At 46.4% G+C, this 67,373-nt stretch overlaps 2 protein-coding genes and 1 pseudogene across 2 annotated transcripts; all 3 read left to right on the top strand.

Moving 5' to 3' along the window:
* Positions 1-1,981: 1,981 nt before the first annotated feature.
* ADGRG5 (adhesion G protein-coupled receptor G5) lies at positions 1,982-36,913 on the top strand. The gene is made up of 12 exons (XM_055099337.2): positions 1,982-2,307; positions 21,666-21,767; positions 21,994-22,069; positions 22,701-22,857; positions 23,458-23,589; positions 24,642-24,758; positions 26,206-26,358; positions 27,077-27,198; positions 27,463-27,731; positions 30,120-30,237; positions 34,529-34,806; positions 35,152-36,913. The coding sequence occupies exons 2-12, from the start codon at positions 21,704-21,706 to the stop codon at positions 35,250-35,252; spliced, it is 1,587 nt and encodes a 528-aa protein (XP_054955312.2). The 5' UTR covers positions 1,982-2,307; positions 21,666-21,703; the 3' UTR covers positions 35,253-36,913.
* On the top strand, positions 27,884-30,099 carry LOC134729341 (uncharacterized; annotated as a pseudogene).
* Positions 36,914-62,849: 25,936 nt separating the features above from the next.
* On the top strand, positions 62,850-63,565 carry LOC117976163 (high mobility group protein B3-like). Its single transcript, XM_034939568.2, is given in 2 exon segments — positions 62,850-63,258; positions 63,261-63,565. Coding segments are annotated over 2 exon segments (714 nt in total).
* Positions 63,566-67,373: the final 3,808 nt, after the last annotated feature.

Here is a 67,373-nt window from a genome sequence, read left to right on the forward strand (position 1 = left end):
CTAAAGTCCTGTCGGGGTCCCACCTACAGTCTTCTTGCAGGCTACTCACCAGGGTAAGTAGCCCCCATATAGGGAGACACTTTACTGAGATGGTATGTGGCTTCCTCCCTGCCTGGGGGCCTGAGAGGAGACTGGCAGGCTTCCTACCGCTCAAGCATCCAGAGTGTTTTGTAGAGGAGCAGGAGGCAGAGAAGCCTTCCTGGAGGAGGCAGGATCCAGTGGAGCCCTGATGGGTGGAGAGGAGCTGGAGGGCTTCCCAGGTACATGTGTGGGACCACAGCTGGGACTGAGTAGGGAGGTGGGTATTAATATGGCAAGCACAATCAGACTGGGTGGCAATGGAAGTTGGATGGGGTTAGACTGTGAAGGCAATAGGGAGCCACCACTGGTTTTTTGTTTGTTCATTTTGTTTTTGAGGTGGAGTCTCACTCTGTTGCCCAAGCTGGAATGCAGTGGTGCGATCTCGGCTCACTGCAACCTCCACCTCCCGGGTTTAAGCGATTCTTGTGCCTCAGTCTCCCTAGTACCTAGAATTACAAGCATGTGCCACCATACCCGGCTAATTTTTGTATTTTTAGTAGAGACGGGGTTTTGCCATGTTGCCCAGGCTGGTCTCAAACTCCTAGCCTTAAGTAATCTGCCTGCCTCCACCTCCCAAAGTGCTGGGATAACAGGCCTGAGTCACCGCACCCAGCCTCACCACTGGCTTTTGAGCAGGAGAGTATCTTGGTAGTGAGCTTCAGGATCAGGAGTGCAGGGCTAAGTAACAGGCACTAACTTAGCCCCCAACTGAAGCAAGGCACAGTGAGGCTGGTACAGACCCAGGCTAGAGGGGCTATGGGGTAGGCAGGGCCTCCTCCTGAGCCCTAAGAATAGCCACTTGGGCTCACATTCAGCATGAGGAAGGAGGAGGTTGGCATGGCAATCCTAGAGGTAGCTGGGTGACCTCGGAAAGGAAGAGCCTGGAGGTCAAGGCCTGGATCCTGATCAAAGAAAACCGAAGCACAAAGAAGGGCCAAGGCTTGCCCAAGTCACCCAGAGGGAGTGTAGCCCAGGAGTCAGGACACAGGTGCACTGGTGTCCCTGCGAAGCCTTCACTGTGCAGCTGGGGTGGGGACCTGGCTGCCCTCCAAGGAGCAGCTCCCTCCTGCTTCAGCAGAGGCCACTTGTACTACCTGCGAGCTGTATTTGGGCTGATGCGGGAAGGGCCCCAGTGAAGCAGAGAGGAGGGAGACCATGTTAGGACCTGTCTGGTTTCTCCCTTTTGCTGCCTCTCCATCTTTCCCCCAGGGCTGGAAGAGCACATTCCTCAGTCAGTTTTCCCAGGAGTCTGGATGGGGCCCAGGCAAGAGAGAGCACCGTCTCCCCATTACCAACACTCTCTCTCTATCCCCCACACACACCTCCTTGCTTTCCCTTACAGCTCTTCAGAGGGTATGGCTGATGCAGGACAGGCCTATCCAGCTGCCTGGCTCAAGGAGAAGCTGGCCAGCTTTCCAGCCTCACGTTTTCTGGGCTCTGTGGCCAGGGAGGCCCCTCTCCACCATGCTCTGCCACTTGGCAACTCTGGGCCAGGCCCAGGTCCTCTCTGGGCTTCAGGTCCCTCATCTGTGAAATATGACGGCTTCGTAGAGCACTTCCAGTGACTTTGCCAGCCTTACCTTTTGTAAGCCCCACACTGCCCTGCAAGGTGGTACTGTCATTATCTCCATTTTACAGAGGGGAAACAGGTTCAGAGAGCATGAGTGGCTTGCCCCAAGTCACCCACCCAGTAAGTGGTGGGCTTGGTACTTGAACCCAGGCAGTCTGACCAAGCTGCTGCCTGAGGTCTTTGCCATCATCAATATGCCATCAATTGTCAGGTCAGGCAGGGATCATTTTCCCTTTTCTATAGATGGGAAAACTGAGGCCCAGAGGGGCAACATGTCTTGCCCAAAGGTGCAGAGCTCAGGTGGGGCTTGAGCACTGCATAAGGCCACATTGCCATGTCCTTGAGCACCTCCACAGAGGAGCAGCCACCTCAGGAAGTGGCCGCAGACTCTACGGGGTGATACCCTCAAAGGGTGACCAGGGCATGACCGACAGCTCGAAGGAAGCAAAGAGGCTGCTGCTGGTGAAAGAAGAAGTGAAGTGAGAGTGTGGTGCCTGGGCCTGGGGTGAAGGGAGCAGAGAGAAGTGCAGTGGGGGTGCAGGTGTGGGGCGAAGGGAGAAGCCACCCACAGACGCCTCCCGACTTCCCCTTCTTCCTGCAGAAGCTACAAGACAGCAGCCGAGACAGCAGCTGAGACGGCAGCGGCAGCTTCTCAGGTCAGCCTCCTCCGGGCCTCTCCCCACTCTCCTCTGCCCCGTTCTCTGTCCTTATCCACAGGCCCCTCAGTGGGCACTGGCCATACCCATGTCCAGGTGGGCGCAGGCCTGGTGATATCCTGGTGAGCAAGCTGGGGACCCACCCTCCTTCCCTTTCTGGTTGGCAGCTCCACATCTGGGGTAATGTAGAGATCTGTGCTTTTGGAGGGAGGGGCAATTTAAATTAAGAAGTGGTTAGGTATGGGTCTCGAATCTTAGCCTCCCCACGAGGTTTGGGACAAGTGAAGAGAGGTTTCTTTTCTGGACCTCAGTTTCTCATCTGTAAAATGGGGTGAGTCTGGGAACCTGCACCTTGGATGGCTGTCAGGGGCTCAGTAGAGGACCTGGCACACAGTTTGTGCTTGGCAATCTGGAGCAGCTGCAGCTCCTTTCAGAGTGACCTGGATTGGATCCTGGGGACAGCATGTCTCGGGGAAATGGACCTGCTGCTGGCTTGGTCACAGACTTCCTGTTGGGCTCCAGGGTGGCCTCTCTTTCCCAACCTGGGAAATAGGGTTACTATAGCGTTTCTTAGGGCTTTTTTTTTTTTTTTTTTTTGAGACGGAGTCTTGCTTTGTTGCCCAGGCTGGAGTGCAGTGGTGCGATCTTGGCTCACTGCAACCTCCACCTCCCAGGTTCAAGCGAATCTCCTGCCTTAGCCTCCTGAGTAGCTGGGATTACAGGCACCAGCCAGCATGCCTGGCTAATTTTCGTAATTTTAGTAGAGGCGGGATTTTGCCACTTTGGTCAGGCTGGTCTCGGACTCCTGATCTCAGGTGATCCACCTGCCTTGGCCTCCCAAAGTGCTGGGATTACAGGCATGAGCCACCGTGCCTGGCCTCTTAGCGCTTTTTTGCAGAGACCACAGGTTGATTGATTCCTCACCCAGGCCAGGGGCAGGGGCTCCAGACTGTGGTTGGCAGGGGCAGGTGGGGCTGTGTGCGGAGAATGGCTGGCTCAGTAGGCCCTCGTGCTGCTGGGGAGAGGTGGGCTTCAGGGGTGCATGGTCAGCTGTAGGGAGGAAGGCAGGGGTTCCCAAGCCTTGTGCTCAGATGTATTCCTGGCCAAGGACTTTGATCAGAGCCCTGGACTTTTCTCAGGGCCTGATTCCCAGGAGAGGATCAGGGAAATTGTTGTTTGAATTTCTCTTTCTGGGAAATAGATTTCCTTGGCCTCATTTTACAGATGAAAAAACCTGAGACACAGAGAGGTCAGGTGCCTGCCCAGTGTCACACAGCCTAGGCACTGAATACTGGAACTGGTTATCAAATTCTCATCTTCCAAAGGCTCTGTCCTGTGCTCCACAGCTCCTCATTTCTCTATTGGCCTAAATAGAGTCTTGTCCGCACAGCAACTCAGCTGCCCAACCATCTTTGGGAGGCTGCAGTGTGCAGGGGGTAGTACCCTGGACCCTGGAGGCCTGGGTTTGAGTCCCAGCTTGCCCACTGGCCTGCTGTAGAACCTCAAGCAGACTCCTCTTACGCAGTATTCGGTTTCCCCACCATCAACTGGAACCATCCTGGAAGTCAGATAAGGGATTGCTGTTTCCTAGAAGGCCACAAATAATGAATTGCAGGGTGGAAAATGAAATGGCTCAGCGTGTGGGGGGATGGTGCATGGTAACCTCTCTGAAGGGATGTGGAGGGGAATTTGGAGGTTGCAAGCAGAAGTGAAGACCGTGGTTTGCTCCTGGGAAAGGGGGTGGAAACCACAGCTTCTATCTGGAGTGCCTGGGGGAGGTATCACTTCTGCTTTGGCCTCAATTTCTTCAGTTGTGTGGTAGGGTCAGGTTTTTCTTCCCTCAGTGCCTGCCTGGAACCAGTGGGGGTAAGAGCCTGGTCTTACACCTTGCAGGTCAAATCCATCTATCTCTCTGGGCCTCAGTTTCACCAACAGTATAGTGAAGGGGTGGATAAATTGGCCCAAGATCCTTTCTGTGCTGTCAGGTCCTCCACTACTGGGCCTGAGTTATCTCTCCTGAATGATTTCCTTCAGTAGCTTCTTTTGCCTCCCCAAACCTTTCTGTTTTTTGTTTGTTTGTTTGTTTTGTTTTGCTTTTGAGACAGAGTCTCACTCTGTCACCCAGGCCGGAGTGCAGTGTCGCAATCACAGCTCCCAGGCTCAAGTAATCCTCCCATCTCAGCCTCCCGAGTAGCTGGGACCACAGGCTCATGCCACCATGCTGGGTTAGGTTTTTTAATGTTTAATTTTGTAGAGATGGGGTCTCCCTATGTTACTCTGGCTGGTCTCAAACTCCTGGGCTCAAGTGATCCTCCTGCTTCAGCCTCCCAAAGTGCTGGGATTAAGGCATGAGCCACCGCACCCGGCTCCCCCAAATCTTGTCCCTTGTCTTTTCTCTGAGGTTCTGAGAGGGTAAGTAAATAACACAGCCAAATAAATAACCAAATAACCAAATAAATAAGAACCCAGTCCTCTGTGACTCCAGAGTCTCTATTTCATATTAAAAATAAACATATATATTTAAAAAATTCATGTTAAGAAAAATGGGTGACCACCTGGAGAAAAAATGAAATTGGATTTATATCTCCCAGTGCATCCCAGTATCAATGCAAATGGACTGGAGATTTCAATTTGAAAAATGAATCTATAAAAGTACTGGAAGAAACAGGCAAATTCCTTCATGACACTGGAGTGGAGACTGGGCTTGGTGGCTTCCTCCTGTGATCCCAGCCCTTTGGGAGGCTGAGGCGGGAGGATCGCTTGAGCCCAGGTGTTGGAGACCAGCCTGGGCAACATGCTGAAACCACGTCTCTACGATAGCTGGGCTTGGATGTGCCAGTTGATACAAAAGTGCCCCAGTTGATACAATAAGTTGCATACTCTACAAACTATTCTGCATTTTGCTTTTTCACTTGAAAATACGTCTTGGAGAGCTTTCCATGTCAATAAGAGGAGACCTTCCATTTCTTCATCTGCATATTCTAATGTTGTTAGGGATAAGTTACAGTTTATTTAATTAGCTCCCTGTTCATAGATATTTGTGCTGGTTCTAGTTATTTGCTCTTACAAACAATGTAGCTGTGCTTATATTATTTCTCACATATGCGAGTTCACCATTTATTTATTTTTATTTTTTGAGATGGAGTCTTGCTCTGTCACCCAGGCTGGAGTGCAGTGATGTGATCTCTGTTCACTGCAACCTCTGCCTCCCGGGCTCAAACGATTCTCCTGGCTCAGCCTCCCGAGTAGCTGGGATTACAGGCATGCTCCACTGCGCCTGGCTAATTTTTGTATTTTTTAGTAGAGACAAAGTTTCACCTTGTTGGCCAGGCTGGTCTTGAACTCCTGACCTCAGGTGAGCCTCCTGCCTCGGCCTCCCAAAGTGCTGGGATTACAGGTGTGAGCCACCGTGTCTGGCTCTATTTATTTATTTTTGATACAGGGTCTCATTCTGTCACACAAGCTGGAGTGCAGTGCCACCATCATAGCTCAATGCAGCCTCAAACTCCTGGGCTCACGTGATCCTCTCACCTCAGCATTCCAAGCAGCTGAAACTACTGGGTGCATGGCACCATGCTCAGCTAATGTTTCTGATTTTTAGTAGAGACAAGATCTTGCTATGTTGCTCAGGCTGGTCTCGAATTCCTGAGCTCAAATGATCCTCCTGCCTCGGCCTACCAAAGCGCTGAGACTACAGGTATGAGCTACCACGCCCTGCCATTTGCCCATTTTTATATTGGGTTAGACTTTTCCTTATCAATTTCTAGAAACTTTTACATAATAGGAAAATCAGCTCTTGTCTATTATACATATATAAAACTATTACATGCAAATATTTTTCCTAATTTGTCATTTGTCTTTTAACATTACATATGGCCTTCTTTTGGCCAGGTAGAAGTGTCTTTTAAAATAATTTTTATGTAATAAAATGTATCTGTATTTTCTCTTTTGGCTTCTGGATTTTGAGTCATAGCTAGAAAAACCTTCCCCACTCCAGTGTTTTCTTATTTGGTTTCTGTTTTTTGTTTTTGAGACAGGGTTTTGATCTGTCACCCAGGCTGGAGTGCAGTGGCACAATCATAGCTCACTGCAGCCTCAACCTCCGGGGCTCAAGTGATCCTCCCACCTCAGCCTCCCGAGTAGCTGGGACTACAGGTGTGCACCACCATGCCCAACTAATATTTTGTAGAGATGGGGGTCTTGCTGTGTTGCCCAGGGTGGTCTCCATCTCCTGGGCTCAAGTGATCCTCCCGCCTTGGCCTCCCAAAGTGCTGGGATTACAGGTGTGAGCCACTGCACCTGGCCTGTCCAGATTTTGCATGTAATAAAATATATGGATTTTTTTTCAAGAATGGGATTAGGTTGTTTTGCAATGTGCTTTCTGTCTTTCATGAGCAATATGCCACTATTATTTCTTCCATATTGATAGTCATTTGGAGCATTTAAAAATCCTATTAAAATATTTGTGTTTTTTTTGTTGTTGTCATGAAGGTAATATGTTTGTTGTAGAAAATTTAAACAATACAGAAAATATAAAAGGAAGTTTTGAAAAAACCTCTCCCCTCAAAAAAGCATTATTAACATTTTGGTGGCCACCCTTCTAGAGCTCCCAATATGCTTCAGCATGCATACAAACATAATTTTTCATAAATGAGATTATGTGTGTTATTTTCAACCTGTCCTTTCCACTCAGTGATATGCTGTGCTCTTCTTTTACATGGCTTTGTCTTTTGTTTGTTTTTGGTTTTGTTTTTTTTGAGACGGAGTCTCGTTCTGTCGCCAGGCTGGAGTGCAGTGGCGCAATCTCGGCTCACTGCAACCTCTGCCTACTGGATTCAAGCGATTCTCCTGCCTCAGCCTCCTGAGTAGCTGGGATTACAGGCGCCTGCCACCAAACCCAGCTAATTTTTTTGTATTTTTAGTAGAGACGCGGTTTCATCATGTTGACCAGGATGGTCTCAATCTCCTGACCTTGTGATCCGCACCTGCCTCGGCCTCCCAGAGTGCTGGGATTACAGGCGTGAGCCACTGCGCCCAGGCTGTTTTTTGTTTTTGGAGAAGAGTCTCACTCTGTCATCCTGGCTGGAGTGCAGAGGTGCCATCATAGCTCACTGAAGCATTGAACTCCTGGACTCAAGCAATCCTCTTGCCTCAGCCTCCTGAGTAGCTAGGATTACACATGTGCCAACACGCCTGGCTAATTTTTATATTTTTAGTAGAGATGGGGTTTTTCCATGTTGCCCAGGCTGGTCTTGAACTCCTGACCTCAAGTGATTTGCCCACCTAGGCCTCCCAGCGTGCTGGGATTACAGGTATGAGCCATCACGCCTGGCCTCAAAATATTTTTTAGAGAAAGGGTCTCGCTATGTTGCCTAGGCTGGTCTTGAACTCCTGGCCTCAAGCGATTCTCCTGCCTTAGTTTAGGATTACAGGTGCAAACCATGGTGCCTGGCTATACACATCTTTTTTTTTTTTTTTTTAAAGAATACACATAATTCTTAATAGTGAAATGACAATCTGTTGCATATTTTAACTTTTAATTTTGAGAAAATTATAAATGCACAGAAGGTTGCAAAAAATAGTACAGAACGTTTTGTATACCCTTCACTTATTCTCCAGTAGTAACATCTTGCATGCCTATAGTATAATATCAAAGCCAGGAAATTGTCTTTGGTATAGTTCACAGACTTCATTCTGTATTATACTCACTCATTTATGTACGCCGGTTCTTTGGTAAGTATATTTTAACTTTATAAGAAACTGCCAAATGGTTTTCCTTGCAATTTTATGACATGATAAAATAAAAGATTCCTGTAAACAACACCACGATCAAGACACAGAACTGTTCCATCGCCACAAGGATCCCTTGTGTGAGACCTTTAAAGAAACACACTCCCCCTCCCTAACCCTTTGCAACTACTAATCTGTTCTCCATCTTTATCATTTCGTCATTTCAAGACTGTTAAATAAATTGAATCACACAGCATGCAACGTTTTGAGATTGGCTTTTTTTTTTTTTTTGGCTCATGATAATTCCTTTAAGATCCATCCAAGTTGTGTGTGTCAGTAGCTTTTTTTTAGAAATTCATTTTTTAACTGCTGAGAATTGTATTTCAGAGTGTAAAGGTATCACCATTTAACCATTTTCACCCACTTTGAGGCTATCATGAATAAAGCTGCTATGACTGTTCATATATAGGTTTTTGTGTGAACACGAGGTTTCATTTCTCTGGGATAAAAGTCCAAGAGTGCAATTATTGGGTCATATGATAGGTACATGTTTAGTTTTATAAGAAACTGTCGAACTGTTTTCCAGAACGGCATTGGAGTGTAATTTATTTATTCCTCTATTGATAGACATTCACATAGCTTTCAACTTTTCTTTATTAACAATACTATTCTAAATATTCTTGTATGTGTATAATCCTGGCTTGCCCTATTCTTTCCATAGGATAAATTCATAAGAATGAGTTTCCTGGCTCAAAGGATATTCAGAACATAAAGTTCCAATGTGTTGCTAAGCCGTCCCCTTGCAGATGAGGCTCAGATCTTAGACAGAGAGTGCAGGAATGTGCCTGTCCCTACAGACTCACTGGGTGCTATCATATTTCAGATCTTTGCAGATCCAATGGTGGAAAAATGAGAACTCATGTTCTTAACTACTTTCCTCTGCCACTACCATCAAACACATATTTTGAGTTTTGTGGCTCTCCCTCTTGAAGCCTTGCAAGTTTTTGTTGACTTCCTTTCTTCTAAGAGGAGGATCATCAGTTCTCTTGCCCTCCCTCCCCTATTTCCTCTTCTTCATCCTCTTAATATGTTTTTTGATTGGATTTCTAAAGTCTTGTCTATAGAGGTATACATACAATAAAATTCACCCTTTTGGAGAGGAGTTTTTGCATTTTGACAGATGTGTACAGCCATGTATACATGTATATTACAATCAAAATATAGAACATTGCTGTCCCCTGAAAAGTTGTCTCAGGCCCTTTTGTAGTTAATATCTTTTCCCTACTCCCTGGCAACTACTGATTTGTTCTCTGATCCAATAGTTTTGACTTTTCTAGATTCCACTTCCATGTTACATTCCCTCCAGAAATGAATGAGGCTTCCAGCTGTTCTATATCCTCATAATACTTTGTATTACCATTTTAATCCTAGTCATTCTAGAAGGTGTGTAGTGATATCTGATTGTGGTTTTTATATGCATTTCTCTAATGACTAATGATATTGAGTGTTTCTCATGTGCTTATTTGCATCTATACATTTTTTTTTTAACATGTAGTTCCAGCTCTGTCACCCAGGCTGAAATGCAGTGGCATGATCTCAGCTCACTGCAGCCTCCTCCTCCTGGGTTGAAGCAATTCTCCTGCCTTAGACTCTTGAGCAGCTAGGATTACAGGCACATGCTACCACACCTGGCTAATTATTGTATTTTTAGTAGAGACAGGCGTTTCACCATGTTGGCCAGGCTGGTTTCAAACTCCTGACCTTGGGTGACCCACCCGCCTCGGCCTCCCAAAGTGCTGGGATTACAGGCATGAGCCACCGCGCCCGGCCCATCTGTACATCTTCATTGGTATAGTGATTGTTCAAATCTTTTCCTATATTTATTGGGTTGTTTGTCCTCTTATTAGTTGTGTAAGAGTTCTTTATGTAGTCCAGATACAATTTTTTAAAAACATCAGATATGTGTTTGTAAATATTTTCTCCCAGTCTGTGGCTTATCTTCTCGTTTTGCTAACCATGACTTTCAAAAAGCAGAAGTTTTAATTTTGATGAAATTCAACTTATCAGTTTTTTGTTGTTATTGTTGCCATGGATCATGTTTTTGGTGTTGTTTCTAAGAAATCTTTGCATAACCTAAGTCAGAAGGATTTTCTTTTTTGTTTTTTCCAAGGAGTTTTACAGGCATATCTTGGAGATATTGTGGGTTTGGTTTTAGACCATCACAGTAAAGCAAATATGGTAATAAAGTGAGTCACACAAATTGTTTGGTTTCCCAGTGCATATAAAAGTTATGCTTACGGCCAGGCACGGTGGCTCATGTCTGTAATCCCAGCACTTTGGGAGGCCGAGGCGGGCGGATCATGAGGTCAGGAGATCGAGACCATCCTGGCCAACATGGTGAAACCCCATCTCTACTAAAAATACAAAAATTAGCCGAGCATGGTGGTGTGTGCCTGTAATCCCATCTACTCGGGAGGCTGAGGCAGGAGAATCACTTAAACCTGTGAGGTGGAGGCGGAGGTTGCAGTGAGCTGAGATCGCACCACTGCATTCCAGCCTGGGCGACAGAGCGAGACTGTCTCACACATGAAAAAAGTTATGTTTACATTATACTGTAGTCTATTTAGTGTGCAAAAGCATTATGTCTAAAAATGTACATACCTTAGTTAAAGGACACTTTATTGCTAAAAAGTACTAGCAATCTATCTGAGCCTTCAACAAATCACACGCTTTTTTGCTGGTGGAAGGTCTTGTCTTGATGCTGATCAAGGTGGTGGTGGTTGAAGGTTGGGGTGGCTGGCTGTTTCTTAAGACAGCAGTGAAGTTTGCCACATCAGTTGACTCTTCCTTTCATAAGATGTTTTTCTGTAGCATGTGATGCTGTTTGATAGTATTTTACTCATGGTAGAGCTTCATTCAAAATTGGAGTCCGTCCTCTCAAACCCTGCAGGGGCTTTATCCACTACATTTATTTAATATTCTAAATCTTTTGTTGTCATTTCCACAGTGTTCACCATATCTTCACCAGGAGTAGATTCCATTTCAAAAAACCACTCATTGTTCATCTATGAGAAGCGACTCCTCATCCATTCAAGTTTGATCATGAGACTGCAGCAATTCAGTCACATCTTCAGGATCCACTACTAATTCTAGTTCTCTTGCTATTCTAATCACATCTGTAATTACTTTCCCCACTGAAGTTTTGAACCCCTCAAAGTCGTCCATGAAGCATGGAATCAACCTCTTCCAAACTCCTGTTAATGTTGATATTTTGACTTCTTCCCATGAATCACAATCACATGTTCTTGCAGCATCTAGAAGGGTGAATCTTTTCCAGATTTTCAATTTACTTTGCCCTGATCCATCAGAGAAATCACTATCTATGACAGCTATAGCCTTATGAAATTTGTTTCCTAAATAATAAGACTTGAAGGTCGAAATGACTCCTTGATCCATGGGCTGCAGAATGGATGTTGTGTTAGCAGCACGAGAACAACATTGATCTCCTTGTGCATCTCCATCAGAGCTCTTGGGTGACTAGGTACATTGTCGATGAGCAGAAATATTTTGAAATAAACCTTTTTTTTTTTTTTTGAGTAGTAGGTCTTAACAGTGGGTTTAAAATATTCAGGAAACTATGCTATAAATAGATTGCTATCATACAGGCTTTGTTATTCCATTTGTAGAGCACAGGCAGAATAGATTTAGCATAACTCTTAAGAGACCTAGGATTTTCAGGATGTTAAATGAGTATTGGCTTCCATTGAAAGTCACCAGCTGCATTACCCGCTAACAAGGGAGTTAGCCTGTCCTTTGAAGCTTTGAAACCAGGCATTGATTTCTTCTCTCTGGCTATGAAACTCTTAGATGGCATCTGCTTCCAATATGAGGCTCTTTCATCTACACTGAAATTCTGTTGTTTAATGTAGCCACCCTCATGCATGATGTTAGCTAGTTCTTCTGGATAACTTGCTTCTCCATCAGCACTTGCTGTTTCACTTTGTACTGCTATGTCATGGAGATGGCTTTTTTCCTGAAACCTCATGAACCAACCTCTGCTAGCTTCCATGTTTTTTCAGCTTCCTCACCCACCTTGGCCTTCATAGAATTGAAGAGTTAGAGCCTTGCTCTGAACTAGGCTTTGGCTTAAGGGAACATTGGCCGGGGGGCTGGTTTGATCTTCTATCCAGATCACTGAAGCTTTCTCCATATCAGCAATAAGGTTGTTTTGCTTCATGTGTTCACTGGAGTAGCACTTTAAATTTTCTTTAAGAGCTTTTCCTTTGCATTCATAACTTTGTGAACTGTTTGGTGCAGGATGCCTCGCTTTTGCCTTATCTGGGTTTTCACGTGTCTTCCTCACTGAGCTTAAAATTTCTAGCTTTTGATTTAAAATGAGAGATGTGTGACTCTTTCTTCTACTTGAACACTTAAGAGGCCATTGTAGAGTTACTCATTGTTCTAATTTCGATATTGTTGTGTCCTAGAGAATAGGGAGGCCCAAGAAGAGGGAGGGAAACGGGAACAGCTAGTTGGTGGAGCAGTCAAAACACATACATTTATTGGTTAAGTTTGCCATCTTATATGGGCGCAGTTTGTGGTACTCCAAAACAATTACAATAGTAACATCAAAGATCTCTGTTCACAGATCACCACAGCAGGTATAATAATAATGAAAAAGTTTGAAATATTATGAGAATTACCAAAACAGGACCCAGCCATTAAGTGAACACTTACTATTGGAAAAATGGTGCAGATAGACTTCCTTGATGCAGGGTTGCTGCAATCTTCAATTTGTAAAAAAAACCCACAAGATTTGCAAAATGCAAGAAAGCCAGGTATACCTGTACAGTTTTAGTCTTGTTATTTGCATCTGTGATCCATTCTGAGTTAAATTTTGTATGTGCTTCAAGATATGGATTCAAGATGGCTTTTTTTTTTGGCATGAGATATCCAATTGTTCCATCACTAATTGTTGAATCAATTATCCTTTCTCTACTGAATTATCTTTGCATCTTTGTCAAAAATTAATCGACAAAAATCAATATATGAACAAATTTTTGGACTCTCTATTCTGTTCTATTCATCTCTATATCTGTCCTTATGCCAGTAACACACTGTCTTGATTATTGTAGCTTTATAGTAAGCCTTGAAATCAGGTAGTGTGACTCCTCCAACTTCATTCTTCTTTATCAAAATTGTTTTGTCAATTCAAGATCCTTTGTTTTTACATATAAATTTTACAGTCAGCTTGTCATTTTCTAAAAAATATCCCGCAGTGATTTTAACTGGAATTGGATCTATATTCATGAGGGGTGTTGGTCTGTAGTTACCTTGTAATGTCTGTGGCTAGTTTTGGTATACAGTAATATTAGCCTCCTAAAATGAATTTGGAAGCATTTTCCCTTCTATTTTCTAAAGGAATACATTTAGGATTGTTATCATTACTTATTTTGTCTTCCATTTTTTTGTAAGAGTTTCTGTAGAATTGATATTATAACTTTTTTAAATGTTTGGAAGAATTAATCAGTGAGGCCATCTGGGCCTAGTGTTTCTTTGTGGGAAGATTTTTAAATTACAAATTCAATTCCTTTAATCAATGAAGGACTATTCCTATTTTCTATTTTTTCTTGAGTAAGCATTGGTAGTTTGTGTATTTCAAGGAATTTTTTTTCATTTCACCTAAGTTATGTAATTTATTGCCATGAATTGTTAATATTATTCTCCTGTTTTTTAATATCTGCAGGTTCTGTAGTGATAGCCCCTCTTTTATTGCTGATAACTGGTCATTGCACTTTGTCCTTTTTTCCCCTTTATCATTCTGCCTAGAGACTTATCAATATTATTGAGCTTTTCAAATAACCAGCTTTTGGTTTCATTAATTTTTCTCTACTCCATTTTCTATTTTATTGATTTATAATTTTATCTTTTTTTTTTTCTTTTTTCGAGATGGAGTCTCGCTCTGTTGCCCAGGTTGGAGTGCAGTGGCACAATCTCAGCTCACTGCAAGCTCTGCCTCCCAGGTTCACGCCATTCTCCTGCCTCAGCCTCCCGAATAGCTGGGACTACAGGCACCTGCCACCATGCCCGGCTAACTTTTTGTATTTTTAGTAGAGATGGGGTTTCACCGTGTTAGCCAGGATGGTCTCAATCTCCTGACTTTGTGATCTGCCCACCTTGGCCTCCCAAAGTGCTGGGATTACAGGCGTGAGCCACCACGCTCGGCCATAATTTTATCTTTATTATTTTTCCTTCTGCTTATTTTATGCTTAGTTTGCTCTTCTTTTTATATTTATTAAGGTGGAAGCATAGATCACTGACTTGAAATCCTTCATCTTTCCTAATGTAAGCGTTTAATGCTAGAAATTTTTCTCTAAGCACTGCTTTAGCTGCATCCCATAAATATTATGTTGTGTTTTCTTTTTTATTCAGTTGAATATATTTTATAATTTCCCTTGTGATTTTGTCTCTGACTCATGGGTTACTTAATAGTGTATTATTTAATTTCCAAATATTTGGAGGATTTTTTGGGGCCTCTTTATGTTTTTTAATTCTAGTTTAAGTTCCTGGTGTTTACAGAATTTACTTTGTGTGCTTTTAATCCTTTTATATTTATTGAGATTTATTTTATGGCCCAGAATATGGTCTATTTTTGTGAATGTTTCCTGTTGTAATTGAAAATAATATGTATTTTGCGTAATTAGGAGAGTGTTATATAAATATAAAGAAGATAGTTAATAGTGTTGTTCATGTCTTCTGATATGGTTTGGCTGCATCCCCACCAAAATCTCATCTTGAATTGTAGTTCCCATAATCTCCATGTGTCATGGGAGGGACTGATGGGAAGTGATTGGATCATGGGGGCAGTTTCCCCCATGCTGCTCTCGTGATAGTGAGTGAGTTCTCATGAGATCTGATGGTTTTATAAGCATCTGGTTTTTCCCCTGCTAGCCATTCTCTCTCCTGCCACCCTTTGAAGAGGTGCCTTCCTCCATGATTATATACCCAGTCTTGGGTATTTCTTCATAGCAGCATGAGAATGGACTGATATATCTTCTATATCAATTTTTGTCTACTTCTAGCAATTACTCAGAGACAAATATTGCATTTTGCAACTATAAGTGTTGGTTTGTCAATTTCTCCTTTTAGTGTTATCAATTTTTGCTTTATTTTTCAAAACTCTGTTATTAGGTGCACACACATTAAAGATTGTTACATTTTCTTGACGAATTAGTCTTTAGCATTATATAATCTTTATCCCTGGTAAAATTCCTTATCCTGAAGTTTACTTTTTCAGATATTAATATAGCTATTCCCTCTTACTTATTGATATGGTTTGGCTCTGGGTCCCCATGCAAATCTCATGTTGAACTGTAATTTTTCAATGTTGGGGAGGGACCTGGTGGAAGGTGATTGGATCATGGGGACAGATTTCCCCCTTGCTGTTCTCCTGATAGTGAGTGAGTTTTCACAAGATCTGATGGTTTAGAAGTGTGTAGCACTTCCCCCTTCTCTCTCTCTCTCCCCTGCTGCCATGTGAAGACATGCTTGCTTCCCCTTCGCCTCCCGCCATGATTGTAAGTTTCCTAAGGTCTCCCCAGCCATGCCTGTGGAACTGTGACTCAAACCTCTTTTCTTTATATTACTCAGTCTTTGATGGCTCTTTATAGCAGTGTGAAACTATACTAATACACTTATGATTGGTATATCTTTTTTCCATCATTTTACATGTAATTTATTGGTGTCTTTATATTTGATACGTGTTTCTTGAAGACAGTATGTAGTTAGGTTTTGCTTTTATAATCCAGTCAGACAATTTTTGCCTTTTAATTGGAGCATTTGGACTATGCTTAATGTAATTATTTATATGATTGGGTTTATATCTACCATCTTGCTATTTGTTTTCTCTATATTCCATCTGTTCTTTGTTTCTTTTTCTTCTTGTCCTGTCTTATTTTGGATTGAGCAGTTTTCATAATATTATTTTATCTCTACTATTGCCTTACTAGCTGTATCTTATAATTTTCTCTTTTTTGTGATGGCATTGTAGGATTTAAATACACATATTTAACTTTCCACAATTTACCTTTGAATAACATTACAATACTTAAAATATAGTTTAAGGACCTCACAACCAAATACTTCCATTTCCTCTCTCCTGCCTGTCGTGCTATTTTTGTGGTACACTTCTACTTCTACAGACACTATGATCTCCACAATGCATTGTTACTGTTTTTACATTAAACAGATATTAAAACCAAGGTAATTTATTTTATATTTGACACATTTTTGCCAGTTTCAATACTCTTCATTTCTTTGTTTAAGTCCAAATTTCCAACTGGCATAATTTTTCTTCTGCCCTAAGAATTTTCTTCAATATTTATTTTAGTGCCAATCTGCTGGCAATGAATTCTCAAACTCCTTGCTCATCTGAAGAAGTTCTTATTTTGCCTTCTTCTTCTTCTTTTTTTTTTTTTTTTTTGAGACAGGGTCTTGCTCTGTCACCCAGGCTGGAGTGCAATGGCATGATCATGGCTCACTGCAATCTTGACCTCCTGGACTCAAGTGATCCTCCAGCCTTAGCCTCCTGAATAGCTGGGACTACAGGTGCATGCCACCATGCCTGACTAAGTTTTGTATATTTTCTAGAGACGGGTTTTTGCCATGTTGGCCAGGCTGGTTTTGAACCCCTGAGCTCAAGCGATCTACCCACCTCAGCCTCCCAAAGTGCAGGGATTACAGGTGTGAGCCACTGCACCCGAACTTGTCTTCGTTTTTGAAAGATATTTTCACTGGGCATGGAGTTTTAGAATGACAGATTTTTATTGAAAGATATGGCTGCGTTATCATCTGGTTTTGATAGTTTCTGATAAGAAGTCTCTTGTAGTTCATATTTTTTATCTTCTGTGTACAATGGCTCTTTTCTCTGGCTGACTTCAAGATTTTATCTTCGGTTCTGCAGCAGTTTGACTAGGATGTATCTAGATGTGTTTTTCTTTGCATTTATTCCATCGGGTTTTGCAGAGCTTCTTGGATCTGTGGTTTGTTGTCTTTTATTAATTTTGGGAAAAAATTGGCCATTTTTTAATTTTCAATTTTCTTTTCTTTCTGTTTCTATTTATTCTTCTCTGTTCTCTCTCCTTTAGCTAGGATTCCAGTTACATATATACAGACCATTTGCACAGTTCTTGGGTAATCTGTTAATTTTTATTTTCACTCTTCTTACTCTTTATATTTCAATTTGGATAATTTATATTACACTATCATCAAGTTCAAGGATTCTTTACTTTGCTGTGTCCAGTTTGCTAATAAACCCATTGAAGGAATTCTTCATCACTGATATCGAGTTTTTTATTTCTAACATTTCTACTTGACTAGCCTTAATAGTTTCCATTGTTCTGCTGAAATTTCCCGTCTGTTCTTAGAAGTTTACCTTTTCCACTACACCCTTTAACATATTTATCAGAGCTATCTTGTCTCTATATGATAGTTCCAACATTTTGGCCATCTCTAAGATCTGGTTCTGTATGTCTTAAAATCTTTGACTAACTACCAGGCATTGTGTGTAATGGAACAGTAGTAAAGTAAATGATATTTATGCCTAGAAATTGGAATATTTCTTATGTCATGGCTGTAGTATAGGCCTCAAGTCAATATAATCTGTAGTTGATTTAGGTTTAAGTTTTATTTATTTATCTGTTTATTTAGAGATGGAGTCTCACTATGTTGCCCAGGCCAATCTTGAACTCTTGGGCTCAAATGATCCTCCTGCCTTGGCCTCCCAAAGTGCTGGGATTACAGGCATGAGCCACAGTGCCCAGCTGGATTTAGGTTTTATTGTTGCTATAGTTACCTTCTGTATACTACAGGCTCCAAATTTCTCCAGTGGTGGACTGTCCCTACATTGTGTTCAGCATGAGGACTTGAGTCCCACAGGAATTTTCCCAGTGTCCCCACTCTGCGCTCAGCATTGCATGCATACAACACAGAGGAAATCTCTCTTCGTGTTCTAGTCCCTTCTCCAGTGGTAGACTGCTGTTACTTGTTGCTTGGTGCAAGGCTTGTGGTGGAGGCAGTGAATTCTTGATTCTCCTGCTCTAGCTTCAGCCTTAGACAGTCTTGAGCCCCAGGAGTGGGGCTTTCTAAGTGTTCCTGTTTCTCCTCCAGTTTTTGACAACCTCTGCTTCTTATTCAGTGCAGGTACTAGAGTGCAGGCAGACTTCTTCCCCTTCATCCCCATGGGAACCAAACTCTGCCTTATTGGTTGGGGGATCTTGAGTGGGAGTGAGATTCCTGTTCTTTTCCCAGTAGTAGCAGCAGCCCTCTGTTTTATATCAGTGCAAAATCCTGGACACTAATGGGTTGCCTCTTCCTTGCCAGTGTCCAGTGGCTTTTTTTTTTTTTTTTTTTTTTTTGGTTTTCTTTTGAGACAGGGTCTCACTCTGTTGCCCAGGATGGAGAACAGTGGTGCTATCACGGCTCACTGCAGCCTCCAACTTCCCAGGCTCAGGTGATCCTCACACCTCAGCCTCCTGAGTAGCTGGGACTACAGGTGTGCACCACCACATCTGGCTAATTTTTTTTTTTTTTTTTTTTTTTTTTAGAGACAGAGTTTTGCCATGTTGCCCAGGCTGGTCTTGAACCCCTAGGCTCAAGCAATTCACCTACCTCGGCCACCCAAAGTGTTGGGATTACAGGCATGAGCCAAGGCGCCCAGCACTGATGGCTTTTGCTTAGTGTCACTGCAGCATTGTGGTGGGAGGGTCTCCTACTCCTCCAGCAGCAGCAGTCAACATTTGCTTTATAGCAGGTCAGGGACCTGTGGGATGGGCATCTTAAATCAAAGCAAAGCCAGGGTGCAGGTGTTTATCTCTCGGCAGCAGCCAATTACCACCTTGCACTCATGCAGGGCCCAGAGCGCAGATGGGCTTCTCCAGGTACTCCTGCTCCACCCTCAACCCTTGGCATGTCCTGCATGGCTATGTTACCATGGGGCCTCTCTCAGGCCCTGTCCCACTCCACATCATTCTCATAAGCATCCAGTGGAGGACTGTAGGAAGAAACTGAGGGTACAGGTTACCCTTGTGTCTGGGGCTCCCAGTAAACTGCCACTCTAGCTAATGCTCAGCCATTAAGGTTTCATTAAGATACTAGTCATTTTCTCCTTATCTACTTTTGTGGCAACTACCTATTCCTCTGTGCTCTGTCAAACATGAAACAGATCATGTGTTTCATCCATCAAAGATAATGTGTTCTGGTTACCTCCAGAAACCAGTTTGCTTGGTGGCCTGTGACCCCAGCTCTCCAGTAGGCTAAAAAAAAAAAAAGATTTTGTATATTATTTGGCTTTCCCATTGTTATGATGGGAACAATACTCCCATCTGACTCTCTACTTTCTAGGTGGAAATCGAAATCATCTTAATATGGTTTTTACACAATTAAAAAAACTCCTGTTCAATGTTTCTATTATGACTATATGCATTACATTCCATATTAAGTCGTGTAGCAGCATTTCATTTTCTTGTACAACTTGGTTTTCTTGAAATTAATTGCTTCTTTTTATTTTTGCATTTATAAACTTTGGTAAGACATCTCAAAAAAACAATTTTTCTAGATGTTCAAACCTATTCGATAGTCTATCTACTCTCCTTTTCCTCTTCCTTATTTTTTTCTTGAAGCCCTCCCTCCCAGGGCATTCTTTTCTCCTGCTCCCTCCAGATGGGAAATGCCCTAGTCCTGCTGTTCAGCATCAACCCGGGCCTTCCCTTCACACATTTTCTGGGGAGTAGCTTTACCTCTCCCATGGTAGGATACAGGGTTTCCTGTACCCTGTGTCTTCTTTCATGATATACTTTCTCATTTTGTTGGAGCACATCCTCCAGCAGCTTCTCAAGAAAGGGTGTGTGTTTTGAAATTCTCAGTAATCCTTGGTTGACCATTCAAGAGAGGAGCACTAAAAACCTAATTGCTTGGCAGAGCTTGGTGACTGGTGAAGTTTCACTGTAAGTTAGGTCTTGGCCATAACATTGAGGAACACAAAAATGGAAGTAGCTATAGGATACTATTCTTGGAATGGTTAGCTCCTCAGAGACTTTTCTCCTGCCTTGGGGCATAACCCTGGTTGCTGCAGTCTTCTGGAATCTGAGTGGGGGAGGATGTGGGGAGGGGATATTGCTTAATTCCCCCTTCTGTTCTGATTATGGTGCATCCTCTCTCCAGAGAGTAAACTTTGTGTGGAGCAGGATTGGGGATGGTAGGATGGTGAGGAAACTCCTGAATACTGGAGGTGGCAGGGGAGATCTGGGGACTGAGTTGGGCATTTTAAAGACTCACAACCAACAAACTCTGTTTTTATTTTTATTTTTTATTTTTTTGAGACAAGGTCTCATTCTGTTGCCCAGGCTGGAGTGCAGTGGTATGATTTTGACTCACTGCAGCCTCCATCTCCTGGGCAGGATCCACCTCACCCACCTGAGTAGCTGGGGACACAAGCGCAGGCCACCATACCCAGCTAATTTTTGTATTTTTTTTTTTAGAAGCAGGGTTTTGCCATGTTGCCCAGGCTGGTCTGGAACTCCTGGTCTCAAGCAATCCTCCTGCCTTGGCCTCCCAAAGAGTTGGGATCACAGGCATGAGCCGCCGTGCCTGGCCAACAATCGCTGTTTTTAGCCTCTTCCTTCATCCCCACTTCAGGGGTAACTGATGCCTCCAGTTCTCAAGTGCTTCCAAGGTTGTGAGGCTTCTCCTTGTCTCCTGCCAACACCACACCTCTCCCCACTGCAGGCACTTGGGTTCAACTTTTTTCGGTCTGCTAAACGTCTTACCAGGTGCCACCTACTTGTAGCCTCCAAAATTTAGCTGACATCTCCCATCTCTGCAGTTGTTTTCTTTCCCATTGTTCTGTCTTTGTGCCTGTTTTCTAAGAAGTAGCTTTACCTCTCCCATGGTAGGGTACAGGGTTTCCTGTACCCTGTGTCTTCTTTCATGATTTACTGTCTCATTTTGTTGGAGCACATCCTCCAGCAGCTTCCTGAGAGGCTTTGTGCCTCTTTTCTTCCCCATTTTACTGTTTTTCATGCCTCTTTTCTTTACCATTGTTCTGTGGCTTTGTGCCTATTTTATTCATTCCCTCTCATTTTAGTGGGGCTTTAAGGGGCAGACATAAATTTGCTCTATTGAAGCAGAAGTTTATTAGTTCATTTTAAAATGGAGGAAAATGAGGGCAGAGGAGAGACAGATCCTACCCAAAGCTGCACGATGAGTTAATGGCAGGGCTGGATGGGGTTTACATGTTGCTTTCTCCCAAACACCTTCCCCCTGGGTAGAGGCTGGGATCCTGGGGAAGCCCCCAGAAGGACTGCTTTTTGGGAAGGGGAGTGTATCAGGCGGAGCTGCTAATGGCAGCCATTACTTGGTGGTCAAGGATTCTGGAGTCTTAGAGACCTGGCTTTAGGCAGGTTTAAGTAAAGCAAGACCCTTTGCCCTTCATCCTCAGCTTCCTCATCTGTGAAATGCAGGAGTGGTGAGTCAAATAAGATGCTGCCTGTCCTACTCTTGGGACATGCCAGACACCTAGAAGTTAGAGGTTGCTCTTTTATCATCATGGTGATGGCATGCACCTTTTCCAGGGCCGGAGCCAGTTCTTGGAGGAGAGTCTGCACAGGGCATGGATCACTGTGGTGCCCTTTTCCTGTGCCTGTGCCTTCTGACTTTGCAGAATGCAACAGCAGGTAAGGGGGCTCTGCTGAACTGGGGGCAGCCCTAGCCCAGTCCTGGGACTGTGATGCAAAAGGGGGAGGCGTCAAACCATGGGAGATTGAAAAGGGCCACTTAGGCTTCCTGGGGGCAGCAGGAGCTGCTTGCGAACTAGACTCTCAGGGTGGGATGGAAAGCCCAGAGGTTGTGGGGCCAGAGGGCAGTTGAGACACAAACTGAGGGGAAGGTGTGTCCCCACAGAGACATGGGAAGAACTCCTGCGCTACATGGAGAATATGCAGGTGTCCAGGGGCCGGAGCTCAGTTTTTTCCTCTCGGTGAGTTGGATGTGCCTCCCACCCCAAGCCTGCACCTTGAATCAGTGGGTCAGGGTTAGTCTAATGTAGACTCTTAACTGTGCATTTTTTCAGCACTTTTATTGAGCACCTACTGCATGCCCGACACTAGGCTCTGGGGATGCAGGATGGGCATGTCACTGCCCTCATGAAGTTTATCATCGAGGAATGGGGGCCCTTAATCATAGATGTCATGACACTAAGTGCAGAATTATGGGTCTCCATGCATTTTCCTGGGAAGAGGCTCTAAGATTCTGGCTGGGCTCTCCAGGGTCTATGACCCAAAGACTGAGCAGCTCTAGGTGAGCGGCCAATGCTGAAGACTGGTCAGGGCTAAGAGTGGCTACTGGGAAGCTATGAGGGAGCAGTCAGGGAAGGCTTCCTGGAGGAGGTGACAACAAACTGGGACCTGAACAGGAGTTAATCAAGAGGAGGGGATAGATGGGGTAGGGAGGTAACAGTGTGCCAAGGACACTGTGTGTGCAGTGGTCTGGAGGTGTGTGTGACAGAGGTGTGGGTGGGGAGGCCCTGCCCTCCCAGGCTGTCTACAGCCCCCTCTCACCCTTACCCCACTCCGGGTTCTGGCCTCCCTGGCCATCTCTCCGGGCTGCAGTCAACTCCACCAGCTGGAGCAGATGCTACTGAACACCAGCTTCCCAGGCTACAACCTGACCTTGCAGACACCCACCATCCAGTCTCTGGCCTTCAAGCTGAGCTGTGACTTCTCTGGCCTCTCGCTGACCAGTGCCACTCTGAAGCGGGTGCCCCAGGTCAGAGGCTGTGGGTTGAGGGGTGTGGCCAGCTGCCCCGCCCTAGAAGTCCTCCAGGCATTTAAGGTCTGGACTTTCTTTAGGCTCCACTGTCTTCCTCCCCACACCCTACAGTCCAGGCTCTGCCCTAACTGGCAGTGAGTTGCCTCCTCTGTAAAATGGGGCTGATACTCGCTGTGTGAACTGTGGAAAGGGAGGTGCTTTATTGCCCCTGCAGGGCAGAATCTTCTTCCTGCTTTGGCTGGAGGCTGCCCGCTGCGGGAGGCGCTGTGGGAGAGGCCAGAAACCCTGGCTCCTTTTAGGACCCTGGGGTGATCAGCTGGATCCCTGGCAGGGGCTGGGGCTGGTGCTGGGGCTGGGTGCTGAGGTAGCTCCATCTTCAGGGGTCCAGTGGGTCAGGTAAACATCCAAAACTCAGGAACAGCATGGAGGGAAGGCCTGGGATCTTGGGAAGTTTGGGAGGAGATGCAGCCTGGGGGGAGAAGGTTCTGTGGGTGGAAACCCCAAGGAAGGTTTCACGGGGAGTGGGAGGCAGTGAAGGTGTTGGGGTCAGGTCTCCAGGTCCTGGTTGCCAAACAGCCTGTTTGGGACCCTCCGCAGGCAGGAGGTCAGCATGCCCGGGGTCAGCACGCCATGCAGTTCCCCGCCGAGCTGACCCGGGATGCCTGCAAGACCCGCCCCAGGGAGCTGCGGCTCATCTGTATCTACTTCTCCAACACCCACTTTTTCAAGGTCAGTGTGATGGCGGGCCAAGGAGGGTGGGTGCCGGCCCCTTCTTGGGATCCACTGCAGGCGCCCATGTCACTGCCTGGCCTCTGGGTGACCAGCACTGAGTGAGACCAACCAGCCATCTGTGCAATCCAAGCCAGCAATTGTCCCTCTCTGGGCCTCAGTTTCCCTGCCAACTTTAGCAGAATGGTAGGAAGGTATAATTACAATCTGCAAATAAGACCTAAGAAACCTACGATGTGCCTGTCGGTAGGCGGGAGACAGACAAGAAGGCATTTATTATTCCCTGCCCTCAGATAACTCTCTGTCTTGATGCCTAGACTAAGGCCTTACAGATTTTTTTTTTTTTTTTTTTTTTTGGCAGAGTCTCGCTCTGTTGCCCAGGCTGGAGAGCAGTGGCATGATCTCAGCTCACTGTAACCTCCGCCTCCTGGGTTCAAGCGATTCCCCTGCCTCAGCCTCCCTGGGATTACAGGCGTGCGCCATCATGCCCAGCTAATTTTTGTATTTTTAGTAGACACCGGGTTTAACCATGTTGGCCAGGCTGATCTTGAACTCCTGGCCTCAAGTGATCCGCCTGCCTTGGCCTCCCAAAATGCTAGGATTATAGGCGTGAGCCACTGTGTCCGGCCTGACCTTAGAGATTTAATGTCAGCAGAAGGTTGATTATAGCCATAGAGATCCAGAGTGATGGATGAGTCAGGGTGGGGTTGGGGCTCTTCCCAGTGGGCAGTCCAGGGGAGCTTCTGGGGAAGGTGCCTTTCAACCTTGGCTTTAAAAGTGAGTGAGGATAGTGGTGAGGTGGAGGGGGTGAGGCTGGAATGCATTAAACGAGTGGGAGGTGGAGCAGGGGATGGTGAGAGGACAGCTTTCCACAGGGCAGGAACAGCACATGCAAAGGCTGGGAGGCTGGGAGGCTGGGAGGCTGAGAAAGCTTTCACGCTGCACACGTGAAACTCTTGCTGCTTGTTCTCATCCAGGGAAGCGGAGCTCAGACCTTACCCAGGGCCTCCCCATTTCCCCTCCACTCAGCCCTTCTCCTGCTGCCCTTCCAGGATGAAAACAACTCATCTCTGCTGAATAACTACGTCCTGGGGGCTCAGCTGAGTCATGGGCACGTGAACAACCTCAGGGATCCGGTGAACATCAGCTTCTGGCACAACCAAAGCCTGGTACTGCTGGGGGCGCCCCCGTTTCCACTGCACCCCTGCCCCTCTGTGACTCTCCTGTTGAACACTGGTTTGACTAGACCCAAACATGTGGAACCATCTTGGAAATCCATCACACTTTGAAAATTCCTGCTCAAGAAATAAGAGAGAGAGAAGTTTTTACTCATGCATTTGTCAGAATTCTTTCAGTTGCAAGTAAGAAAAGACCACTTCAAGCCAGCTTGAGCACAGAGGGAACTGATTGGCACACATCAATGAAATGTCTAGAGGTGATCCACCAGCTTCAGACATGGCTGAATCCAGGGATGGATCTGATGCCCTCGTGGCTCAGTCTCTCTCCGTCTCAGCAATGGTCTCCTGCCTTGGCTGTCCATTCTGTGGCATGATGGATGCTGGAGAGCCAGACTTCCTTTCCCTCTTCCCATCAGGCTCTTCCCCCCACTCCCCACCCCCAACCTGCCCCAGTGCAGATCAGGGTCTCAGGATCTTAAAGGTTCAGCTGGGTCACATGTCCATCCCTGCACCTGTCACTGTGCCCAGGGGGATGGAATGTGTGGATTGGCCAGGCCTGGGTCACACGGCCCAGGGACTGGGGTGAAGGAGTGAGCTCCTAGGGGAAGTGCAGATGCTGATCCTGGAACAGAGACAGGGCTGCTTGTTGGGGGTGGGGGCAGAGTGGGGTGGTTCACAAGCCTCAGTGCCTCCATTTCTGGTTCCTGGCATTCCTGAAAAGCCCGGAGCCTCTGCTTTCTGGCTTCATCTTCCCTTCAGCTTCACCAGGACTGCCCTGCACTCTAAATTTCACCATCATCCTTTCCTTTCAGCTCTGGGCTTTTGCCACTACGGTTCCCTCCACCTGGAATGCCCTTGCCCTACTCATGTTGAAATCCAACACGTCCTCTAAGGGTTCAGGGCCCCCACCTCCCCTTCTCCCTTTGGGTCAGCTCTGCCTACCCTCCATGGTTTTCCGTGACTACCTGTGTCATTTCCTCCACTTCTCCACCCACGTGGCTTGGCGTTAGGGTTGTCTGTGGATGAGTCTCCCCCAACCAGGCATGGGTCTGAGCACGTTGCTGTTCCCCATAGGGAGGAAGGGAAGGGATCAGCTGGTTATGGAGCGCCTACCGTATAAAAGGCCAGAGCTGGACACTCAAGATTCCGTGTTGCCCTTCGTTTTTCCACCATTGTTGTAACATGGGTACGAATGATCCTATTCTGTAGATGACTAAACTGAGGCTCAGAGCAACTTGGCGTCTTGCCTGGGTCACTCTGAGAGCCCACAGTGGAGGTGGGACAGGAATCTGAGACTGTCTGAGGCCAAAGGCCAGCCAGTGCCTGGTAAAATGTTGGCAAATGTGCAGTTGAGTCACTGTTGGCCCCCAGGACTCCCAGACACTGATCCGCAGCCTTTCCTCTGCACCCTATGACTGACCCCAGCATCTCCACCCAGGAAGGCTACACCCTGACCTGTGTCTTCTGGAAGGAGGGAGCCAGGAAACAGCCCTGGGGGGGCTGGAGCCCTGAGGGCTGTCGTACAGAGCAACCCTCCCGCTCTCAGGTGCTCTGCCGCTGCAACCACCTCACCTACTTTGCTGTTCTCATGGTATGTATGCATCCTGAGTGGGGCTCAGAGCTACAGAGGGCCCTGTGTCTGTGGCAGAGGAGCAAGGCAAAAGCTGGTGCAAGGGACAGAAAATCCAACTGAAATGGGCTTAAGCAAAAAACAAAAAAAACTTTATGGACTCATGTTTCTGGAAAGGCTGGGTTAGGCTTCAGGCATGGCTTGATCCAGGGGCTGATCACTAAGATCACTAAGATAGCACTCTATCTCTGTCCCTCAACTGTGCTTGCTCTGTGCTGGCTTTGCCCTCAAATAGGATCTCCTTATGAGATAATAATATAGCTGGCAGCAGTTCCAGGCTCATGCCCTGCTAGCTTTCAGGCCAGTGGAATAAAATCTTCTTTTACCCAGTTCTGCCAGCCATGTGCTCATCCCTGACCCAATCACTATAGGCAGAAGGAGGGAGGGCCCTGCTTGACCAGGCCTGGCATCCCTTTCTGCACAAAGAGGGCAAAGTGGTGGAACCCCACAGGTGCATAGGGAGTGGGAGAAGGGAGGCACTCATAGAAGAAGAGGGAGATGGGAGATGTGGAGGGGGCAAAACTGACTGTATCTGCCATGGCCTTGTTCAAGCCAGGTCCATGGCTAGGCTTGTGGGGAAGGGGACTTGGAGAGGAGGCCTCAGGAGGTCCCTCTGACTGAGGCTGGGAGGGAGGGCAATACTATGCTTCTGGCCTCCAGCCCCTCTTCCCTCCTGCAGCAACTCTCCCCAGCCCTGGTCCCTGCAGAGTTGCTGGCACCTCTAACGTACATCTCCCTCGTGGGCTGCAGCATCTCCATCGTGGCCTCGCTGATCACAGTCCTGCTGCACTTCCATTTCAGGTATTCCACTGCCACAGTGCTGGGCCTGCCCTGCACTGTGGCACATCACGCTTCCTTGTGTCCCATTTAGTCCACTAGAACTGGGTGTGCTTCTCCAGAGGGTGGGGACCAGGAGGCGGGAGACCAGCCTTGTGGTGCGACTGCTGTGGGATCCCTGCCCCTTCTTTGCCTCAGTTTCCCCGTCGGCATGCACCTATGCACCCAGTGGGTAGTGCTGCCTGGGTGATGTCCCTGGGCCATGGAGGGCCATTCTCTCACCTGCAGGAAGCAGAGTGACTCCTTAACACGCATCCACATGAACCTGCATGCCTCCGTGCTGCTCCTGAACATCGCCTTCCTGCTGAGCCCCGCATTCGCAATGTCTCCTGTGCCCGGGTCAGCATGCACAGCTCTGGCCGCTGCCCTGCACTACGCGCTGCTCAGCTGCCTCACCTGGATGGCCATCGAGGGCTTCAACCTCTACCTCCTCCTCGGGCGTGTCTACAACATCTACATCCGCAGATATGTGTTCAAGCTTGGTGTGCTAGGCTGGGGTAAGCACATCATCTCTCCTCTCCTCCTCAGACTTCCAGGTGGGCAGGGTATTGACCCCCTTTAGTCCTTTCTTTCCCCTCCTGCTCATCATCATAGTGGCCATTACATGACCACCAGCTGTGAACTCTGTCTACACCCACCTCTACTTTCTATGTTACTAATTTTATCACCTCTTCCACCTCCATCATCATCATCAACACCTCCTCCACCACCATTATTACCTCCTCCACCTTCATTATCACCATCACCTCCTCCACCTCCTCCACCACCATTATCACCTCCTCCACCTTCATTATCACCATCACCTCCTCCACCTCCATCACCACCATCATCATCTCATCCACCTCCGTTATCGCCATCACCTCCTCCACCTTCATCACCACCATCATCACCTCCTCCACGTACATCACCACCTTCTTCACCACCATGATCACCTCCTCCACCTCCATCACCACCTCCTCCACCTTCATCACCATCATCATCACCTCCTCCACCTCCACCACCTCCTCCACCTCCTTCACCACCACCATCATCTCCTTCACCTCCACCACCACCTCCTCCACCTCCATCACCTCCATCATCACCTCCTCCACCTCCATCACCTCCATCACCACCACCTCCACCTCCATCACCACCTCCTCCACCTCCATCACCTCCATCACCACCTCTTCCACCTCCATCACCTCCATCACCACCTCCATCACCACCTCTTCCACCTCTATCACCTCCATGATCACCTCCTCCACCTCCGTCATCACCATCATCACCTGCTCCATCTCCTCCACCTCTGTCACCACCATCATCACCTCCTCCACCTTCATCATCACCATCACCTCCTCCACCTCCATCACCACCATCATCATCTCCTCCACCTCCGTTATCACCATCACCTCCTCCACCTTCATCACCACCATCATCACCTCCTCGACGTACATCACCACCTTCTTCACCACCATGATCACCTCCTCCACCTCCATCACCACCTCCTCAACCTTCATCACCATCATCATCACCTCCTCCACCTCCACCACCTCCTCCACTTCCTTCACCACCACCATCATCTCCTTCACCTCCACCACCACCTCCTCCACCTCCATCACCTCCATCGTCACCTCCTCCACCTCCATCATCATCACCTCCTACACCTCCATCACCACCACCTCCACCTCCATCACCTCCATCACCACCACCTCCACCTCCATCACCTCCATCACCACCTCCTCCACCTCCATCACCTCCATCACCACCTCCTCCACCTCCATCACCACCTCCTCCACCTCCATCACCTCCATCACCACCTCCTCCACCTCCATCACCACCTCCTCCACCTCCATCACCACCTCCTCCACCTCTATCACCTCCATGATCACCTCCTCCACCTCCGTCATCACCATCATCACCTGCTCCATTTCCTCCACCTCTATCACCACCACCATCACCTCCTCCACCTCCATCATCATCATCACTTCCTCCATCTCCTCCACCTCTATCATTACCATTATCACCTCCTCTACCTCCATCATCACCATCACCTCCTCCATCTCCTCCACCTCTATCATCGCCATCATCACCTCCTCCACCTTCATCATCACCATCATCACCTCCTCCATCTCCTCCACCTCTGTCACCACCATCATCACCTCCTCCACCTGTATCACCATCGTCATCACCTCCTCCATCTCCTCCACCTCTATCATCACCATCGTCACCTCCTCCACCTCCATCATCACCATCACCTCCTCCATCTCCTCCACCTCTATCATCATCATCATTACCTCCTCCACGTCTATCATCACCGTCACCTCCTCCATCTTCTCCACCTCTGTCATCACCATCATCTCCTCCACCTGCACTGTCACCATCATCACCTCCATCTCCTCCACCTCCATCAGCAACAGCATCACCTCCTCTACCTCCATTACCGCCTTCATTTTCTCTACCTCCTTCACCACCATCACCACCTCCTCCACCACCTACTCCACCTCCATCACCACCATCATCACTTCCTCCACCTTCTCTATCTCCAGCGGCACCATCACTGGTACCTTCATCACCGTCCTCACCCCTTTCTTGCTTATCTCTATTTCCTCAGCAGTTCCCCAGTCCTCCCTCCCATTTGCTCCCCATCACCACCTTCCCAGTGTGACCACTCCTCCCTCCACCACTGTTCCATCGTAGAGCCGTCACTAACATCATCTTGGAGAGAGCTTCCTCCAAACCACCAGGCTCATTGCTCTGAAGTTGGGGGCTCACAACAGTCTCCTCTCAGTTGTCCCTTGACCAGTGAAATTCTGTGTCAGCAGCTCCAGGGACCGCCCCAGGGACCACCCCAGGGACCGAGGGTCAGCCCTCTCCCACATCTCCTGAGCCTTTGTCCCACCCCTCAGGGGCCCCAGCCCTCCTGGTGCTGCTTTCCCTCTCTGTCAAGAGCTCGGTATACGGACCCTGCACGATCCCCGTCTTCAACAGCTGGGAGAATGGCACAGCCTTCCAGAACATGTCCATGTGAGTGCCCTCAGGGCTGCAGTGGGCTCCCTGGCTCTGGCAGAAGGGCCACATGGGCCTGGGGCTCCAAATGGAATATCCTGTAGGCAAGGCACTGGCTGTGGGGCAGAGAGGGAGCTGGGGCTTAGACAGGGGAGTTTGCAGGGGGCTCCACCACATCCCTTCCATGGATCCAGGTCTCCTGCAGAGGCAGCCTTGTGTTCTATGCTGGTGAAGTCTACGAAGCCAGCGTCTGCTCGCCAACCTGCCAGGGCAGCCGGGCCTCCCGCCTCCTCTGTCCTGCCCTGCCCTCCAGTGCCCAGGCCCTGAGGGTCTGGCTCAGCCTGCACTTGACTCTCTTCCCCTGCAGACCACCTTGCTGCACCTACCCAGGCTCCAACTCCTCCCGACCTGCCCTGGGCACTGCCAGGCCTCTCAAGTCCTCCTAGTCAGACAAGAGTGCTGTGGGGGCTGGGCTTTGGGGAGACAAAGAGAGGCAGCGAGGTGGGCCTTTAGGGGCCGGGGGACACGCTGCTGCTTTTTTTTAATAGCCCCTCCCTGCAGGCGAGGACGTTAAGCTTTTTATTATTATGCAACATTTCTAACAGCCAGACATAGACTAGCCTAAGGAACCCCCGCGGGCCCATCACTCACTTGCAGTTGGCTGTGGAATCTTTTTCCTTCTTGGCTGATGCAGGCTCAGGATGGGGGCTGATTCTGTGTCAGGCCTTGGGTATCAGCCGGCTTCGTTTTCACAAGGGCAAGGGCCGGGTCCTGTTGCCAGCCCTATTTTACAGTTAGGGCACCTGAGAAACAGGCAGCTTAAGAACTCTACCTGAGGAGCCCTAGCCAGTCAGTGGCAGAGCTGGGGCTTGGTCTCCGGCAGGCTGGTCCAGAGCCTGGCCCCCAGCCTCTGAAGCAGGGCTGGGGGACTGCATGCTACATAGGTGGGGCTGATCCCTCTCACAGTGAGGCGCGGGTGTATCAGAGGACATGTGACTTCAATGTACATGAATTGTTCTCTGCAATCTCCATGACAACCCATAAGGCAAGTACATAATCATCCCCAACCTACAGATGAGGAAATAGAGGCTCTGGCCTCAGTTTACATACTCTCTGAAGATGTATTTTCTTTTTTTTTTTTTTTTTTTTTTTTTGAGATGGAGTTTCGCTCTTGTTGCCCAGGCTGGAGTGCAATGGTGTGATCTCGGCTCACTGCAACCTCTGCCTCCTGGGTTCAAGCGATTCTCCTGTGAGTAGCTGGGATTACAGGCGCGTGCCACCACGCTCAGTTAATTTTTGTATTTTTAGTAGAGACAGAGTTTCAGCATGTTGGCCAGACTGGTCTCAACTTCTGACCTCAGGTGATCCGTCTGCCTTGGCCTCCCAAAGTGCTGGGATTACAGGCGTGAACACTATGCCCAGCCTATTTTCTTATATAATAATGTGATGAGGACAAAGGAGCTTTAGTGACACGTCCACAGGACCCACTAATGCACAGATGTTAGAGAACACCCACCTACGAGCCAGCTTCTCCCTGGGTCTTCCTCACTCTGCCCTCTCCTCTCAGGAAACAATTACCTTGGGGTTTGTGACTTTTTTTTTTTAATTTAAAACATCTCTTACTATGTATATACACATTCCTAAACCCAAACATCAGTTAAAAACCAAAAACAGGCCAGGCGTGGTGGCTCACGCCTGTAATCCCAGCACTTTGAGAGGCCGAGGTAGGCAGATCATGAGGTCAGGAGATCAAGACCATCCTGGCTAACACAGTGAAACCCCGTCTCTATTAAAAATACAAAAAATTAGCTGGGCGTGGTGGCAGGCGCCTGTAGTCCCAGTTACTCGGGAGGCTGAGGCAGGAGAATGGCGTGAACCTGGGAGGTGGAGCTTGCAGTGAGCTGAGATCGCCACTGCACTCCAGCCTGGGCGACAGCGAGACTCCGACTCAAACAAACAAACAAATAAAAAACACATCCTGGCCAACATGGAGAAATCCCATCTTTACTAAAAATACAAAAATTAGCCAGACATGGTGGCGGGTGCCTGTAATCCCAGCTACTCAGGAGGCTGAGTCAGGAGAATCGCTTGAACCCGGGAGGTGGAGATTGCAGTGAGCTGAGATTGCGGCACTGCACTCCAGCCTGGAGACAGAGCGAGACTCCGTCTCAAAAAACAAAACAAAACAAATACAACCCTTGAAAATCATTCAGATGTCCACTGATGGGATGCTGGATGAATGGACTGCAGTAGAGCTGTCTCCGTGGGGATATTCCCTAGCGGTGAAAGTGAGTGGTCGCCTACCACACTCATCAACTTGGAGGAATCCCAAAATAATGTCCTGGGACCCTTGTGACTGTAGGGGCAGGAGCCACAAAGTGAACCTCAGCAGGGGATTGTGACAGTTAGGGGCTCAGGCTCTGGGCCTGGGGCTTCAGGATCCAGCTTTGCCTCTAACTGGAATGTGTTCCTGAGCTAGAGCCTGAGTTTCCTCATCTGCAGGATGAGGACGATTATGTACTTGCCTTATGGGTTGTCATGGGGATTGCAGGGGACAAGTCACATAAAGCACATCGTTACTGGTGGAGGGTGTCCAGGTTCTTGGCGTCTTGAACCAAGAATTGGACAAGCCCAGGCATGGTGGCTCGTGCCTGTAATCCCAGGACTTTGGAAGGCCGAGGCAGGTGGATCAACTGAGGTCAGGAGTTCGAGATCAGCCTGGACAACACGGTGAAACCCTGTCTTTACTAAAAATACACAAAAATTAGCTGGGCGTGGTGTCAGGATTCTGTAGTCCCAGCTACTCAGGAGGCTGAGAGAGGAGAATTGCTTGAACCTGGGGGGCGGAGGTTGCAGTGAGCCAAGATCACATCACTGCACTCCAGCCTGGTGACAGAGACTCCCTCTCAAAAAAAAAAAAAAAAAAAAAAAAAAAAAAAAAAAAAGGACAAAGTGAGGAACGAATTAAGCAAGAAAAGCAGAGATTGATTGAAAATGAAAGTACACGCTACAGTGTGGGAGTGGGCCAGAGCATAGGGCCTCAAGAGCCCTATTACAGAATTTGTGGAGATTTAAATACGCTCTAGAGGTTTCCATTGGTTACTTGATGTACACCCTCTGTAAATGAGGATGAAGTAAAGTTACAAAGTCATTTGGCATATGCCCTATGTAAATGGAGAGGATATTTTCTGTCATAGCTGAAGTGTTTCCATTTGATTTATTTTTATTTATTTTGAGATGGAATCTCGCTCTGTCGCCCAGGCTAGAGTGCAGTGGTGCGATCTCGGCTCACTGCAACCTCTGCCTCTCGGGTTCAAGTGATTCTCCTGCCTCAGCCTCCCGAGCAGCTGGGATTACAGGCACCTGCCACCATGCCCGGCTAATTTTTGTATTTTTAGTACAGACGGGGTTTCACCATGTTGGCCAGGATGGTCTCCAACTCCTGACCTCAAGTGATTCGCCCACCTTGGCCTCCCAAAGTGCTGAGATTACAGGCATGAGCCACCGCGCCTGGCCTCCATTTGATTTAGTTCTAGGAAGTCCTTACATTTCCCTGTCTCTAAACCCTTTTCTCCTGCCTCAGCATGACATTGTGTCCGACTAAAAGGTGGCATCTGTCTTGAAGGTGTCTTGGGGAGGCAAAGGGCAGAGGCCTCCGGGAGGGCGTGGGACCGGGGCTGGCTTCGGTTAGTTCTCCATGGCTCTCTGCTCAGCCCTCAGTGGGCTCTCCTGCGGCTCTGTGTGCTCTCAGGTTGACACTTGGAGGGTCCCTGTCCACCAAGCTACAGGTTGGCAGCCCGCCCACTCTCCAGCGCAGGCCTTGGTGGCCCCGTCTAGGTGGGGAGTGGCTCCTGGGGAGGGGCGTCCCACTGCAGAGATGGTGATGAGGCGGTGACAACCATGTAGTGGGGTGGAAGGGGAAGTTTCCAGGAAAGAGGGCTCCGGGCCAAGGATCCAATAGAAGATGGGGCATGCTGGACTTGGGCTGGCCATGGAAGCAGAGAGGAGTGAGATGTGGAAAGGAGAGAGGAAGAATTTTCAGGGGGGTGAAGACATGGGGACATGAGAGAAACCACTGTGGCTGGAAAGGTGGGCATGAGGGAGCTTCAGATCGTTGACCAAGGAGGCAGATGTGTCCTCTGATGGTGGCCTCGCTGGAAAGCCGGGTGAGGGGCTTCACCGTGTGTTCAGTCAGGCAAGAAACAATAGGGCCTGAGCCAGGAGACTGAGTGGGGCTTCAGGGAGTGACGCTGGCCTCCCCGCGGGCCTGGGAGCCACTGTGAGCCTGACACGTCACCCTCCCCTGCAGATGCTGGGTGCGGAGCCCCGTGGTGCACAGTGTCCTGGTCATGGGCTATGGCGGCCTCACGTCCCTCTTCAACCTGGTGGTGCTGGCCTGGGCGCTGTGGACCCTGCGCAGGCTGCGGGAGCGGGCGGATGCACCGAGTGCCAGGGCCTGCCATGACACTGTCACTGTGCTGGGCCTCACCGTGCTGCTGGGAACCACCTGGGCCTTGGCCTTCTTTTCTTTTGGCGTCTTCCTGCTGCCCCAGCTGTTCCTCTTCACCATCTTAAACTCGCTCTACGGTAGGGCTGGAGGGCGGCCTGGAGGAAGCTACCTGGCAGGGGGTGTATGGCTGGTGGGATGTTCACTGCTAAAGGGGTTCAGGTGAAGGGGGTGAGTGGGGGACTAACATCCAGCCCCAGGCTCCACTAGCTAAGCTGGTGGGGGCTACATCTGCATGAAGGTACCCTATGGACTGGCCACAGCAGCTCTTCCAGCTCTGAGGCTCTGCCCCTCTGGCCTCCTACAGTAAGAGATTCTGGGAGTTGCCCATGGGCCCCAGGGAGGCCAGCTCGCTGCAGCCAAGGAGACCCTGGCCTTTGGGGAAGCCCACGCTGCCCCGTGGAACTCCCGCCTTTCTCTTGCAGGTTTCTTCCTTTTCCTGTGGTTCTGCTCCCAGCGGTGCCGCTCAGAAGCAGAGGCCAAGGCACAGATAGAGGCCTTCAGCTCCTCCCAAACAACACAGTAGTCCGGGCCTCCTGGCCTGGAACCCTCAGCCTCTCTGGCTGCCAGTAGTCTGAGGCTACGGCTCCCGCTAGAGAGGGTCGCAGGCCTGCTGCTGGACCCCAGAGGCCACTGTGACCGCCAAGGGGCCTTTTCCACTTCCACGGCCTCTCCAGGCACTGAGGGGAAGGCATTGCTCTACCTCTCCCTGACATTTTGCTCCGGGGCAGATCCAACCTTACCTGGGGCAGCAAACTTTGTCCTGGTACCTGGGCCCAGCTCGCCAGGGATGTGGGCAGAGCACCAGCCTGGGCATCAGGAGGCCAAGTTTCAAGGACTGTCTCTGAGTCTGTCTGTATGACCTTGGGCCTGCCACTTCTCACAGACCCTAGGTATCCACAGCTGTGACATGGGGGCAAGCGGCTTTGTTTCAGCCTAATCCAAGAGCTTAGTAAAAATTGCATAAGACCAGGGGGAAGAGTGTCAGCGTGGGGTGGGAATTCCCGCGGCCTCCACCTGCTTGCTAGGGGCAGGATCTCATCCAGGCTGCCCTGGAAGCACCTGCTTGGCCCTGCCACCTTCCTCCAGTGGAGGGCCAGATGGCATCCTGGCTTGGGGCGGGTGGGACCTACCCAGGCTCTGAGACTTTACTGGCCTATGCCTGAGGCCTCTTTTCCTTTAACTCCCTAAATTATGATGATTCCAAGTCCAAGCCCATCCTTCCGAAAGATTGGGAGGTTCCGCCGTTCCCAGAGGCTCCTCCTGCGGTGCTCCCAAGACTTCCATAGACCATCTGGACCAGTAGCCCATCCCACAGTTTTCTTGGGGGCAGAGGAAAACGCTTCTTTCTCCTCCAGCTGAATCAGCTGGATCCCAGTGTCCTGGCTGTTTGGTGATTGGGCAAGATTGAATTTGCCCAGGTAGGCATGAGAGTGTGGGTTTTAAATTCGAAGCTCAGGCCATAGTTGCAGAGAATCACCCTTACCCCAGACCTTCATGAGACAGTGCTCATGAAGCCAGTGCGTTTCCCAGAACGAACACTAGGCGGCACCGTTGGTCCACACTCAGAGGCCCTTGGCGCCAAGACTGCATCTAGAATCGCTCAAACACCTGTTTGCAGACCCCATGCACCAGCTGGAGGGGCCGTAACTGCAGGACTGCGCCTACTGAGTGACCCATTTCCTCCAGGAGGAAAGGCAAGACACGCTTACACGGCCATTTGTCTCTTTTCCCAATGCGGCGGTGCACTTTCGCTCTTGGGGGCTGCACCCCAGACATAGCTGGCACCAGAGCAGGGTGCTCAGGTGGTAGGTGCTCAGGGCCCTGCCCCAGGCCACTGGGCCGTTTTGATGACCTCGAAGGTCACAGGCAGAAAATAGGAGCAGGATTTCCCCTGGGGAAAAGTTCTCCTGGGACATCTTCTGCTCTTCTGTACATTTCTAGATGCAAATAACTCCTTCACCAGGCAGTGAGTGGCGTAGGCTCTGGAGCCAGGCTGCCTGGGCTCCAATGCCAGCTCTGCCACTTGCTAGCTGTGAGACTGTGGACAAACCACTCAGCCTCTGTGTGCCTCAGTTTTCCTATTTGTAAAATAGAGGCCATAGTGGTACCTATTTTGAAGACTAAGTAAAAGAATTCAAATAAAGAGACTTGGCACAGAGTAAGTGCTCAGTAAATGGTTACTGGTATTATCATTAGTATTTTTGCTATTATTATTAACAGTGTTAACTGAGTTTCAGAGGCCAGCCTGTCTAAGCCCCAGGCCCAGCTCTGCTCAACCTTGTAGGCACAACCCCTTCTTAGGCACATCTCACCGTGCCTCAGTTTCTTTCCCCAGACGGGTCTCTACTCCCACCTCGCTTTCTGCTGTTCTAGGAATAGTCCCCACACAGTGCAGCCTCCAGGCCATGCCACATGTCCCCCGACCTCCCAGTTCCCCAATCTTCCGGTCTATAGAAATTCCTGGTGGTCATTTATCACATCTACAAAATTGCCCCAGTGGTGCATAGAGAAGGCCTCTTTCCCACGCTAACTCCAGGCAGATTCTCCCCACCCCCGCCACCATCTGGGTGATGTGAGCACCCATCCAAGCTCCCATGGTTAAGCCCAGGCTCTCCAGGCCTTGGGGCAGGGGGTCCCCTTGCTAATGAGGGTCCCGAGGAATTATGGGAACCTTTAGCCCTTCTCTTGGGCAGCCCCAGGGAGTGGGGACACAGGCTCCTGCTGTGGCTGGGTCTGCATAGAGCCCCCCAGCCCAGGACCCAGCCTCTCAGACCCCACCAAGCCCAGGGCTTGCCCGAGGGAGGATGTGGCCACAGCGACACGGGAGGAGACTGGCAGTTCCAGGAAGCAGCCCCAAGCTTGTGGCCCTGAGCCCCACTGGGGTCCAGGCCCTGGGCAGGGACCACTTCCTGGAAATGTCTCACCGGGTGTGGGGGAGGGACTGAGGGAGATAGTGTGGAGCCAGGCAGGGCCCCTCTTCCCGCTTCCTCTCTCTCCCAGCAGAGCCCAGATGGGGCCCTGGGGCCAGCTCTTGGGAGCTTCCAGACTTAACAGGAGGATGGAATGGGGTGGAGTCTGGGGGCTGCTGTTCAGGGCCAGGGACTCAGAGCAGGCACTTGGTGAACGGATGACATGTAAATGTCAACAGGACCACAGATTAGGAGATTTCTGTGTGTGGTTTTGTTAGTGTTATTTCAGAAAAGGGTGTGTGCATGTGTGTGTGTATGGGGGGGCTATTGAAAACAGGGTTGCCAGATAAAATATCAGATGCCCAATTTGGGAGACGTACTAAAACATTATTCATTGTTTACCTGGATTCACATGTAGCAGGGTATCCTATTATTGATGTATTCTGATTTTGCTAAACCTGGAAGCTCTAATGAGAAGAGCATTGGCTCAGGAATCCGGGGTGTGGACTCTTCACTCTCTAAATCCACCCAGGCTGTGCTGAGGGGGAAGCCCCTCTGCCCACTGGATGAGTCCCCCTCATTCACAGCCCACTCAGCTTGAGGTGTTCCTATTGCCAGCCAAAGCCACCACCAGAAATCCCAAGGGGTCTGCCTTGGGTGTCCCCACCCCTGCTGTCAGCCCTGGCGCAGACCTAGCCCCCATCCCCTGTAGAGGCGCCATGGACCTCCCTGCCTCCCCACTCCCAATTCCAAATTCACCCAGAAGCCAGAGGGTGTTTTCCATCCTGCAGCCTGCCTGTGTCCACCCCTGCGGGAGCCCTTCCACAGCACCCCCTCTTCATTGCCACACTCCCCAGTGGAACTTGAAAGGCCCACGGTCCGGCTTGTGTCCCCCTCTCCAGCTGTGTCTTACCACTCCTTCCCCCTCCTCCTCGGTGCTGCCACACTGAACAGCTTTCGGTTCCCTGAACAGGTTCTTTCTCATCTCTGGGCTGTTCTCTGTCTGGAAGGCTCTCCCTGTGCGTCTCATTTGTGGAGTGATGGCGACACATCCTTCAAATCTCAGCCTTGCACATCCTCATTCCCCTCAATCCAGACTTCAAATCTAGGGTGGGGCCTCCTTTCAGCCCCACCACTCCCGCCCTTCCCCCGTGACAGATGTTATTTCTTTGTATTATGACTGTCCCCATCTGTCTCAGCTGCCAGACCGAGGGCATTTTGGAGACAGGTGCTGTGTCTCATTGGCTCATTCATTCACCCATCATGTAATTGTTAAACACTTGTTATATTCCAGGCACTGCACTAGTTGCTGAGGATATATAAATGAACAAGTCATCACATTCTTGTGGGGCAGGAATGTCTCACACTAAACAGTTTAACAAATAGACATAAGATATGACAGGTGGCGACAAGTGCTGAGAAGAAAAATTAAGGACGGTGAGGGAGTAGAGTGGCCAAGAGCCTGGGTTTCAGCAGAGGGAGCTGGAGAATGAACCCAGGGGCGCTGGAGCTGGGGGCGTGGGAGAGTGTCAGGGAGCTGGCATGAACTGGCAGGTTGCCTGGAGGGGAGGGCTGGTTCCAAAGCCAGTCTTATAGCAATTTTTCCATTTCTTGATAGTGAACTTTGGAAGAGCTAGGGGTGGGGAAGATGGGAAGTTGAACCACCTCTGAGATAAAACTCTCTGAGGGGGCTGAGGTGGTCCTGGGTTGGGGTGCCCCCTGCTACTGGCAAGAGAGAAGCAAACTCAAAATGGAGGTAAGCTTCCCTTGGTTAGGCCAGGAGGATGCCCAGAGTGAGACGAAGCAATGGGCTTCAATACAAAACTTACCCAAATCACAAAGTAAGCCACCGAGTGAGAGTCAGCAGAAAAGGAAGCAACAGATTTTAGACCCCAGGGACGGAATACAGAATAGCCATATGTGACACGTTTAAAGAAACACAAGATGCAATCGCAAAGATGAGCATATAAACGAATAGAAATGAAGAGAGAGAGAGAGATTTGGGGGAAAACAAATGGAACTTCAAGAAATAAAAAGTATTATCTCAAGTTGGATGTGGTGGCTCATGCCTTTAATCCTAGTGACTCAAGAGGCTGAGGCGGGAGGATCACTTGAGGCCAGGAGTTTGAGACCACCCTGGGCAACATAGCAAGACCCCTGTCTCTATAAAAATAAAAAAAATTAGCCAGGCATGGTGGGGCACACCTGTAGTTCCAGCTACTTGGGAGGCTGAGGCGGGAGGATTGCTTGAGCCCAGGCGTTTGCGGCTGCAGTGAGCCGTAGTCACTCCACTGCACTCAAGCCTGAGTGGCAGAGCAAGACCTTGTCTCTACTAAAAAAAAAAAACATAAAAAAATCTCAAAATTTAAAATTCAACAAACAAACAGTTGAATAGAGAATTAATTAGCCCAGCATGGTGGCATGTGCCTGTAGTCCCAGCTACTCAGGAAGCTAAGGTGGGAGGATGGTTTGAGCCTGGGAGGCAGAGGTTGCAGTGAGCCGAGATTGCACCACTGCACCCCAGCCTGGGTGATAGGGCCAGGCCTTGTCTTAACAACAACAACAACGAAAAAAAAAAAAAAAAAAAGAGAGAGAGAGAGACAATTAATAAGCCTGGAGTTATATACATAAAGCATGCAACAGAGATAAGAAGATGGATAACATGAAAAGAGATTAAGAGATATAGAGAATAAGAATGAGAAGATCTTATATATTGGAGTCCCAAAAGAAGAAAATAAAGGGAATGGGAAAGAGGTGGTATTTGAAGACGAAATGGCTGCAGGTTTTCCAGAAGCGATGGAAAAACACAGTCTCAGAACCAGGAAACACGAAATATCTCAAGCTTATATATATTTCAAACACGAAATATATAAGCAAAAATCCATGCTTATATACATTTTATTGAAACTACAGAATGTCAGAGGGAGAGAAACGATGAAAGCAGGCAAAGAGAAAGGACAGATTGCCTACCAACGACAACAGAACGTGAGCTGGCTTCTCAACCACCGTGACAGAAGCTAGGAGGCAGCAGTAATAGCTTTAAAGTGATGACAGCAAATAAATGTCCACTTAGAAGTGTGTCCAGCAGGGGCCAGGTGCTGTGGCTCACGCTTGTAATCCCAGCACTTTCGGAGGCCGAGGTGGGCAGATCACCTGAGGTCAGGAGTTTGAGACCAGCCTGGCCAACAGGACGAAACCCCGTCTTTACTAAAAATACAAAATTAGCCAGGTGTGGTGGCAGGTGCCTGTAATCCCAGCTACTTGGGAGGCTGAGGCAGGAGAATCGCTTGAACCTGGGAGGCAGAGGTTGCAGTGAGCCAAGATTGCGCCACTGCACTCCAGCCTGGGCGACGAGCAAAACTCCGTCTGAAAAAAACAAAAAGAAGTGTCCAGCAAAACTGTTACTGGTGGAAGGTATCCGAGTTACCGTTGGTGAATCCGTCTGGATCTGCAGCAACCTCTTGCCTCCTCAGAAGAAAGAGTTTGACTGAGGGGTATAAGGCAGAAGGAGAGACTGAGGTAAGTTTCAGAGCAGGAGTCAAAGTTTATTAAAAAGCTTTAGGGCCGGGAGCAGTGGCTCACGCCTGTAATTCCAGCACTTTGGGAGGCCGAGGCGGGTGGATCACTTGAGGTCAGGAGTTTGAGACCCCCCTGGCCAAACATGGTGAAACCCCATCTCTACTAGTAAAAACACAAAAATTAGCTGGGCCTGGTGGTGGGCGCCTGTAATCCCAGCTACTCGGGAGGCTGAGGCAGGAGAATTGCTTGAACCCAGGAGGCAGAGGTTGCAGCGAGCAGAGATGGCGCCACTGCACTCCATCCAGCCTGGGCAACAGAGCGAGACTCTGTCTCAATAAACAAAACAAAGAGCTTTAGAACAGTAAGGAAAGGAAGGAGAAGAAAAGTACAATGTGGAAGAAGGCCAAGCGGTTGACCTGAGAAACCGAGTGCGCAGCTTGGCCTCTTGACTTGGGGTTTGATACCTTGGCATACTTCCAGGATCTTGGAAGTAAGCTGCTTCCCACTCCGGAGATCTTACTGGGAAGCTGCTGATCAGTTGCAGGTGTTTTCTATTAGGAGACTGCCTTTCCCCCATACTGGCTGTGACCAATTACTAAACAGAAACAGTTAACAACCACTTGACCACCACCTGATGGTCACCCAGCACTCCTAGTGTGTGTGTGTGTGTGTGTGTGTGTGTGTGTGTGGGTGGGTGTGTGTGTTGGGGGGAAGTCCTTTCCTGCCCTGCTCATACCTAACTAGCTACCTACTGTAATAAAGCTACCATTCAAGAACCAAGACAAAAAGGAAAAAAATACATTTAACATTTACAGGTAAATAAAAGCTGAGAATGATCCAAAGAAACTCCCAAAGGATGTACCTCAAGAAGGAAGATGATTCCAGGTCAGCCTAAGATGCAAGAAGAAGGAATGGTGAGGTTAGAAAATGGTAAAAGGCTGGGTACAGTGGCTCACACCCATAATCCCAGCACTTTGGGGGACCAAGGTGAGAGGAGAGCATGAGTCCAGGAGTTCAAGACCAGCCTGGGCAACATGGTAAAACCTCGTCCCTACTAAAAATACAAAAATTAGCCAGGCATGGTGGTGTACACCTGTAGTCCAGGCGACTTGGGAGGCTGAGATGGGAGGGTCACCTGAGCCCAGGGAGGTCAAGGCTACAGGGAGCGGTGATTGTGCCACTGCACTCCAGCCTGGGTGACAGAGTGAGACCGTGTCTCAAAAATAAATACATTTTAAAAATAGTAAGTGTAGCTAAAGCCAATCCAAAAATCATCTGTATAAAATAATAATTTTATTTGTGATGTTAAGAAGAAGGAATGTGAAATGTTGGAGAATAATAGTGTATAAATCAGGAAAAGTAAGACTGGAGTTACAGTGTCCTAAAGTGTTAGCTAGCATTTGTGCGGAGGGGTAGGGAGGGTGTTAAGATATTGTTTAATATGAGATATCATTAATTAAATACACGTGGTAAAACTTCAAGGGTTTAATTGCCTTTAGCTCAAAAAAAAGCAATTTCAAGGGCAACAACTGAAAAAAAAAATAAAACTGGAATGTAGACATTTTATTCCAGTAGAGAGAAAAAAGTGGGGTAGATAAAACAATCAAATAAAACTCAAAGAAAAAGAAACAAAAAGTGGAACTAATAGAAATCCAAAAGTAAGGTAATACAAACATACCCAAATATATCTATAATTATAATAAATATAAATGGACTAAATGGATCAGTTAAAAGGCAGGAGATATTAAGATTGAATGCAAAAACAAAACCCAGATATATGCCGTTCATAAGAAACGCAGCTCAAGTAAAAGGACGTGGAAATGTTGAAAGAAAAAGATGAATCAAGGCTGGGTGTAGTGGCTCACACCTATAATCCCAACACTTTGGGAGGCTGAGGAAGGAGGATCGCTTGAGCCTAGGCATTCATGACCAGCCTGGGTAACACAGTGAGACCTCATTTCTAAAAAAAAAAAAAAAAAAAAAATTTGAAAATCAGCAACGCATAGTGGTATGCACCTGTAGTCCCAGCCACTTTGGAGGCTGAGGCAGGAGGATCACTTGAGCCCTGGAAGTGAAGGCAGCAATGAGCTGTGATCATACCACTGCACTCCAGCCTGGGCAACACAGTAAGACTGTCTCAAAAAAAGAAGAAGAAAAAAAAAGATGAATCAAGATATGTGAAGGAAAAAATAACCAAACGAGAGACTGTGTAGCAATTTTGATATAAAACAAAATATGTTTTAAAGCACAATGCACTAATAGAGATGATCACAACATAATGATACAGTGTTTAATTCACCAAGAAGATATAATAAAGTAGCCTTAAAAGGTATAAGGCAAAAATTGGGCTGGGCGTGGTGACTCACGCCTGTAATTCCAGCACTTTGGGAGGCTGAGGTGGGCAGATCACGAGGTCAGAAGATCGAGACCATCCTGGCTAAACAGTGAAACCCTGTCTCTACTAAAAATACAAAAAATTAGCCGGGTATGGTGGCATGTGCCTGTAGTCCCAGCTACTCAGGAGGCTGAGGCAGAAAAATGGTGTGAACCCGGGAGGTGGAGGTTGCAGTGAGCTGAGATCACACCATTGTACTCCAGCCTGGGTGACAGACTGAGACTCTGTCTCAAAAAAAAAAAAAAAAAAAAGTATGAGGCAAAAATTGAAAGAAGTTTTTAAAACTCTACATAATTGGAGAGTTATGCCATATCTATGAATTGGAAGACTCAATATTGTTAAGATGAATGGATTCCCTAAATTGGGGAGATTCAATGATATCCCAAGCAAAATCACAACAGACTTTTTTCCCACAAAGGCACAAAGGCAATTTAATGGAGGTAAAGGATAATCTTTTCAACAAATGGTACTGGAACAAATAAGCATCTATATGCAAACAATATGAACCTCGACCCATATCTCATACCATGGACAAAAATTAAACGAATCATAGATCTAAACATAAAGTACAAAGCTATAATACCTCTAGAAGAAAACATAGGCAAAAATCACTGTGACTGTGGTTAGACAAACAAATCTTAGGACACAAAAGCAGGCAAAAATAGATAAACTAGACTTCATTCACAGAGAAAACAGACCTATTTATAAAAAATAGATAAACTAGACCTCACCTCTGCTTTTCAGAAGACACTCTTAAGGAGAAATAAAACAAAAAACTAGAAGAAAAACTTTGCAAAAATACATATCTGACAAAGGACTTATATCCAGAATATATAAGAACTCACATGCCGGGTGCGGTGGCTCACACCTGTAATCCCAGCACTTTGGGAGGCCAAGATGGGCAGATCACCTGAGGTCAGGAGTTCAAGACCAGCCTGGCCAACATGGTGAAATCCCATCTCTACTAAAAATACAAAAATTAACCAGGTTTGGTGTTGCATGCCAGTAATCCCAGCTACTTGGGAGGCTGAGGAAGGAGAATCGCTTGAACCCGGGAGGCAGAGGTTGTAGTGCACCAGATTGTGCCACTGCACTCCAGCCTGGGCGACAAGAGCGAAACTCTGTCTCAGAAAAAAAAAAAGGAAAAAAGAACTCTTACAACTAAAAAAAAATAATCAAATAAAAGATGGACAAAAGGCTTGAACAGACGTGTCACCAGTGAAGGGATATGAATGGAAAAGAAGCACATGAAAAGATGCTCAACATCTTTAATTATAAAGGAGATGCAAATTAAAGCCACAATGAGAATATGCTATTCATCTATTAGTAAACTACATACAAAACAAACACAAAACCCCAAATTAACTATACCAAGTGCTAACCAGGGTACAAAGCCACTGGCACTGTCATACACTGCTGGTGGAAATACACATGGTACAGTCACTTCGGAAAACAGGTTGACAGTTTCTCACAAGTTAAATATACACCAACTTTATGCTCTAGCAATCCCACTCCTAGATATTTCTCCAGAGAAATAAAAACACGTCTGCACTGATACCTGTATGCAAACATTTAAAACATAACAGCTCTACTGAGACATAATTCATATACCATAAAGTTAACCTTTAAGCTTTTCCATGTGGTGGTTGTGGTTATGAAACCATTACCACTGTCTAAGTTTGGAACTTTTTCATCATTCCAAAGAAAGACCTCACACTCGTTAGCAGTAACTCCCCACTTCTCTCTCCTCCCAGACCCTGGCAAACTATCTGCTTTCTATCTCTGTGAATTTGCCTATTCTGGACATTAATTATTCAATGTAAATGGAATCACATATATCACAAGTAGAATATTTTGTTTGGAGCTTTTTTCTTAGGATGATATTTTCAAGGTTCATTCATGTTGTAGAACATATCAGAATTTCGTTCATTTTTTGGCTGAGTAATATTCCACTGTGAATATACCACATTTTGTTTAACAATTCATCTGTTTTTTTTGTTTTGTTTTGTTTTGTTTTGTTTTGTTTTTGAGACAGAGTCTTGCTCTGTCACCCAGGCTGGAGGGCAGTGATGCAAACACGGCTCACCGTAGCCTTGACTTCTTGGGTTCAAGTGATCTTTCCACCTCAGCCTCCCAAGCAGCTGGGACTACAGGCGCATGCCACCACGCCCAGCTAAATCTTTTATTTTTTGTAGTGACAAGCCAAACTACTGGCCTCAAGGAATCCCTCTGCCTTGGTGGCCCAAAGTGCTGGTATTACAGGTGTGAGCCACCAAACCCAGCCTGGGACTTTTTTTTTTTTTTTTTTTTTGAGATAGAGTCTTGTTCTGTCCCCCAAGCTGGAGAACAGTGACACAATCTCGGCTCACTGCACCCTATGCCTCCCAGGTTCATGGGATTCTCCTGCCTCAGCCTCCCCAAGTAGCTGGGACTACAGGTGTGCGCTACCATGCCCGGCTAATTTTTGTATTTTTAGTAGAGATGAGTTTTGCCATCTTAGTCAGTCTGGTCTTGAACTCCTGACCTCAGGTGATCCTCCCGCCTCAGTCTCCCAAAGTGCTGGGATTACAGGTATGAGCCATCACGCCTGGCTGGGACTTTTTAAGCTATTAAAAATATAATGTATTCTGAGAGTGGTGGTGATTGCATAACTGTATATATAAAAACTCACAGAACTGTTTAAAAAGTAAATTGTATTGTGTTTAAATTTACTCCAAAAAACTTGACTTTTAAAAGTTGATAGAGGCCAGGCCCAGTGGCTCATGCCTGTAATCCCAGCACTTTGGGAGACTGAGGCGGGCGGATCACAAGGTCAGGAGTTTGAGACCAGCCTGATCAACATGGTGAAACCCTGTCTGTACTAAAAATATGAAAATTAGCCGGGCGTGGTGGCACATGCCTGTAGTCCCAGCTACTCGGGAGGCTGAGGCAGGAGAATCGCTTGAACCTGGGAGGTGGAGGTTGCAGTGAGCTGAGATTGCACCATTGCGCTCCAGCCTGGGTGACACAGCGAGACTACATTTCAAAAAAGAAAAAAAAATTGATAGAATAAGGAGAAACTGACAAATCTACCATCAGTGTGGCATATTTAAAATGCTCCTCTTAACTATTGATAGCAAAGCTGAAAAAAATAGCGAAGATTTGAACAACAGGAGTAACAAACTTGATCCAATGGACAGTGATTGAATCCCACCTTCCACAGTTAGGCGCTCCCCAAGCAATCATGGACCATTTACAAAAATTGATTGTATACCAGATTAGAAATCAAGTTCCAAAGCATTTCAAAGAAGAGGTACAGGTTGATTATCCCTCACGCAGAATGCTTGGGACCAGCAGTGCTTTGGATTTTGGATTTTCTTTTTTTGTATTTGGAATATTTGCATTATATACTTACTGGTTCAGCATCCCTAACCTGAAAAATTGAAATCCAAAAGGGTCCAATGAGCATTTCTTTTCTTTTCATTTTCTTTCTTTCCTTCCCTCCTTCCTTCCTTCATTCCCTCCCTCCCTCCCTTCCTTCCCCCTTTCTTTCCCTTTCCCTCTTTCTTTTCTTTTCTTTCTTTCTTTCTTTTTCTTTCTCTCTCTTTCTTTCTTTCTTTTTCTTTCTCTCTTTCTTTCTTTTTCTTTCTCTCTCTCTTTCTTTCTTTCTCTCTTTCCTCTCTTTCTCTTCTCTCTCTCTCTTCTCCTCCCATCCCCCTCTCTCTCTGTTTCTTTTTTTGAGACAGAGTCTTGATGTGTTGGCCAGGGTAGAGTACAGTGGCACTATCATAGCTCAACAAATCTACTGGGCTCAAGGGATCCTCCTACCTCATTCTCCTGAGTAACTGGGACTACAGGTGTGCACCACCACACCTGACTAATTTTTAAAATTTTGCAGAGACAGGGTCTCACTATGTTGCCCAGGTTGGTCTTGAACTCCTGGGCTCAAGTGATCCTCTCACCTCAACATCTCAAAGTGCTGGGATTACAGGCGTGAGCTACTGTGTCCAACCCCAATGAGCATTTGAGTGTCATGTCTGTGCTTTAAAAGTTTTTAATTTTGGGCCAGGTGTGGTGTCTCACGCCTGTAATCGCAGCACTTTGGGAGGCTGAAGTGGGCAGATCACTTGAGATCAGGAGTTCAAGACTAGCCTAGTCAACATGGCAAAACCCTGTTTCTACTAAAAATAGAAAAATTAGCTGGGCATGGTGGTACACACCTGTGGTCCCAGCTACTCAGGAGGCTGAGGCAGGAGAATCACTTGAACCCAGGAGGCAGAGGTTGCAGTGAGCCAAGATTGTGCCACTGCACTCCAGCCCGGGCGACAGAGCGAGACCCTGTCTCAAAACAACAACAACAACAACAATCACAACAAACAAATAAAAAATAAAAGTTTTGAATTTTCGAGCATTTTGGATTTTGGATTTTCAGATTAGAGATACTTAGCCTGTATTTGATAGAGGACATTCTTTGATCATGATGCAATGAAGTTAGAGGGTAATAACAAAAATACAATTTAAAAAATCCCATATATTTAGGAATTTGTCAGAGAGATCAACAAATTGACCAAAGAAACAGAGAAGAAAGCCCCGAGGCAGATGCAGGCATACGTGGAGCTCTGACCTATGCCAGTGGGAACATGTCAGATCAGTGTGCAAGAGGGACTATTCATTACTCAGAGTGGGTAAAATTGGTTGTTCATGTGAGGGGAAAGTGCAGTTGGATCACTACCTGACAGCATAACCGAGAATCAGTTCTAAATGGATTAATAATAGAGGTACAACCTTAACACCGTTTGGAGAAAACATAGGTTAATATCTTTCTGCCTTCAGGGAAATAATTGTTAAATAAAATACACCAAAAAGCATTAACTGTGATAAAATAATTGATACAATTAAAAAATAACAATTTTGTTTCCCCAAAGATACCTTAAAGCAAATGAAAAGACAAGCTAAATCTAGGAGGAGACATATACACATATACATGCATAATCAGGATTGGTATCAAAAACCCCTATGAACTAGCAAGAAAAGGATAAATGTGCAAAAAAACCATGAACCAGCATTTCACCAAAGATGAAACAGCTATGGCCAAAAATTATGACAAGATGCTTAATTAAGCCCACTGGCTATTAGGCACCTGGAAGTCAAGACCACAACAAGACATCATCTTTCACGCATTTGATGGGTAAACATTATGATGTCTGACACTGCTAAATGTTGGCGAGGACGTGGATCAACAGGAACTCTCAAAATTGCTGGTGAGAGTGTAATTAGTTCAAGCACTTTGGAAAAGCAGTTTGGCATTTCTCTTTGTGTAGAGCAGGGGGCCCCAACCCCCAGGCCATGAACTGGCTGGGGAGGAAACATTATCACCTGAGCCCCACCTCCTGTCAGATCAGTGGTAGCGTTAGACTCTCATAGGACTGAGAACCCTATTGTGAACTGTGCATGTCAGGGATTTAGGTTGTGGGCTCCTTATGAGAATCTAATGCCTGATGATCTGAGGCGGAACAGTTTCATCCTGAAACCATTCTCCACTCTGCCCCCCGAATCTGTGGGAAAATTGCCTTCCATGAAACCAGTCCCTGGTGCCCAAAAGGTTGGGGATCGCTGGCATAGAGGCACACTGGCACACCTATGCTCTGGCAAATCTACCTCCCAATTATATCTAAGGGGAAGCCTTGCAGTGTTCCTAGAGATGCACCTGAGAATGTTCATAACAGCGTTGTTAGTAATCACAGAAACAGCCCGACTTCCCCTTGATAGGAGAGTGGCCTTGTGGTATCGTCACAGAACACAGCATTCTAAACCTCTGAAAGCAAATGGACCGCAGCTACCGGCCACAGTGTGGGCAAAGCTAAGACACATAGATGCTGATAAAAAAAAAAAAAAAAAGTTCCAGTGACTACAGTTTCATACCTTTAAAAAATTTACTTATTTATTTTACTTTTTTTTTTTTTTTTTTTTTTTGAGACAGACTCTTACTCTATTGTCCAGGCTGGATTCCAGTGGTGTGACCTTGGCTCATTGCAACCTCCACCTCCTGGGTTCAAGCAATTCTTCTGCTTCAGCTTCCCGAATAGCTGGGACTACAGGTGCTCACCACCATGCTCAGCTAATTTTTGTATTTTTAGTAGAGATGGGATTTTACCATGGAGGCCACGTGATCCTCCCACCTCAGCCTCTGGAGTAGCTGCGACTACAAGCACACCACCATACCCAGCTATTTTTTTTTTTTTTGTAGAGATGGGGGTCTCACTATGTTGCCCAGGCTGAGATTACAGGCATGAGCCACCACACTTGGTCAATACCATTTTTTTTTTTTTTTTGGAGACAGTGTCTTGCCCTGTCACACCCAGGCTGGAGCACAGGGGTGCAATCTTGGCTCACTGCAACCTCTGTATTCCAGGCTCAGGCAATTCTCCTGCCTCAGGCTCCCAAGTAGCTGGGGTTATAGGCGTGTGCCACCATACCTGGCTAATTTTTTGTATTTTTAGTAGAGACTGATTTTTACCATGTTAGCCGGGCTGGTCTCAAACTCCTGGCCTCAAGTTGATCTGCCCACTTCGGCCTCCCAAAGTGCTGGGATTACAGGCGTGAGCCACCGTGCCCAGCCCATACCTTTTTAATAATGGTTTAATGCCAAGAAAAAGTAAGTAATACATATCTAAACATTTATACTGCACTGAACTATACAGACAGAGCTGTAAAGGGTACATACAAAATTCAGGATGCCTCTGGGGAGGGGAGGTAGGGAAGGGTAGGGGAGACTCAGGAATTTGGATTTTATTTGCAGGCAAAGGAGGGGGCACTGTTTCTAAGAAGAGTGATGATACCACCGTATTTTTGAAAAATGATGAAACAGCGTGGGGGAAACTGCTATGTCTTCCATATTCAGGCTTTTTCTTCTCCGAGCCCATTTCCTCCCTAGCAATGATAAGAGGAAACACTCCCGGTGAGTCAGATGCTCTCTAAATATGTTTGCTCGTTGAATGTTGACACCAGCCCTGTGTTTAGTATCATATTGGGAACACGCATGAGGAGCTGAAGCACAGACAGGTTAAGTGGCTTGCCCAGGGTCATACAGCTACTCAGTGCTGGAGCTGAGATCACACCAGGCTCTGCTTCCCCACCAGAACCATGAGAGGTTGGGAGTGACCCTACTGGACAGGGATATCTGAGGTGGGAGGGGCTGTGTGTGTGTTCATGCTGAGGCCGGCATGCTTAGAACATCAACCTCAATTTTCCTCCCCACAGGGTCTGGCGGGGAGGCAGGGAGCAAGGTCGTTAAGGGTGGGCAGGGTGAGGGGGAGATTCCCTGACAGCCTGGGTTCTGCCCCTCACTTGCTACAGCCCCATGCAAGCCTCTTGGCCTCTCTGAGGCTCTGTATTCTCACCTGTCAAATGGGGGTTGTCCTGGGTGTTACTTCAAAGGCTGATGAGAAAGGAGTGAGTGGGCTGGCTTGCAGCCTGGCGTGACAAGCAATGCATAAATGTATGCCGTATGAGTCACCTGTCCACAGTGGCCCCAGCAGCTCTCTCTAGCAGGGCTTGGCCAAGACTAGGCCCTCAGAGTGTAAGAAAACTCCTGGTTTGGTGCCTAGCACACTATAGATGTGGCAAACTGTGTCCAAGAACGTTTTGATGGGAGCCTGCCTGGATGACAGAAGATCAGAGTGTGCTGGAATGTCCCACCCTTTCCAGCTTCCCGCAGCCAAGCCAGGCTCTGGGGTGATCATTCCCATAGCAACCACCAGGGGTCAGGGCTGGCCACTTCTGCCTTCTTCCCTCATCCTAGCGCCTGTGGGTGGCGATGACATCCCTGCCATCTATGAGGTGGAGCATTTCCAACAAGAGCAGGTCTGAGGCCCTGGCTTGACTTTCCCAGTCCTGTTAAAGAAGAACATTGGTAAGTGTGTCCATCCATCTGTTGGGCTGTTTGTTGTTCTAACATTCACCCATCCATTTATACTTTTGTCCATTCATCCATTTATCTGTTCATTCTTTTGTCTGCCCATCCATCCATTATCGCTTTATCTTCTATTTCCTCATCTATCCACTCATCTGTTCCTTCATCCAGCCATTCATCTGACTATCCATCTGTCCATTGTCCTCCACCCGTCATCCATCCATCCAGCCTCCATCCATTCATCCGTCCATCTATCCATTCTAATGTCTGCGTGTCCATCTGTCCATCTATCCATCCATCCCTCCCTCCATCCATCCATCCTTCCTTCCTCCTTCATCCACTCATCTGTCCATTCTAATGTCTGTGGGCTCTTCTCTTCATCCATCCATCCATCCATCCATCCATCCAATGTTCAAACACCTGTCCATCTACTCTCTGTCTATCCAACATGCAGTGAGACCTTCTGTTGAGCCAGGACTTGCTCAGCTCCAGGGTACCCTATGAAGGAAGGAGACCCAGTTCCCGTTTCTGCCACTTCACTCCCCCACCTTTGGCTCACCATTTGCTGGGGAGTGGAGAAGTATCAGGCAGTGATAACATAATGAGATGTGTGTGGTCAAGCTTGGAGGTGCAAAAATGTCATATTAATTTTTATGTCACATTAGACTCCAAGGCCTCTCATCCCCTGCATGGGTAGGAAATTCAACTCGTCCTTTATGGAGAAGGCCATTGGGTTAAACAAAAATCTGGGTGGCTTAGGTTGCTTGCTCCTGGAAGGAAAACGGGGGAAGGGCCTGGGGTTAGACTCCGTGGTCTCAACGTGGTTCTCTACACCCTCCAGGCTTGGTCCAGGGAAAGCTTTGCTAAGGCTGAGAAGCCTGCTTCTCAGAAGCACGCCAGACCTGCTTTCAGGCTGTGCCTGGCACAGTGGGAGCCTCTGGTCTCAGACAGGCCCTGCATTTGTTCCCTTACCCAGGAACCCAGGCTGCAAGAACACAGACCTCTCTGGAGTGCCTGGAGCCTGTGGGCTTGGCTGCTTCCGCTAGCAGATGTTAGAGTGGGGAGAGAGGTGTCACCCAGCCTGGCCCGGGTGGTGCAGGGCAGGAGGGTTTCCTGTGGGAGGTGACTTCTACACCAAGACCACAGTGTTGAACAAGGTTAGGCAGGAGAAAAGGGAGGGGAAGTGGCACAGGCTTGGGGTTGGGTGTGGTGGGGGTAGAGAGAGAATGCAGGAGAGTGGGCTTGGTGAGCAGAGTGGCGGTGGGAGGAGCTGGAGAGAAACCAGAAAAATAAGGAAGAGCCAATTATGGTGCTCGGGAAGTAGGGAGATACTGAAGCTCTTTGACCAGGGGAGTTCCTGATCCAAGTGGTGTTTCAAGAAGATCACTCTGGCAGTGGGTGGAGGCAGGTTGGAGTGGCATCCAGGGAGCAGTAGCTGTCCTAGATTGTGCTTGGGCATCAGCAGCAGGTGATGATGAGCCACCACACCTGGGTCATGCTGCCAGCAGGAATAAAGGGAGGGGCGAGGCTCTGGGAGGTGCTGGGAGGTAGAACCCACACTGCAGGTCAGGTGAGGGTGAGGGTGAGGTTGGGGCATCATCAAGGCTGATGTCTTGGACTCTTGGGTAGTTGGGGTGGCCTGTCTGTAACTAAGATGGGGAACCCAACGGAGGGAAGAGAATTGGTGATGTGTGTGGCTCGGTTTGATTGATAGATTGGTGGATTTTCAGAGACAGGATCTACTCTGTTGCCTAGGCTGGAATGCAGTGGCACAATCAAAGCTCACTGCAGCCTCAAACTCCTTGGCTCAAGTGATCTTCCCATCTCAGCCTCCTGAGTAGCTGCAACTACCGGTGTGCACCACAATGCCCAGCTATTTTTAAATTTTTCTGTAGAGATGGGGGTCTTGCTTCATTGCCTAGGCTGGTCTTGAACTCCTGGCTTCAAGTGACCCTCCTGCTGCAGCCTCCAAAAGCATAAGGATTATATGTATGAACCACCATGCCTGGCCTAGTTATTTATTTTTAAGCATTAAAAAATGGTGAACATTTAAGCATTAAAAAATGGAGAATACACAGGATATGCCCATAGTTTAACAAAAATGATAAAGCAAATCCCTGTGTAACTACAACCCTGGTAAAGAAAGAGAACATTGCCACCACCCCAGAAACCCCCACCGCCAATCCTCCATCACAACCTCACTGTGCTGGAGAGGGAAACGTTATCCCGACACTTAGAGGAATCTCTCTCTCACTTTTATTTATGGTTTTACCACCTGTACAGTTTTAAACAATACAGTTTTAGCTCTTTAGTTTTAGTTTTAAAACAATACAGTTTTAGTTTTGCTTATTTTGGAAGATTACATGAATGAAACCCACCTTCTTTTACTCAATGTTATGTTTGTAAGATTCATCTGCATTGCTGTATGTAGAAGTAGTTTGTTCCTTTTCATTGCTGTATACTATTCCAATATGTGAACATACTATGATTTATTAATCCATTAATTTCCTGGTGGGTGTTGGGATGTTTGCAGGTTAAGGCTGTTACGAACAATGCTACTATAAGCATTCTTATAGGTGAGTAGCGGTACAAATATGCATGTACTTCTGCAGGCTATGTATCTGGAAGTGGACTGTCTGAACCACAGGTCATGAGCATCTTCAACGTTACTAGATAATGCCTGCTTTCTAAAGTGGTTGAACAAATTTACAGCCCCGCCTAGCCATCCTCCACCCCCTCCTAAGTGTTCCACAGAGCCACACTCTGTATGGCTAATTTGGGGAAATCTCATGGGTGGGTCGTGATGGCTCATTGTTATTTTAAGTTGTATTTCCATGGCATGTATTTATCGGCCAGTTGGATTTCCTCTTTTGAAGTGCCTATTCAAATGCTTTTCCAGCTTCTTATTGGGTCATTTGGCTCTATAGCAGACACACCTGGGGCCAGCATCACTCTGATTTCAGCCTCCATGTCATGGAGCCTCCCACTGCCAGAAAGCCAGTCTTTCCACGTTCTACCCAGGGACTCATCCAACCATGTGGGAAAGCCTGGAATGGTGGAGAAATGCCCCAGCCTCCTGACCTTCATGGAAACAACTCTGGAACTCTCAGGGGTCTTGGAGGTCCCAAAGGAACCCAGTCTTCAGTACCTACAGCAGTGACCTTGACAATGCCTGTGAACTGGGTTTCTACCTCCCTCCCCCACCAACTCTGCTGCTGGCATGACCTTCTAGATATACTGCCTGTACCCAAGTCCTTGTCTCAGGCTCACTCTTCATTTCTTCCTTGTCGATTTGTAGGAGCTATTTATGTATTCTGAATAGTATTCCTTTGTCAGTTATATTATTGTCAATATATTCTCCCATTCTATGAGTTTTCTTTTTCACTTTTTTTTCCCTGCCGTCTTTTGACAAACAGACATTCTTTAGTTTAATATATTCTAGTTGATTAAACTCTTACTTCTGGTTAGTGTTTTTTGTGTGTTTTTTTTTTTTCAGAAATCCTTCCCTGCTCCAAAGTTTATGTTATGGCTTGGAAGTTTAATAGCTTTTCACCCTTAGGTCTTTAATTGATTTTGGTAACTGGTATGTGCTAGGGTCAAATTTCATTTTTTTTCCCGTAGGGATACCCAACTGTTCTAGCACCATTTATTGAGAAGTCAACTCTTCCTTCAATATTCAGAAATGTCACCTCTGTCATAAACCAGGCAGCCACATGTGTATTAGACTGCTGGTGAGTGCCCCATCTTGTATATTTCTGCATGTCTTAAATTAGTTCTCAATTAAGCTTTAGAATTTTATCTGGGTTTTGCACATTTCCAGTTAGATTTATTTCTCAGTACTTGATATATTTTGAAGTATTATAAATGATGGTCATATTAGTTATCATGGCCATGTAACAAATCACTCCAACACTCAGTGGCTAAAACAACAAAATTTATCTCCCCATTTTTGTGGGCCAGGAATCCAGGGGTGGCCTAGCTAAGTGGCAATGGCTCAAGGTCTCTTATGAGGTTTCAGTCAAGTTGGAGGACAGGGCTGAGGTCTCATCTGAGGGCCTGACTGTGGAGGTGATCCACAGGGCTGCCTCATGACATGGCAGCTAGCTTCACCCAGAGCAAGTGATCTGAGAGAGAGAGATAGTACCAGAGAGAGAGAGAGAGAGAGAGAGATAGTATTCAAGATGGAAGCCACACTCTTTATAACCTAATATCAGAAGAGACATCCCATTATTTCTGCCATATTCTATTCATTAGAAGTGAGTCACTAAATCCAGCCCATACAAGAAGACGAGATTACCCAAAGGTGTGAATACCAGGAGGTAGGGTTCACTGGGAGACTTCCTTAGAGGCTGCCTATTGCAGTGATTTTTAAAAAATTTTCATTTCCTGATTCTTATGGCTACTATATAGTTTTACATAATTGTTATTTTTTTTGAGATGCAGTCTCACTCTGTTGCCCAGGCTGGAGTGCAGTGGTGCCATCTTGACTTACTGCAACCTCTGCCTCCCAGGTTCAAGTGATTCTTGTGCCTCAGCCTCCTGAGTAGTTGGGATTACAGGCACATGCCACCATGCTCAGCTAATTTTTGTATTTTTAGTAGAGATGCTGTTTCACCATGCTGGCCAGGCTGGTCTTGAACTCCTGGCTTCAAGTGATCCACCTGCCTCAGCCTCCCAAAGTGCTGAGACTGCAGATATGAGCCACTATGTCTGGCCTCACAATGAAGTTTTAATATTGATTTTTGTATTCAGCAACCTCGCTAAACTCTCTCATTGAATATAATAGTTTATCTGCGGATTGCTTTGCATTTTTCATATACTCGTCATATCATCCGTGAATGATAAAGTTCATTTTTATCTTTCCAATCCTTGTATGTTTTATTTCATTTGTTTTCCTTGGTACAGAGGCCAGGTCTTACAAAACAAGAGTTTAACAGCTGTGGTAATAGTGAGCTTCCTTATCTTGTTGCCAATCTCCAAGGAAAAGTTTTTAACAGTTTCACCTGAAAGTATACTATCTGTTGTAGTGTTTCATATACCTGTATATTAGATCAGATATTATCAGATTTAGGGAGTTCCCTTCTGTTTCCAGTTTGCTAAGGGTTTTTGTTTGTTTTAAAATCATGAATGAATGTTGAATTTTGTCAAACATCTCTTTGCATATATTGCAATTATTATTAGAATTTTCTACTTTGATCTTTTAATGTCATGAATTACATTACTTTTTTTGGTAATGTAAAATATGTATTGCATTTGTTAAACCTAACATTATCCTTTTATATGTTACTGGATTTAGTTTACTAATTTTTTAAAATAATTTTTGCATCTATGTTCTTGAGAAAGAGTAGCCTGTAATTTTTCTTTCTCATACTGTCTTGTTGGGTTTTGGTGTCAAGAGTATGCAAGCCTCATAAAACAAGTTTGAGTCTTCATAAGAGTTTGGGGCCAACTTGGAATTATTATTTATTCCTAGAATGTTTGGTATAACTTGCCAGTGGAACTGCCTGGCCTTAAGTTTTCACTGTGGGAAGATTTTTGAGTATAAATACAAATTCTATGTCTAGGACTGCTCAGAATTTCTATTTCTACTTATGTCAATTTAGGTAAGCAATGCTTTTCTAAGGCTTTTTATAAAATTTAAATTTATTGGCATAAAGTTGTTCACAATATTATCTTTTTGTATAATTATGGTCATAATAATGTTCTCCTTTTTCTACCTGACAGGTTATTTGTGCTTTTTTTTTCTAGTGTCTTCGTTATTTCTCCAGAGGTTTGCCAATTTTACTAATCTCTTCAAAGATCCAATTTTGATTTTTGTTCATTTTCTTAATTGTATGCTTACTATTTTATTAGCTTGTGCTTTGGTCTTCCATATACTTTTTTGGGGGGGGGTTGAATTTACTATTCTTTTTCTAAGCTCTTTGAAATGGATGATTAGCTCATTAATTTTAAGTCTTTACTCTTTTCTATTATATGCTATATATTTTCCTGTCAGTATTAACTTTAGAAAAATTTCCTACCAGCTTTGATATATATGATATTTTCATTATTATTCACTTCAAAATGTTTTTAGTTTTTAATTGTAACTTCTCTGTGATATAAAGAAGTATGACTTTAAATTTTCCACATTATGGGGATTTCCTAGTTTTTTTTTATTGATTTTAGCTTAATTATATTGTGGTCAGATCAACATTACATGAATTAGAAATTTATCAAGATTTGTTTTAGGCTCAGAATATGAGCCAAATTTGTAAATGTTCTGCTTGAAACATGTATCTTACAACAATTGTGTGCAGTATTCTACATATGCTCATTAAGTCTAGTTTATTAACAGAGTTCTTCAAATCTTTTATACCCTTTTGTCTCGTTTTTAAAATTAAACTGAAAAAGGTGTCTTAAAATCTTCTATTATGGCTGTTGATTCTTCCATAGTCCTATTAAGTTTTGCTTATATATTTTGAGATTATGTTGTAGGCACAAATTTAATATTGTTATGTCTTCCTAGGAACTTTTGCGATCTTTTCCTCTGGTTTTTGCCTTAAAGTTTATTTTGTCTTTCATGAGTATAAATACTTACATCTGCCTTTGTGTGTGTGTGTGTGTGTGTGTGTGTGTGTTTGTTAGATTCAGGGAGTACATGTACTTGTTTGCTACATGGGTATTACACGTGTAATGGTGCAATTGGGCCTCTGGTATACCCATCATTCAAATATTGGACACTGTACCCCATAGGTGATTTTTCAACTTTCTCTTCACTAGTATTTTTACCTTATTACTTTAAACTTTATTCTTATGCTTTAAATGTATCTCTTCTTTTGTAAACACCATAATTCCCCTCCCCCCATTCCAAATCAAGTCTGAAATTCTTTGCCTTTTAACTGGAGCATTTAGTTCATTTACATTTAATGTATATGTAAATGTAAATACAGTGTATACTTTGTAAATGTTTAGAATTAAATCTATTACTTTAGCTTATCTGCTTATTCATTCTATTCTTTTTCTCTTCTGTCTGGACTTAAAAAATGATCTGCATATATTTTATCATTTAATTTTGTCCCTTAGCTTGTTTGAAATGACATACTGTTTCTATTCCTTTAGTGCAGGGATTAGAGACCTTTTCTCTGTAAAGGGCCAGATAATATATATTTTATGGTTTGTGGACCACAGTCAGTGGGTTTTTTTAGGGTCTGTGGGCCGAAGTCAGATTTTTTATAGCCATTTAAAAATCTAGAAACCATCCTTAGCTTGCAGGCTATATAAAAACAGGCTGAAATCTGTATTTAGCCCATGGGCCATAGTGTGTAACCTCTTCTAGTGTTCACTGTAGAAATTATAACATGCACACTTAACTTATCAAAGCCTACAATTAATGAAAACCTTTACCCTTCTGGACAACACATTGATATTAGAACATTTTGAGTCTATTGCCTTCCTAACCCCAATTCCTATGTTATGTTGTCTGGTATTTACATTTTATTCCAAACTCTACTAGATATGATCATTACTCTTTTTTTTTTTTTTTTTGAGACAGAGTCTTGCCCTGTTGCCCAGGCTGGAGTGCAATGGCACGATCTCGGCTCACTGCAACCTCCAAGGTTCCAAGGTTCAAATGATTCTCCTGCCTCAGCCCCCCGAGTAGCTGGGATTACAGGTGCGTGCCACCACGCCCAGGTAATTTTTTGTGTCTTTAGTAGAGATGAAGTTTCACCATGTTGGCCAGGCTGGTCTCAATCTCTTGACCTCGTAATTTGCCCATTTTGGCCTCCCAAACTGCTGGGATTACAGGCGTGAGCCACCACGCCCAGCCAATCGTTACTGTTTTATACAGTCAATGTTTGTGTACATTTGTCTGCATATTTACCGCTTTCTCTGCTCCCTATTCTTTTTGTGACCTCTACCTTCTACCTGGATCGGGTCCCTTCCACCTCAAGTACATGTGTTAGAATTTTCTTTAGTGAAGGTTTGCTGGTGGTGAACTTTCTAAGTTTTTATTTGCCAGAAAGTGTCTCTATTTTGCCTTCATTATTGAAAGCAGGACTCCCAGGATTCTAGTCCCAGCTCTGCCGTCACAGCTGCTGTGTGACTATAGCCTAGTCCTGTCTTTTTGGAACTCAGGTTCCCCACCGGTGAACCAAGAGGAAGGGCTAATCATCTCTCCTCCTGCCACCAGCTCATGTGACCAAGTCCCAGTGTTGTGTCTGTACTGGGAAGTTTGGTATCAGAGTTGCTGAGGTTACTCAAGGACCCTGAAGAGCTGGGTGATATAGAGTGAACTGATGAGATGAAGCTGCCTCCCCGGAAGCCACAGTCTTCAGGATCTGCAGCCTCTAAAGTTACCACACCTATAGCACTTATGTAGGTTTACCCAATATCTGGCTTGGGCCAGCAGTTTCTCACAGGTATGGATGAACAACTCTAGGTGAGAACTTGCTGCTCCCCTTGGGCTGGACAAACTCAAGAAGGCAGGCTTCCCTTTCTGGGCCACCAGGCCCACCTGAGACCTGCCTTCCCTGAGCACAGGCAGGACACCTGGGTTCCAGCCTCTAACTCTGTACCTCAAGCCAGTCCCTGCCCCTCTCTGGGCTCCAGTCCTCCCCACCCCCTCAATGAAATGGGGTAAGGCACAGTTGAGATAAGTCTCAAGGGCTCCTCCTGCCCTGCCCATCAGGCAAAGGTGTGATGGTCCCTCCTAGTGTGTGGCCCTGATCTCCGTGTGCTCCCGCGGGGGAAAGGGCAGTGCTGAGTGTGGGCACTGGGGCAAAGGCCTGACCACCGAGCACTCCTCACCTGTGCCTGCAGGTGGCAGCAGCAGTCACCTGGCAGAGCCTGCGGGATTGCAGCAGCTAATTTGCGCATGGCCTGGGAAAGGGTCAGCTCAGTCATGCAAAGAGTAATTCCCAGCCCACCGGTGCCCGCTTCCTGCCTCTGCCAGGCCCTTGCAGGCCCCTTGCCTCCATCCTCAGAGGAAGCCAGAACTGGGAGAGGCCTTGGCCAAGGCGTTCCGGAGTAGGTGCTACAGGCCCTCTGTGGCCAGAGCCTCCGCTCACCCAAATCCTGCCCTGCTTCCAGGCCAACCCCCGAATCCATTCTCATTTAGTTAGGGCTGCCAGCCTACAGGCAGTTAACTGCTCCCATTGGCAAAAACTTTAACGAGCAATTAATTAATAAAACTCATGACTGCCAGCCCCACTTCTTTCAGTGGGGACTGATTTTATTAACTACTCAGTCATTGGGGCAAAGGCTGATATCCACCACGTGTTTGTATCCTTCAGGATCCTAGGTCAAATGAAAGGTGACTGATTATCATTTCTGGGCAATGTGCTTTACAAACCACACTTCTTTCAGTCCTTACAGTGAGGTACTACTATTATATCCATTATACAGATGAGAAAACTGAGGCCCAGAAAGCTTACTCTCTTCCCCAGTGTCACCTAAGTAGAAGTGAATCCCAGTCTGTCTGACTCCAAAGGTATTTTCCCCTTGAGTGGCCCCTCAAAAACTGCTCTGTTTCCTTTTATGGCTGGAAGGTCCCAGAACCTATGAGCTAAGGGGCTGTTTTCTGACCTTCTCATGGCCTTGCAGGGAGGGACTGTGTGGACTCAGGTTTGTTCCCAAAGCAACTCCTTTGCTTTAGTGATGAAGGGAGCCCTCACCCCTCAGCTCTGCTGAGACAGCCCTTCTGCCCCTCTCCCTCCCCTCTAACCACCAGCCTCCAACCTGAATGAAGTTCCAGATTCTTCCTCTGCTTTTCCCTTACCTCTTTCATGTCTGTGGGTGCCCCCTGAGGTAGTATTCATGTGATTTCAGATGGCACAGGAGATTCATTTTTCATTTTACATCATCACTAGTCCTTTGTTAATTATGGCGTGTGCCCTTCATCATTTAATGGGATATTATATTTTATTTTAAAAGTGATCATTTTGAATTACATGTAAAAAGGCCAGTTGATCTAGAAGAAAATATTAAGTAAATATCTGGCCGATTTCTAGACTTGTTAAAAACCACTGGAACAGAACTTGCCTACCTGAAGCTGGGGAGACCTGGTTTGGATTACCCCATTTCTTCTTAATCAAACCAGCCCAGGGGGGAGTTTGTCGGCCTCAAGAGAGAAGTCCTGTCCCTTAGGGGAAGTTGGCCTTCCTCCTCAGCCAACAAGCTCATGCTGCAGCTGGGTTATTTATTTCTCTGAAAATGTTATCAATGTGCTACACACGTGTGGTTTCAGATAATCGTGGTTGCCTGGGGTGGAAGTGGAGGGGAGGTTGACTGCAAAGAGCCCCAAAGGAACTTTCTTGAAAGATGGACGTGTTCTATATTTTGGTTGGTGTGTTTGGTCCGAGAGTGTACATGTTTGCCAAGTCATCAGTCATCACCCTGTACACTTAAAATGTGGAAATTTTATTGTAGATAAGCAAAGTTGATTTGAAAACAACATCAAAACCAAAGCCACAAATATTCACTGATGTTGGGAGCCACTCATATTCATTTCTGGTTCTGACTTCTGAGCTGCGAGGTGAGCTCTGTGGTCAGCTGCACTGTGGCGTATGCTCGCTGTCATTCAGCTGACATTTCAGCTGCTCCCAAAGTCAACATTTATGAGTTCTGCCATGTGCCAACCACAAGAAGAGTGCATAAAATGACAGAGAGATGCCTTTGACAAAGGGACATCACAAGTCAGGCAGGAAGGGGTGACTTAATCGGTAAATGGTGTTGGGACAATTGCTTCTCCATTCAGATGCAAACAAAACTAGATTCTAATAGGGCAACTATAGTTCATAGGATTTATACTTTATTTCACAATAGCTGGAATAGGAGATTTGGAAGGTTCCCAATGCAAAGAAATAATAAATGCTTGAGGTGATGGTTATCCTAATTATCCTCATTTAATCATTACACATTGTGTGCATGGATCAAAATATCACAGGTACCTCATAAGTATGTATGACTATTATGTATCAATTTTTAAAAAGACTCGCCCCACAAAAAATTAGACCCCTACCTCACAACATGTTCATGCACACAAACATTCCAGATGAATAAAATGTTAAACAAATACTATAAAAGTATTAAAAAGAAAATATAGGAGAGTATTTTAAAAATAAATTCCAATCAGAAAAAGCCTTTTAAAGCAAGACATGAAAGCCAGAAATCATAAAGGAAGACTACATCGAACTATATAAAAATGCAAAACTTTTCTATGACCAATGACACCAAGAATTTAGCTAAAAGCATGCAGAAGATCCTGGGAAAATATTTGGCTCATATGTATTAAAGAATTAAGGTTTCTAATATGCAAAGAGGTCCTATGAATCAGTAAGAAAGTGGCAAAAAGCCCGATTAAAAATGTGTAAAGCAGGTGCCCTGCGTTGCCCAGACTAGCGAACAATATAGTCAGGATGGCTAAAGATGACCCCCAAGAAACCAAAAGGTGAGATGTCTGCTTATGCCTTCTTTATGCAGACATGCAGAGAAGAATGCAAGAAGAAAAACCCAGAGGTGCTTGTCAATTTCACAGAAATTTCCAAGAAGTGCTCTGAGAGGCGGAAGACAATGTGTGGAAAAGAGAAGTCTAAGCCTGACGAAATGACCGAGGTGGATGAAGTACTCTATGATTGGGAAATAAAGAATTACGGACCAGCTAAGGGAGGCAAGAAGAAGGACCCTAAAGCCCCCAAAAGGCTACCACCTGGATTCTTCCTGTTCTGTTCAGAATTCTGCCCCAAGGACAAATCCACAAACCCTGGCATCTCTATTGGAGATGTGGCAAAAAGGCTGAGTGAGATATGGAATAACTTGAGTGACAGTGCATAGCTGCCTGACATCACTACGGCAGCAAGCTGAAGAAGTGTGAGAAGGGTGTTGCTGACTCTAAGTCTAAAGGAAAGTTCGATGGTGCAAAAGTTAAAGTTGCCTGGAAAAAAGTAGACGAGGAAGAGGAGGAGGAGGAGGAGGAATTTAAAAACCTGTTTATCCATCTCCTTGTCAATATCTTAGAGCAGAGGAGTGTCATAATTCAGGGGTCCCCAACCCCCGGTCCATGGACCAGTACTTGTCTGTGGTCCGTTAGGAGCCAGGCGTCACAGGAGGAGGTGAGCGGCAGGCGAGCAAGTATTACCACCTGAGCCTCCTGTCGGATCAGCGGTGGCATTAGATTCTGAACCCTGTTGTAAACTGCACATGAGAGGGATCTAGGCTGAGTGCTCTTTAGGAGAATCTAAATAATGCCTGATGATCTGAAGTGGAATCGTTTCATCCCAAAACTATCCCCCCTTGCCCCCACCCTTGACCCCCGTCCGTGGAAAATTTTCTTCCATGAAACCGGTCCCTGGTGCCAAAAAGGTTGGGGACCGTGTTGTAATTGACTCATCTCTCATTTGAGAAATATCTGTTGCCCTCATTAGTTTTAATTACAAAATTTGATCACGATCATATTGCAGTTTCTCAGAGTGCTCTAGAAATTGTCAGTGGTTTACATAAAGTGGCCATGGGCGTCCAGAGCACCCTGAAACTGTATCAAAGTTGTACATAATTCCAAACCTTTGTTTGTTTGTTTTTTGAGACACAGTCTCGCTCTGTCGCCCAAGCTGGTGTGCAGTGGTATGATCTCAGCTCACTGCGGCCTCCACCTCCTGGGCTCAGGCGAGTCTCCCACTTCAGCCTCCCCAGTAGCTGGGATTACAGGTGCATGCCACCATACATGGCTAATTTTTTTATTTTTTGTAGAGATGGCATTTCACCATGTCACCTAGGTTGGTCTTGAACTCCTGGGCTCAAGCCATTCGCCATTCGCTGGCCTTGGCCTCCCCAAGTGCTGGGATTACAGGCATGAGCCACCATGCCCAGCCTCCGAACATTTAAAAATGAAAACGCCCTCTCATATTCTCACTCTGTGCACTTTGCTGTTGGTGTGACAGGGCATTTAAAGATGTTTCTGGGCTGGGTGTGGTGGCTCACGCCTGTAATCCCAGCACTTTGGGAGGCCGAGGTGGGCGGATCACCTGAGGTCAGGAGTTCGAGACCAGCCTGGCCAACATGGCGAAACCCTGTCTCTACTGAAAATACAAAGATTAGCCGGGCATGGTGGCGCATGCCTATAATCCCAGCTACTTGAGACGCTGAGGCAGGAGAATCGCTTGAGCCCAGGAGGCGGAGCTTGCAGTGAGCCGAGATCACGCCACTGCACTCCGGACTGGGGAACAGAGTGAGACTCCGTCTCAAAACAAAACAAAACAAAACAAACAAACAAAGAAACCATGTTTCTGGCATTTTTATAATTTGTAAGATGGTGTTAACTATATGGTTATTGGCTAGAAATCCTGAGTTATCAACTGTATATGTCCATAGTTTGTAAAAAGAATGAAACAACTGAGGCAAGCTCTTGATGCTTCTTGTCTGGCATTGAGGCTGTGGGGAAGGTGCCTTTTGGAGGGGCCATAGCTGAGGGCATGCACCGTGACGCTGGACCGGTTGACTGTGCAGTGGGCATTCATTTAGCTTCAAGTTGTCTTGTTTCTGTATGTGGTGACAGCTTTCTGCTGCCATTCTTAGCTAGGGGCAAAGATGGGGGGGTCAGCTGGCATGAGAAGTGTTTAGTTTTTGTTTTGTTTTTTAGTTAAGTGTGGTGGTTTTTAAACTGTAGAACTCTTCATTGTCAGTAAAGCAAAGAGTCACTGCAATGAAAATTCAGGAACCTTCTGTCCTTAAACACGATTTGCAACATTCTGTTATTTTTTTTGTATGTTTAGAATGCTGAAATGTTTTTGAAGTTAAATAAACAGTATTACTTTTTTTAAAGTTGGGTAAAGGATATAAACATTTGTTTCACAGGAGAAGAAAGAAAAATGGATGATGAAGTTATGAAAAGATGCTCGGTTCCACTCAGAATTACAATAGGCACACTAAAACAATTTTTTGCCCATCTAGAGAGATCACCTCCACATCGGAATGGATATGGTGGAACTCTAAATTGGTACTACTTTTTAAGGGGCAATTTAGCAGTGTCTATACCTTTTTTTTTTTTTTTTTTTTTTTTTTGACAGGGTCTTGCTCTGTCACCCAGGCTGAAATGCAGTGGTGCCATCATGCTCACTGCAGCCTTGACCTCCCCGGCTCAAGTATCTGTACAATTTTTAATTGCACAATTCTATAACCTAGTAATCCCTCTTTTAGGTATCTTTCCTTTAGAAATAGCCACACATGTGCCAAAATATATATGTTAATTACTGCAAAGTGTATTACACTAAAAAATAGGACCCCTAAATTTCCTTCAATAGAGGGTTATGGCTAAATAATTTTACATTCTATGCAATGGAATTCTTGTACTAATGAAAAAGAATGAGATAGAACTATACATTCTAAGCAGAAATGATATCCATTATAACTTGGCAAGAGAAAGAAAAGCGAGTTGCAAACACTGTGTATAGCATACTAATTCTATTTTTGTAAAACAATTGCATATATGAGTTACAGGGATATATAATAATCATGTCTCACAATTACTGAATGTTTACTGTATAAACCAGGAGCATTGAATTATTATTACTCCCATTCTACATATGAGAAAACAGGAACAGAGTGGTTAAGTAATTTGCCCAAGGCAGCACAGCTGGTAAGGTACAGAGCAAGGATTTGAACTCTGGCAGCCCAACTCCACAGTCTGAGCACTTAACCCTATACCTGGCCTTATAGGCCAAAAATACTTCTGTTAACAGTGATGACCTGGAAAATCAAGAGTGGAGGGGCAGAGTCACTTTTTAATAAATACTTCTAAATAGACATTAAAAAACACGAACTGGTAAAAAGGACTTATAATGAAAAGCCCATTTCCTGCAAGCCCCCTCCCCAGAGGCAACCACTTCTAATAGTTTGAGCTCATGTGGCAGTTACCTCCAGAGCCATAAATAACATGCTTATACTGCCATTTCCTGATTTATTAACCTTGGACATTATCTGTTGATTTCTGCAAACACTCAGAAAAGGAAAAATCAGCTTACCTTTTTTCTCCTTTCTTCTTGTTATGTTGCTTCTTGATAACAGGGCTGTTTGCTGCCACTGGCTCTGGTCTAGACCCTGGGCTGGACACTCGACCGCACAGTTGCCAAGACTAGGCCCACTGAGGTTCAAGACAAAAAAAGGACTTGCCCAAAGTCACTGTGAGTTGGTGTTGGAGGTGGCACCCGGCTCCTGGTCTGCATGGCTCCAGGGCCGGGCTGTCTCTGTGATACCCTTTGGCCCACCCTGAGAGTGACTCTTGCGCCACCCCTGGCCCACGCGGGCCTCTCTCACTCTGGCAGAGGCTTAGCATGGCTGGGGTGGGTGGCCCTGGCTGGGTTCATGCTGAGGGCTGGCTGAGGCCTCCTGCTGCTCAGGCAGGGGCAGGCGTATTTGCAGAGCAGCAGGTGCAGCCTCCCAGTGTTTGGCCAGCCAAGGGTTTTATTCTCCAACACTGCCAGACCTAGACTTTGACCCTCAGGGACTTCTACACAGCTGGCCTTCCAGATCACTGCCCCCATAGCCTCTATATCTCCAGGGGAAAGGCTGAGCCAGTGGCTGAGACTGGCAAAGTGCCGAGCACCAGATACCCAGGACCCTTAGGGCGAAACCACCAGACTCACATGCCCCAACCCTGCAGTCACCTGGGGCCATCGGGCGGGTGTGGGGGTGGGGGTGTATAGGGGTAGAAGGAGCTTTAAAAAATTACCAGTGCTGGCCAGGCATGGTGGCTCATGCCTGTTATCCCAGCACTTTGGGAAGAATAGGCGGGCGGATCACTTCAGGTCAGGAGTTTGAGACCAGCATGGCCAACATGGTGAAACCCTGTCTCTACTGAAAATACAAAATTAGCCAGGCGTGGTGGCGCATGCCTGTAATCCCAGCTACTCAGGAGGCTGAGGCAGGAGAATCACTGGAACTTGGGAAGCGGAGGTTGCA

Source organism: Pan paniscus, chromosome 18, assembly GCF_029289425.2.
Source record: "Pan paniscus chromosome 18, NHGRI_mPanPan1-v2.0_pri, whole genome shotgun sequence".
Classification (NCBI taxonomy): Eukaryota; Metazoa; Chordata; class Mammalia; order Primates; family Hominidae; genus Pan; species Pan paniscus.

Bases quoted from the DNA above. Each gene is read 5' to 3' on its own strand.
- ADGRG5 (XM_055099337.2), top strand. From the start codon at position 21,704: ATGGATCACTGTGGTGCCCTTTTCCTGTGCCTGTGCCTTCTGACTTTG. The intron at 22,858-23,457 runs GTCAGAGGCTGT...GACCCTCCGCAG, and splicing joins CTCTGAAGCGGGTGCCCCAG to GCAGGAGGTCAGCATGCCCG. The intron at 23,590-24,641 runs GTCAGTGTGATG...CTGCCCTTCCAG, and splicing joins CCAACACCCACTTTTTCAAG to GATGAAAACAACTCATCTCT.